The 72,089-nt window shown below is 40.9% G+C and overlaps 1 protein-coding gene and 2 pseudogenes across 1 annotated transcript; 2 read left to right on the forward strand and 1 right to left on the reverse strand.

The window, feature by feature from the left end:
• The first annotated feature begins 14,400 nt into the window (after positions 1 to 14,400).
• Positions 14,401 to 15,878, forward strand: LOC111749301 (olfactory receptor 52B4-like; annotated as a pseudogene).
• A 14,572-nt stretch (positions 15,879 to 30,450) lies between these two features.
• On the forward strand, positions 30,451 to 31,397 carry LOC135232009 (olfactory receptor 52P1-like; annotated as a pseudogene).
• A 16,812-nt stretch (positions 31,398 to 48,209) lies between these two features.
• Positions 48,210 to 50,394, reverse strand: LOC100653630 (olfactory receptor 51H1-like). The gene has a single exon (XM_003423745.3). The coding sequence runs from the start codon at positions 50,392 to 50,394 to the stop codon at positions 49,441 to 49,443; it is 954 nt and encodes a 317-aa protein (XP_003423793.2). The 3' UTR covers positions 48,210 to 49,440.
• Positions 50,395 to 72,089: the final 21,695 nt, after the last annotated feature.

Consider the following 72,089-nt stretch of genomic DNA (forward strand, 5'->3'; position numbering starts at 1 on the left):
ATTTCCCTTGAGAACGGGAACCAGACAAGGATGCCCTTTATCACCGCTCTTATTCATCATCGTACTTGAAGTCCTAGCCAGGGCAATTAGGCTAGACAAAGAAATAAAGCGTATCCAGATTGGTAAGGACGAAGTAAAGCTATCACTATTTGCAGAAGACATGATCGTATACATGGAAAACCCTAAGGAATCCTCCAGAAAACTACTGAAACTAATAGAAGAGTTTGGCAGAGTCTCAGGTTATAAAATAAACATACAAAAATCACTTGGATTCCTCAACATCAACAAAAAGAACACCGAAGAGGAAATAACCAAATCAATACCATTCACAGTAGCCCCCAAGAAGATAAAATACTTTGGAATAAATCTTACCAAGGATGTAAAAGACCTATACAGAGAAAACTATAAAACTCTCCTATAAGAAATTCAAAAAGACATACTTAAGTGGAAAAACATACCCTGCTCATGGATAGGAAGACTTAACATAGTAAAAATGTCTATTCTACCAAAAGCCATACATATAACGCACTTCCAATCCAAATACCAATGTCATATTTTAAGGGGATAGAGAAACAAATCACTAATTTCATATGGAAGGGAAAGAAGCCCCGGATAAGCAAAGCATTACTGAAAAAGAAGAAGAAAGTGGGAGGCCTCACTCTACCTGATTTCAGAACCTATTATACGGCTACAGTAGTCAAAACAGCCTGGTACTGGTTCAACAACAGGCACATAGACCAATGGAACAGAATTGAGAACCCAGATATAAATCCATCCACGTATGAGCAGCTGATATTTGACAAAGGACCAGTGTCAGTCAATTGGGGAAATGATACTCTTTTTAACAAATGGTGCTGGCATAACTGGATATCCATTTGCAAAAGAATGAAACAGGACCCATACCTCACACCATGCACAAAAATTAACTCCAAGTGGATCAAAGACCTAAACATAAAGACTAAAACGATAAAGATCATGGAAGAAAAAATAGGATCAACCCTAGGAGCCCTAATACAGGGCATAAACAGAATACAAAACATTACCAAAAATGATGAAGAGAAACCCGATAACTGGGAGCTCCTAAAAATCAAACACCTATGCTCATCTAAAGACTTCACCAAAAGAGTAAAAAGACCACCTACAGACTGGGAAAGAATATTCAGCTATGACATCTCCGACCAGCACCTGATCTCTAAAATCTACATGATTCTGTCAAAACTCAACCCCAAAAAGACAAACAACCCAATCAAGAAGTGGGCAAAGGATATGAACACACATTTCACTAAAGAAGATATTCAGGCAGCCAACAGATACATGAGAAAATGCTCTCGATCATTAGCCATTAGAGAAATGCAAATTAAAACTACGATGAGATTCCATCTCACACCAACTAGACTGGCATTAATCCAAAAAACACAAAATAATAAATGTTGGAGAGGCTGCGGAGAGATTGGAACTCTCATACACTGCTGGTGGGATTGTAAAATGGTACAACCACTTTGGAAATCTATCTGGCGTTATCTTAAACAGTTAGAAATAGAACTACCATACAACCCAGAAATCCCACTCCTCGGAATATACCCTAGAGAAATAAGAGTCTTCACACAAACAGATATATGCACACCCATGTTTATTGCAGCTCTGTTTACAATAGCAAAAAGCTGGAAGCAACCAAGATGTCCGTCAATGGATGAATGGGTAAATAAATTGTGGTATATTCACACAATGGAATACTACGCATCGATAAAGAACAGTGATGAATCTGTGAAACATTTCATAACATGGAGGAATCTGGAAGGCATTATGCTGAGCGAAATGAGTCAGTTGCAAAAGGACAAATATTGTATAAGACCACTATTATAAGATCTTGAGAAATAGAAAAAAAGGAGAAGAACACATACTTTTGTGGTTACAAAGGGGGGAGGGAGGGAGAGGGCTTTTTATTGATCAATCTGTAGATAAGAACTGCTTTTGGTGAAGGGAAAGACAACACTCAATACAAGGAAGGTCAGCCTAAATTGGACTGGACTAAAAGCAAAGAGGTTTCTGGGATAAAATGAAAGCTTCAAAGGTCAGCGGAGCAGGGGCTGGGGTCTGGGGAACTTGGTTTGAGGGGACTTCTAAGTCAATGGGCAAAATAATTCTATTATGAAAACATTCTGCATCCCACTTTGAATTGTGGTGCTTGGGGTCCTAAATGCCAACAAGCGGCCATCTAAGATACATCAATTGGTCTCAACCCACCTGGAGCAAAGGCAAAGGAAGAACACCAAGGTCGCACGACAACTAAGAACCCAAGAGACAGAAAGGGCCACATGAACCAGAGACCTACATCATCCTGAGACCAGAAGAACTAGTTGGTGCCCGGCCACAATCGATGTCTGCCCTGTCAGGGAGCACAACAGACAACTCCTGAGGGAGCAGGAGACCAATGGGATACAGACCCCAAATTCTCATGAAAAGACCATACCTAATGGTATGACTGCGACTGGAGGAATCCCAGAGACAATGCTCCCCAGAACTTCTGATGGCACAGGACAGGAACCATCCCCGAAGACAAATCATCAGGCATGAAAAGGACTGGTCCGTGGGGGGGAGAGAGAAGCTGATGAAGAGTGAGCTAATTAAATCAGGTGGACACTGGAGAGTGTGTTGGCAACTCTTGACTGGAGGGGGGATGGGAAGATAGAGAGAGAGGGAAGATGGCAAAATTGTCACGAAACGAGAGACTGAAATGGCTGACTCAATAGGGGGAGAGCAAGTGGGAGAAGGGAGTAAGATGTATGCAAACCTACATGTGACAGACTGATTGGAATGGTAAATGTTCACTTGAAGCTTAATAAAAATTAATTTAAAAAAAAAAAACTAAATGTGAGACTCAGATAAATTTAGAAAATAAAATTAAATGCTCACTGAAAAATTTGTATTTCTTAGTTAACTTCCCAGCCATGGAAACCTTAGGAAAGGATATATGTAGGGAGCTAGAAGTAATAAATCCTCATTGCAGAAGGCCAAAGACCTCAAGTAATTGATGTGTCTCTATCTGAACCCCAACCTCAAGACACTTATTAAATTGATCCAACTCTAAGGAGAATTATTCTGCTGCTTGGAAAACTCTGTTGCATTTTCTGTAAGAAACACACATTTTTAATATGAATCAAATGGATTCTTGTATGCTTTCTTCAGTAGGTGATATCATGGCTGGTTCTTGATGGCACAAAGGGAAAGTCTGCCTTTGGGAGAAGTCCATATGGGCACAGGATCCTAATGAAAACTGTTGTTGTTACTTGCCCTTGAGTTGATTTTTGACTCATAGTGACTCCATGTGACAGAGTAGAACTACCCTATACAGTTTTCTAGGCTGTATCTTTATAGAAGTAGATCACCATGTGGATCTTTCTGCTGTGCGGTGGGTTCAAACCATCAACCTTTCAGGTAGCAGCTGAGCTTATAACTGTTGGGCCTCTAGGGCTCCTTAATGAAAACTACCTCAAGCAAAAAGGTTGTGAGATTGAAACAGGACTTTGCATTAATACTTACTTGCATGCATATGTGTGTGCACACACAAACACATCTACACAGATAACCCTGAAACTTGCTTTTATGCCTAGGTGGCACATAACTCCTGAGTCACACCAACATAATAACTTCTGAGATTTCGATGCCTGCAAGCAATCACAGATTTATACTACTGCCTAAAATTCATCCACTAGTTGACTAACGCATCTCTTCCTTTCATATTTATGCTTTCTTGAACTGTCCAATGCATGTCCTGGGCCAGTCTGAGTGGGAGATTTCCATTTCTGAAATGACTAAACTGATCCAAACAGGTGAGAATCACTAGAGTTAGTGAATATAGATCCCCATGTCACCTCACCAGCTACAGCACCAGCATCTAAATTTTCTTGGCTGTACGTGGGGGCCTAAAACCACAGCCCTGATTCCTTTGGCAGTGATTAACAACGATCTATAATAAATCAAAACCACTTCTATCGAGTTGATTTCCTATTCATAGCGACCCTATAGGACAAAGCAGAACTGCCCCATAGGGTTTCCAAGGCTGTAAATCTTTCTGGAAGCAGACTGCCACATCTTTATCCTGCGGCACGGTTGGTGGATTTGAACCATTGACCTTTTGGTTGGCAGTTGACCACTTTAACCACTGGGCAACCAGGGTTCCTTATGGTCTATAATGAATCAAAAAACCAAACTCGTTGCTGATGAGTTCATTCTGACTCAGAGTGACTGTACAGGACAGAGTAGAACTGCCCCATGGGGTTTCCAAGGAGCAGCTGGTGAATTGGAACTGCCTACCTTTTGGTTAACAGCTGAGTTCTTAACCACTGTGCCACCAGGGCTCCATGGCCTGTAAGAGTAAGCCTCAAATATTCCTATGCATATGATTCACCTGGGAGGTCTTGTTAACATGCAAAATATGATTAAGCAGGCCTAGGGCAGACCATTATTAACTTTTTAACAAGCTCCCAGGTGATATCTCCACTACTGGTCTGAGGATCATACTTTGAATAGTAAAGGTAGCAGACCCTGATAATTTCCTTGGCACAGCTGAAATTTTACCTGCAACAACTACCTATAATATTCTGTTTGTAACAAATACTCTTTTGATTACTGATCATGATAAATACTTATTGAGCACTTACTTTGTGCTAGGCAATATAATACTCTTCACACATAGTACAATCTTATTTATTTCTTACAATAAGTCAGTAAATGAGGTATTAAAAACGACTTCCAACTTATAAATGAGGACCCTGAGTCACAGAGAAATTACTCAGGCTGGTTCAAAGGTAATAAATTCTCTTGTTTAAATGACAGGTTATTAGGATGCCTTTACCTTCCAAAGACTCAGAAGATATGTCAACTGACAGTGTCTGGCAAGTGGGAATAGCTCAAAAATGGAAGTCCCCCCATGGACAAGAAATGAAAATAAGCAAATTTTTATGTACTTACACTTATCTAGGAATGACAATTTAAAGTAGATTCAGTGAGTATTGGTATTATAGGATACTTTTCTTACTGTCTGAAATCCTAGTGCTAGGGAATTCATCCAATGCTTAGATTTATTATTTTGGAATAAAAGATAATGAGAGAAGATTAACAAAATGATGGAAATTACAGATGATCTTAAAATTCGTTTTAAAAAAGACCCACTGTACACCTGGAAAATTTATCTGAAATTGTCAACTCTGAGACAAATTTTGATGAGTCCATTAAAAATTAAAGATAAAGAAAAAAAATTCTTTGGTCTCCAGACACAACAGCGCCCCTCCAACAAACAAAAACAGCAACAACAAAAAAGAAAGTTTGGCATTATACTTCTTGACTGCAACATATAGAACAAATAAAGTAGAGCAATGTTTTTAAAAGAAACTCAAAGAAAGAAAGTATGATCTGAAATTTTATATCCAACTAGCTTGTCTTTCAACATCAAGGATATAGAAAATTAATGTTGAACAGTGAAGACCTGGAGTATTTTACCTGTCCACCTTCCCTGAGTAATCATGGTAAGGAACAAGTTTCATTCAAACAAAAGGTGACTGGGGAAACTTTGACAAAAGGACTGGTGGTGAATAATAAATATATTTGTTATCTAAGATCTAAAAATCTGAAGCAAGGGTAGAAGAATATTAAGCAAATATTATATGTTCTTACCAGGTGGAAAAAATGCAAATAAAAATGAAAGGAGGAGAGAGAGGAAAAAGAAAAAGTAAAAATTAGTTCATTGATTGCCATATATGCAATAGGCAGAAATCAAAAGATTTTTAAAACTGACAAGCAAAATAGAAGAAGACTAAATAATCAAAAGGAGAAATAAAGCTTATCATAAAAGGTGTTAATATAAAGATATCAAATAGAATAAAAACATGAGCCACCTGTTTGTGGTTCTCTAGAGAACCAAAACCAGTGAAGTGTGTGCATATACATATATGTGTGCATGTATGTATACACACACACACACACATAGATCTCAAGGAAATGGCTAACATGCTTGTAGAGACTGGCAAGTCCCAAGTCTGTGGGTTGGGCATTGGGCTGGAGGCTTCTCCTGACTCACGTAGCTGTGGAGGTTGATGAAGCCAAGATTGGCAGTCAGATGGCAGGCCACTGGCTCACAGGCTGCAGAGGCCAACAAAATCCAAGATCAGCCAGTAAGCTGTTAGCTCAAGTCCCAAGAACCAGAAGTCAGATGATGATGGGCTGTATGCAGGATCCAGAGCAAGAGCCTGGAGCATCCGTTTATATACTGGAGGCTGGCTGCACCCCCACGGAAACTCCCTTTCAACTGACTGACTGCTCATAACAGATCTCATCATAGAGTTGACACCATTACATCACTGAAATTTTATATCCAACTAGCTTGTCTTTCAATATCAAATTACATCATAACTGCCAAACCACTGAGACTCATGGCCCAGCCAAGTTGACACACAACCATCACAGTCCATCCTTGTCACCTTAGCACCTATACACATCTCCTTAAACCATACATATAGTCTCTAAATAAAGATAAAGTCATACTTGCACATCACATAATGCAACTAACACATGTACAACCCAAAATCTGCTAGCCCTGCTTACATCTTATATTTTATAAGAAAACAAAAACATTTGATGCACACATACAAGGAAGAAATACTCATAACAATTATAGCCCTCATTTCTACAACTGGTTGCGTGGTCATGGCTGATATTTAGAACTACCTTCTTCTACCACTCATTCCATATTCCCCTTACCCTCCGCAATGCCTCAGCTGGTCACGGTTTTTGCCTGGTAGGGGACCCAAACCTTCATTCCTAAGGGGTCTGGGACATTAGTAATCATGTCAGTATTGGGTTGCTGTAGTTTTCCGTTGACTTTAATCACAGGGCATGGTAGTGCTAAGAGACACCCTAAGGGATAGCCTGTATTCCAGACATACTCTTCTTTATCTCCATTATGAATATCAATCCAACTTCCTCTTGGTAATCAGGATCAATCACACCAGCCAATATGGCTAACTCTCTTCTTTTCCTGTTGATCCAGAGGCATGAGGAGCTCAAAGTGGCCGGGTGGCATTCTGAACTTCCAGTTCAATGGAATCAGTGATATGTCTCCAGGTGGGAACATTCCTCCCTTTGGAACTAAGACCTCTAGACCTGCAGTGCATAGGGTCGTGGGGAGAGAAAACAAAAATCTTGTGAGTCACTATTAGGGTCACTAGGGGTAATAGTCAGTGCTATCACTCCCATCTCCACTCCTTGAACCTTGGACCCATGAATGCTGGTTATGGGAGAAGCAGCACCATATATTGGACATGTTTAGAGCATATACAGCCTCCTGAAGAAGGCCGGAGAATATTGCCTCAATCCTTCAAGGTATTACCACGTAGTTGGTGTCATAAAATTGTGTCATTAGAAGGCCATCCCATTATCCTATCAAATCAGCCTCTTCAGGATGGTGGGAATATGGTAAGACCAATGAATTCTATGAGCATGGGCCCATTGCCATACTTTATCTGCTGTGGAGTGAATCCGTCATCAGGGGCAATGCTGTGTGGGATACCATGAAGATGGATAGGGCATTCTGTGAGTTCATGGATAATAATTTTGGCAGAAGCATTGTGTGTAGGGAAGCCAAATCCGTATCCAGAGTAAGTATCTATCCCAGTAAGAACAAAACACTACCCTTTCCATGATGGAAGTGCTCCAATATAATCAACCTGCCACCAGGTTGCTGAGTGATCTTCTCGAGGAATGGTGCCGTATCAGGGGCTCAGTGCTGGTCTTCATTGCTAGCAGACCGGGCACTCAGCAGTGGCTGTATCCAAGTCAGCCCTGGTAAGTGGAAGTCCATGTTGCTGAACTCATGCATAACTTCCATCCCTACCACCATGGCCACTTTGCTCATGAGCCCATCGGGGAATGACAAGAGTGGCCGGGAAAAGAGGATGACTGGTTTTCAAAGAACATGTCATCCTAGCCACCTGACTATTAAAATCTTCCTCTGCCAAGGGCATGAGACACAAATATTTTCACTTCTGTGGCCCATTTGGAAAGGTCCATCCACATGCCTCTTCCCCATACCTCCTTGTTATCAATTTTCCAATTATGTTCCTTCCAAGTCCTTAAACATCCTGCCAAACCACTGGCCACAGCTCATGAATCAGTATACAATTACACATGGCCATTTCTCCTTCCAAGCCCAGTGAATAACCAGGTGCATTGCTCAAAGTTCTGCCCATTGGGGGAATTTCCCTTCAACACTGTCCTTCAGGGAGGTCCCTGAAAGGGGCCGCAGTGCTGTCCTATCCACTTTTGAGTTCTGCCTGCATTATTACACAGACTGATCTGTAAACCAGGCATGCATTTTCTTTTCCTCAGTCAGCTGATCATAAGGAACTCCCCATGTAGCCATAGGTGTAGGCTGGGACAGGACAGGTAGCATGACAAGAATGGAGACCATGGGCATTTGGGCTACTTCTTCATGCAACTTACTTGTGCCTTCAGGTCCTACCTGGTGGGCCTGATCCTGTATATACCTGTCACGGATTGAACAGTGTCCCCATGATGCCCAGTATTGTGTGGTTGTCCACCATTTTGTAATCTGATGTGATTATCCTATGTGCTGTAAATTCTAACCTCTTTGATGTTAATGAGGCAGGATCGGGGCAGTTATGTTAATGAGGAAGGATTCAACCTACTGGATTAGGGTGTATCCTGAGTTAATCTCTTTTGAGATATAAAAGAGAGAATTGAGCAGAGAGGAGAGGGACCTCATATCACCAAGAAAGAAGAGCCAGAAGTGGAGTGTATCCTTTGGACCCAGGATCCCTGAGCTAAGAACGTCCTAGATCAGGGGAAGATTGATGACAAGGACGTCACCTCAGAGCCAACACAGAGAGAAAGTCTTCCCCTGGAGTTGGTGCCATGAATTCAGACTTCTAGTCTCCTAGTCTGTGAGAGAATAAATTTCTGTTTGTTAAAGCCATCAACTTGTGGTATTTCTATTACAGCAGCACTAACTAGATAACTCAGACAATACCACTTCCATTTAATGATGGAGTGCTGTTGTGAATGTCCTACTTTAAGGCTCTGTAGGTCAGGCATTACTCAGTTCACGATGGGCATATTGAGCCACATGGTGACTTTGTGGCCCATGGTTAAACATTCAGTCTCTACAAAGATCTAGTAACAAACCAAAAGCTGTTTCTCAAAAGGAGAGTAGTTACCTGCAGAGGATGGCAGGGCTTTGCTCCAAAATCCAAAGTGCCGGGGGCCAGCCTCAGCAATGAACAGGGTTACCAGAGGAGGGGTAGAGTTCGGTGAAAAAAGAATGCGAGGTAGAGTGTCTTATATTTTCATTCTGCAGAAAAAGAAGGCTCTCTTTATTTTTTACATGGTCTTTTATATCATAAGCTTACAAAAGCATAACATCGCATGATCAATAAAGGGGCAGTACAAGATATAATCATAAACATCATTTCCCAGAGACATAATTTTCCAAGTGACGCATAGTACAGTTCCGCATACACACACAAGTACAATGAGTTTTTGTTTAATTGAAGAGAATATTTTGTTGATATATTTTTACACAAAATAATAATTGACTTCATATTGCTTTACACTTATGCTTAATCTTGCAATACCTTCCACAGTTTTTATAACAATTAATCTTTTTGCAAAATCATTGTTACATAGGCTTTGTCCATCTTGTCCAGGGTGGTCAAGTTCCTGAAGCCCAGCCACTTTGGGTTACGTCATATTGTCCATGATTATGCCAAGGACAATTAGCCCAATCTCTATACCCAAAGACCAGTCAAGCGCAGCAGTGAGCGGGGTGGACGAGAAAGTTGACCTGTAATTGGCTGAGAGATTGGCTGAGAGAATTCACTGCCTTTTGTTTTTCCACTTTTATGGGGTCATGTGTGGGTGGTGGTTTAATCACAAAAAAGGGCCTTGGTAAATACCAGGATTTCACCATCCTATTCTTGTTTTCCATAGTCGAGCTATTTGTTTTTCCCCTAAGACAACTTCATGTTGATCCCCAAGTAACACACGGGCTGTCCCTACCCGAGATTTCACCAGGGGATTATGAGTAGGACGCCCCCCGTCCAAAGGTCCCTAAATCTATAATGGAATTTTATGCTTATACATTCTGCTATATACAGGCTGAAAATGAAATAGAAACATAACACAGATGACAGAGATATTCCTGACTTTTCAGGAATTCTTCGATGTTTATGCTGGGGGCAGTGGGTGCAGAGGGGCCGCCCTTGCAGCCTGGCTCTTCCTGACTTTTCAGGGATTCTTTGATGTTTATGCTGGAGGCAGTGGGTGCAGAGGGGCCGCCCTTGCAGCCTGGCTCCCAGCACCAAAGCACCTAGGCTGTCATTCACCAATAGGGGCCTGCCAAAGACTCCAAACAGCCTCTCCATTGGCCACTGACACTGGATCAGCTGGACAAATGGCCCAGGTGGCAGAGCAGCTGATAAGGCAGCCTGAACCTGTTACAGAGCCTTCTCTTGTTCTGGGCCCCACTCAAAACCAGCAGCTTTTCAAGTCACTTGATAAATAGGGCACAGTAGCACACTCAAGTGAAGGATACGCTGCCTCCAAAATCCAAAGAAGCCCACCAGGCATTGTACTTCCTTTTTCGTTGTAGGAGGGGCCAGATGCAAGAATGGATCCTTCACTTTACAAGGAATATCTGTGTGTGCACCACACCACTGAACCCCTAGAAATTTCGCTGAGGTAGAAGGTGCCTGAATATTTGCTGGGTTAATTTCCCACCATTTAGTATGCAAATATCTTACCAATAAATCTAGAGTCATTGATAGTTCTTTCTTACTATGTCCAGTCAGCATAATATCATCAATGTAATGGACCAGTGTGATGTCTTCCGGAAGGGAAAGGTGGTCAAGGTCCCTGCTAATTAAATTATGACATAGAGCTGGAGAGTTGATATACTTTGAGGTAGGACAATGAAGGTGTATTGCTGACCTTGCCAGCTGAGGCAAACTGCTTTTGGTGGTCCTTTGAAACAGGTATAGAGAAAAAGGCATTACCCAGGTACCAGAAGATGCATTAATTTCCTAAAATAATGAAACCACATCTAGAACAGCAGCTGCAATTACAGTCAGCACCTGGTTAAGTTTTATATAATCCACTGTCATTTTCCAAGATCTATCCATTTTTTCCACAAGTCAAATAGGTGAGTTGAATGGGGATGGGGTGGGAGTCACCACCCATGTATCCTTCAAGTCTTTGATGGTGGCAGTAATCTCTGCAATTCCTCCAGGAATGTGGTAGTGCTTTTGGCTTACTATTTTCCTAGGTACGGGCAGTTCTAGTTCTAATGGTGTCCACTTGGTTTTCTGTACCATAATAGCCCTTACTCCACATGGCAGGGATCCATTGTGGGGGTTCTGCCAGTTGCTGAGTATATCTATTCCAATAATGCATTCTGAACTGGGGAAATCACTACAGGATGGGTATGGTGGCCCACTGTGAGATGGACATACACTAAGACTGTTAATAACCTGACCTCCATATGCCACCACTCTGGGTGGTGGGCCACAGTGATGTTTTGTGTGTCCTGGAATTAGTGTCAGTTCAGAGCCAGTGTCCAATAATCCCCCAAAAGTCTAATTATTTCCTTTTCCCCAATGAACAGTCACTCCCATAAAAGGCTGTAGATTCCTTTGGGGAAGGCTGGGAGAAAGATTAACAGTATACATTTTTGGAAGTGTAGTGGGGTCCTTCCTCATGGGCACCTGGCCTCCTCTTCATTCAAAAAGTTGTAAGTCTGTAAACTTGATCAAGTCTGGAAACTGACTGAAGGTCTGTGACTCTCTGTTCTGGTGATTCAAGTTAGACTGCCGTTTCCTTCACCTAGAATTCTTCTTCTTGCAGGAAATATCTCCAGTAGACTGTCTATGCCTCTTCCAATGCCAGCTCCCTAGACTCTCCTCTCAGGAAAGAGGAGTAGGTTCATTTGAGCCACCCTAGCTTCTCTAAGGAGCCCTAAGGGGATAATCTGGTGCTCGAAGAGGAGTTTTAGCTCCAGAAATCAAAACGAGGAGAGAGAGGTGTGAGAATGAGAGAGAAAGAGAGACAGTGAAGTGAGGGAATGTATATTTTTGAGCGAAAAATTTGTTATTGTTGAAGAGGTAGGCACTTTATTATGATCATTTGTTTTAATTTAATTTTCGTAAATATTATACATATACATAGTTTAACACTCTGAAAGTCCTAGAAGGCTTAAAATAAAAAACAGAAGTCCCTTTCCTACCTTACCTCTGATTCCCTCTCCTCAGAAGCAATTACTTTAACACTTATAACCCACTGCCGTCGAGTCGATTCCAACTCATAGCGATCCTATAGGACAGAGTAGAACTGCCCCATAGAGTTTCCAAGGAGCACCTGGTGGATTCGAACTGCCCACCTCTTTGTTAGGAGCTGTAGCACTTAACCACTACGCCACCAGGGTTTCCACCTATAGCTGTGTCTTTAGTATCTACCTCCATAAAAACAGCATGCTTATATTGTTATTTCTTTTTAATTTTTTCATTGCGGTTTCAGAGAAAGTTTACAGCTCAAGTTAGTTTCACATACAAAAATTGATACACACATTGTTATATGATCCTGGTTGTTCTCCCTGTAATGTGACAGCACACTTCTCCTTTCTACCCTGCATTTCTGGTGTCCATCCAACCGGCTCCTGTACCTCTCTGCCTTCTCATCTCGCCTGTGGACAGGAGCTGCCCTTTTAGTCTCATGTATTTTTTATCTACTTGAGCTAAGAAGCACACTCTTTACAGGTATCATTTTATGTCTTATAATCCAGTCTAATCTTTGTCTCAAGAGCTGGCTTTGGAAATGGTTTTAGTTTTGGGCTAACAGAGAGTCCAGGGGCCATGTCCTCCTGGGTCCCCCCAGTCTCAGTCAGACCATTAAGTCTGGTCTTTTTACTAGAATTTGAGTTCTGCACTCCATTTTTCTCCTGCTCCATCAGGGGCTCTCTTATGTGTTCCTTGTCAGGGTGCTCATACTGTTATTCCTTGATCAAAAATTTTTAAGTCGTTTTTATATGCTATCTACTGATTTTTTGTTAATACGGAAGCTGATCATTTAGGTTTCCTACACGTACCCCCTCATACACATTCAGACATATAAACTTTTCCTTTCCTGATCTTATTATCATGATTTTTAAGATGCATGTTTATCTTTACATTATTATTAATATAATTAATAACTGAAGTACACAGTGAATACAGTTCTTGTATAAGTTTTTTTTCCTCCTTAAAGTTGATAATTGTCTATTTTTTTTTTCTTGCTTGGTTTTTATAAACCTTAACTTTCCACCAGAAATGAGGATTATGTTTCAAACAAGCATCTGTATTTTCTTCATATTAGAATTTCCTTCTGGCGCCCTCTATCCCCTTGATTCAATCTAGACTCATGGTGCTCCAGGACTCTCCACAGCTGACACTGCTCACCATTTATCAAGGAATTTCCTCGCCCCCTTGCAGCCTACACCCTCTCCTGTGTTGTATCTCTTTGTATCAGCTTCTTAGTTGGAGCCCATGTTTCTCTGTTTTGGGCTTGTTCCCTCATTTTGGTGGTGCTTATCTTCAAATACCTTCCTGCGAAAGATTTACTAGGAGGTAAATCTTCAGAAGTATTTGAAAGTGTTAAATAGCTTTTTTTTTTTTTAATCCCAGCACATTTTTTATTTATTTGAGTGTAAAATTCTGGGTTGGAGAAATTCCACAGGGAAGTCTGTCCCTAAACAAATTCCATACCTACATGCAAAATCTCTAAATACTTTTTATTGCCTCATTTTAAAATCTGAATGGATGAGACAATCTGGGTATAGGGAATGTGTAGTACTGTCAGACACAAATAGGAGAAGTTCACTGGGGTCAGCATGTAGTCTTTCATTTTGTTCAGTATATAGCCTTTCATTTAAATCACTCTGCCCACTGCTATGCCTACAGTCTCCAGAATTTTCCTGGTTTAACTCCACCAGGGAATAAACCTTCAGTTTTATTATGGATTGGTAAAGTAGCGCCTGGATGGACAGGTCCTGAAAGGAAATCCAGGAGTCCTGTATACTCCTCCTATGATTTTTATTCTATGCTTATCCCAATTTAGAGAAGCCCATGATACCTCAAATTCCTGACACTATCTGGGTTCTACAATGAAAATCACCTTGATTCCTGTCTTCATCTAGAAGTTATTAGTTTTATTCCATCTGCTTATTCAACAGCAATGGGTTTGGTTTTTCCTTAGTCAGTATTCATCCAACTGCTTTCAAAGTGTTGTTACTATCTCTACTGTGCTACTGTTCTCTCTTCTTCTTTCTATGTTCATGCTGTTTTTATTCTCTTACTGACGTGTTAGTGGGGTATTATGAAGAAATGTTGGTACATGCAGGTATGTCATCTGATATATTTAACCAGAAAGCCCAAAGAAAATATTTACATAAAATCTGTAATTCTCTTTGTGTCTATTAGTAGAAAGATAAAGTCCACTTTAGTCTGTCTCAGGAATGGCTGGCTTCAACTACACTGGTGTTAACCATAGGGTCTTCTATCTGCTGGGCATTCCAGGCTGAGAAGACTTACACATGTGGATTTCCATCCCCTTCTTCATCTCCTATGTCTTCATTCTCCTTGGGAATGGTCTGCTCATTTTCATTATCCTCACCAAGAGCAGCCTCCACGAACCTATGTATGTTTTCCTTTGTATGCTGGCTGGAGTTGACATTGTCTTTGCTACCACCACAGAGCCCAAGGCATTGGCCATTTTCTGGTGCAATTATAGAGAAATTTCTCTTAACGGCTGCATTGCCCAGCTCTACTTCCACCATTCCTCCTTCACCGCTGAGTCAGGCATCTTGCTGATTATGGCATTTGACCGCTACATTGCAATATGTTACCCACTGAGATATACTTCGATTCTTACCCACTCCCTGATTGGGAAAATTGGTGTGGCTGTTTTTTTGAGAGCACATTGTACAATTTCCCTCATGATATTTCTTCTGAAGAGGCTGACTTTTTGCAGAAATAACATCCTTCCACATACATTCTGTGAACACATTGGCTTGGCCAAATATGCCTGTGATGACATCCGCATAAATATCTGGTATGGGTTTTTTGTCTTAATGTCCACAGTGATCTTAGATGTTTTCCTCATTTTTGCTTCCTATGTTCTGATTCTCCATGCTGTCTTTCACATTCCTTCCCAAGATGCTCGCAACAAAGCTCTCAATACATGCAGCTTCCATGTCTGTGTTATTATTCCCTTTTATGGGCCTGGAATCTTCTCAGTTCTCACACAGCGCTTTGGACACCACATACCACTACATGTCCACATCTTGCTGGCCAGTGTCACCATGCTTGCTCCACCTCTGCTGAATCCCATCATTTACGGGGTCAAGACTAAGCAGATACGAGACCAAGTGGTCTATGTGTTTTTTCCAGAGCAGAAATGACTGGGGATGGCAGAGACTGATTTCTCAGAAATTTTGGCCCTCCCTGAGTTATGTTTTGGTAACTGAACAGAAAAATAAAAACTGAGTCACTAGGAAAAATGGCTGTTTGACTTCTGGACCTTTGGAGCAACTTACCTGAGGTTGTGGGACTTGCCTCTCTAATAATCTGAAAGTAGGAGTCATGTCTAACTCTATAAACAACCGAGTTTTGAGTAGAGTCAATATAATACTGAGTTTTGTTCAGATAATTATTAAGTTTTCTGCTTTGAGTTATGTTAAGTCCTGGGATGTCTAACCATGTCTCTGGACACCCACTTAAAACTTTCATATGCTTTCTGAAGGTATGATGGGTGTTAAGAGAACACGGGGAGTGGTGCTCCTCTTTACTTTTGGTTTGTTATTTCTCAAAATCATCTCCCTTAACATGGTACAGATACTGTTAGTGATCTGTTTTCAGACCTCCTTTCCAGAAACTATTTCAAAGATGTGTTGAATCCCATGTAAGACTGTTTACTACAGATTAGTAAGTAAGCACAGGTAAGCCTGTGCTTACCTTGCTTATTGGATAATCTAACCTCGTTTATCACTACTGATGTTAACCTTGATCACCTGATTGAGGTGATGCTCATTCTTTCAGTTTTTAATATTTAAGTTTTTTAATCATTAATGATATAAATATTGTGCTAGGGACACTTTTGTGCATAAGATTTGCCTCTTTGGGGGAGAAGGGAATTACGTTTTGCATGATCTTTACCTTAAGCAGAATTACTTTAAGAAGGTCAGGGGTATGAAAATTTTAGGCTCCCCCTGCCCACTGGAAAATTGCATCTAGAAAAGTTACTACAAATTTTTAATCTTGTCAGAAATGCATAAAAGTGCGAAACTTACAGTTCTCTTTTTAGCGTTTAGTAAGTAGCTCCATTTTGAAAGAATTTCCCATGTGATAAGGGTAAAAATCACTTTCTCATTTCCCTCCAGTTTGAATTTATTTCATAAACAGATATATTGACCAAATTTCACTGTGCTTATTGGATATTGGAGCCCTGGTGGCCCAGTGGTTAAGTGCTACAGCTGCTAACCAAAAAGTCGGCAGTTTGAATCCACCAGCCACTCCTTGGAAAACTTACAGGGCAGTTCTATTCTCTCCTACAAGGTTGCTAAGTCAGAATCGACTCGATGGCAACTGCAACGGGTTTATTGGATATCGTATTTCTTTGTGGATTAACAGTAATAACCATTTATTGGACATGGGCAAAGCTTTTTACGTACCTAATCTCATTTAATCTTCATATCAGATCCATTGTTTTTATTCTCATTTTATAGACCTGGAATTTAAGGTTCAGAGATAATACATAACTTCCCCAAGGGAGTAATATTTATTGCCATTATTTTCTCAGGATTTAAAATTTTAAATTTCTAGAATATTCTTTGGTTTGTTTGCTCAGCTTTTGTTTTATTTAAGAGAATATAACAAATATTTTCAAATCTATCAGTCTTTTCCTTTGTGAGTTTTGCTGTTTTAAACTCTGAGGATTGTCTTCGATGTGTGATTTAATTATTATTTACATTAGTTTTCTTCTAATGTTTTTTTTTTTTAATATTTAACCTTTCAAAATGTATGTTGATGAATAAACAAGCTAAGCAAAATAAAGAAGATAAATTTCAATGACCAATGATCCTCGTGGTATATCCCCAAGGTGGAATATTTAGTTACCCATTTTTTTTTTAGGAAATTTTTATAGAGTACTTATTAACTATGTGTGTTAAGAAGCCCTGGTGGTACAGTGGTTAAGTGCTCAGCTGCTAACTGCAAGGTTAGTGGTTCAAACCCACCAGTCACTCTGAGGGAGAAAGATGTGGCAGCCTGCTTCTGCAAAGATTTACAGCCTTGGAAACCCTGTGGAGCAGTTCTACTCTGTCCTATAGGGTCATTATGAGTTGGAATCGACCTGATGGCAAAGGATTTTTTTTAACCATGTGTGTTAGACTGGAGCAGGACATTTATTACCATGGATAATTTCTACAAATTAAATAAATAAAAGCATGCTACATTACAGTATGATCTCAATTATATGTTGTTGATCTTGTTAGTTGCTGTCAAGTTGGTTCTGACTCATGGTAACCTTATGTTTAACAGAGTGTGATGTTCCCAGGTTCTGTAACACCTTCAGGATATTTGGTATGTTTGGAGAAGAAATACATTCAGAATGTTCCTTAGAAGCAAGGATGATGAGACTTTGACTCACTTACGTTGGACACACCATCAGCAAAGACTAATTGCTAGAAAAGGACATCATGTTTGGGAAAGTTGAGGGCCAATGAAAATGAAGGAAATTCAGTTAATTGGCCTAATAATGTGTTTAATGTTTCTGTTCTACCTCCTAGTTCATTGTGTAGTGCCTGGGGTCTTTCAAGCTTGCACGATGCCACCCAAGGCATGACAATTGGTCTCTATTTGCCTAGAACAACAGAGGAAGAAGGAAAGTTAGGAATAGGAGGAGGATATGGAATATGTGGCTAATTGCCTCCATGAACAACTGCCTCCTTTGCCATGAGGCCAGAAGAACTAGATGGTGCCCAGATACTACTACTGGACATTTTCATCAAAGATTCTGAAGAAGAATCCTGATCAAAAGTGGGAAAATGAAGAACAGAATTGCAATGGAATCCAGGCTTTCTGGGGCCATGAGGGCTGGATGAACCCCCAAAACTATTGCCCTGAGATAATCTTTAAAACATAAACCAGAAATATCCCCTGAAGTCTTCTTAAAAATAAACGATAGTTTAGCTTAACTAGTAAAAAATGCCTGGCTTGACCATTATGCTCTTTTAAGATCTATCTATGTGGAATTGAAGTGACAAGAGCAACTCAAAAGATTAAATAGGAATCTTAGGGGGCAGTGAGTTTAGCTTAATGGGGGAGAAACAACTCAGAAAAAGAGGGTCAGAATGGTTACAAGACTTAAAGAAAGCAATCAACGTCACTGAATTGCACATGTAGAAACCGTTGAATTGGTGTATGTTTTGCTGTGTATATTCTCAACCATAACAACCAAATAAAATTAAAAAAAAAAGAAAATGAGGGAAATTCTCACAAAGATGGATTGGCACAATAGCTGCAACAATGGACTCAAACATACCAAACTCAACTATAGAAAAACCTCTATATAAATAAAAAAATATATATATATAAATAGGGGAGAAAAAAGCTTGTTAAGTTATTAACGAAAATACTACCACTGAAAATCCCTAGATGATGGAATCAACATTAGTTTTATATACAAAACAACATAAATACTTTTAAGTGGACTTGATTTTGTTTAACATTTTATTATGGTATCTTCAACATAGCACTTAATACATGTTGGTTGAATGGGTGGTGAATGAATAAATGAATGGGTGAGAGAATCTATAGGATCCCAGCTTCGAAAGTGCTTCTATATCTTCTAAGAGTCATTGTTGAAGATCAGATGGAGCAAGATCTGGGGCTTTGCTTAGGGTCCCCAATATATTCTCATTCTTTACCCTGACCTCTCCCCTTGAAAACCTCTCTCCAGTCCCTCTTCTGGCCCAAGCTCATGGAGCTTCGCAAGCATACTTTTTGCAGTAGGCTCTAGGCATCCAGGCAGGAAAAGAGTTAAGGGTTTAACAGTTATGTTAGTGACAGGAGAGATGATCGCAGGGGAGAAGAAAGTCAAAAGAGTAAGTCCAAGTCCATGCTCCTTGACGATGATCGGGGAAAGAACAATTTGCCTTATAGTTTCTCCTTCAACCTGGTCCACTGGCCACAGCACACAGGCTACTGGTTGTGGGAACACCCTGAGATTGAGGTGGGGCACCGCTTCAGACTGGGGTTCCTGATGGCTGTGATGGACAGTTTGTGGTGAAGACAGTCATGAGGTTGGTACCAGGATGGACTGGACCCTTCTGCCTATGGGCATAAACATTAGGGTTCTGAGTGTGGGGATAGAGGAGGTGGGGGAAACACTGAGTTTATTGACGAAGGACATGTGAAACAATGATGGATTGCCTTCATCATTTGTTCACACTAAAGAGGTTATGTTTTGGAGTTTTCCATCCTCTGAGATCAGAGTCAGGGAGGATAGAACAAAATGTTTCTGCAGAAGCTAGGTGGCACAGTGGAAGTATTAGTGCAATGGAATGAGAGAGAGGCAAGATAACTTGCTTCTAGACTTCCTTAACTCACTTCTTCCGTGATCTTGGAAAAATTGCTTTTCCTTCCAAAGCCTTTGTAAATAATAAGTTGCATGAAAAGATTATTGTAAAGCAAGGGTTGGCAAACCGGCCAGAGTGAATATTTCAGGCTTTGAAAATAATCTCTTGTTCCAACTACTCAGCTATGCCCCCTGCCAAACAACCATAGACAAAATGTAAATGAATGGGTATGGCTGTATTCCAATAACATTTTATTTACAGAAGCAGACAGCAGGCAAGATTTGGCCCATAGGCAGTAGTTTACTGACCTCTGTTATAAAGTCCCAAGCAGTACTGGCATTTATATCTTTGACTCAAGGTTAGTCTATCTCCTTTCAGATATCTGTGACTTCAATCACGTTCTTCCTTCCTCACATTTCTTTATTTGGTGTTGTGGGTTGAATTGGGTCCCCAAAGGATGTGTGTCATTTTGGCTAGGCCATGATTCCCAATATTGTGTGATTACCCACCATTTTGCCATCTGATGTGATTTTCCTATGTGTTGTAAATCCTACCTCTGCGATGTTAATGAGGTAGGATTAGAGGCACTTACGTTAATGAGGCAGAACTCAATCTACAAGATTAGGTTGTATCTTGAGTCAATCTCTTTTGAGATATAAAAATAGAAGTGAGCAGAGAGACAGGGAGACCTCATGCCACCAAGAAAGAAGAACCAGCAGGGAAGAGCATCCTTTGGACCCAGGGTCTCTGTGCTGAGAAGCTCCAAGGCCAGGGGAAGATTGATAACAAGGACCTTCCTCCAGAGCTAATAGAGAAAGAAAGCCTTCCCCTAGAGCTGGCACCCTGAATTTCCATTTCTAGCCTCCTAAACTGTGAGAGAATAAATTTCTCTTTGTTAAAATCATCCACTTGTGGTATTTCTGTTACAGAAGCACTAGAAAACTAAGACACTTGGCAAAGTCTTATTTGTTCTTCAAGGTTCAACTAAGGATGGCACCTTTAGGAAACCATTTCTTAGTTTTCAGGGAGTTGTCTATGTTTCCACAGCTCCTTGTGTTTACTTTTTCTTTACACTGTCTATATTATATAAAATAGACATTATTGCTGAATTGTTTGTCTCCCTCCAAGTAGGCCATAGGTCCTCAAGAAGCCATGCCTGGAACATATGGTGTGTGCTCAGTAACCAAAACCCATTGTCCTTGAGTTGACTCAAGACTCATAGTGACCCTACAGGACACAGTAGACTGCCCCATAGGGTTTCCAGGACTGTAAATTTTTACAGAAGCAGACCCCACATCTTTCTCCAATGGAGTGGGCTGGGGGGTTCAAACTGCTGACCTTTCAATTAATAACCATTGCTTAACCACTGCATAGCCAGGTCAGAACTGACTTGATGGCACCTAACAACAGCAGCATTGGACGTGTCCACTTAGATGTCTCACAGGCATCTCAAACAAAATATGCCCCCAAACAGAAATCATATTATCTAATCACAATTTTTTTCCTCCCCCATGCACTGTCCATCTCAGTTAATGTTACTGCCAATCACCCGGTAGGTAGGTCAGAAACTGAAAAGGTATCCTAGATTCAACCCTTACCTCAACCTTCACACCCTTTCTTCTTCTTTTTTCTTTTTTTTTTTTGGTTTGGGTCCCTACTCTTTTTCTTTCCCTCTTTAACTGCTCCTATTTAAGTCACATCATCTCCCAGCTAATGGTTATATTCTTGTCTGCCAACTGAAAGGTCAGCAGTTTGAATCCAGCCAGCTGCTCCGTGGGAGAAAAGACCTCATGTTCTGCTCCCACAAGGATTACAAACTAGGAAATCCTATGAGACAGTTTCTACTCTGTCTTATAGGATCGCTATGAGTTGGAATTGGCTCAACAGTACTCAAGAACAACAGCAACATCTTCTATCTGGACTACAAAAGCCTTCTAATGAGCCTCTGTGAAGAATCTCGGACCTCTATAATCCACTCTTTATACTGGAGACAAAAAAAAAAAAACCAAACCCGTTGCCGTCAAGTAGATTCCAACTCGTAGCAACCCCATAGACAAAGACCACTTCAACAGGAAAATTGTATCATGCCAGGCCTTGCTTAAGATCTTTGTGGACTTATCATTGCACTTTGTATCTTCCCTAATTCACAACTCAACATCTCTTAACCTGCATCAGTATAAAAACCTCCTCTTTAGCTTTTCACCCCCCTACTTCAATCCATGCACTACAGTGTGACGGAACAAGTATTTTACTTCCCTGCTGAAAACCATTTATGGGATCTCATTTCTACCTGAAAAATAAAAACCACTAGACATGTTTACAAGCTTCTTCCCTCCCTAAATCATTGGCTTCATCTCCTATCAAGTAGTGTCACATCTTGCCTCAGTGCCCCTGTCTTCCTTACTTCCCATATGCTCCTGCTAAACTTCATCAGCCCTCCAGTTTATTTGCCCGCGCACCTCGATCTCACAATTTACCTATTCTGTTTTAGATGCCTAATGATTCATCAGTCTTTGCTCTTTCATTGTCCTCTGTTCTCCTGACCCTTTCACACCATCTGTGCCCCAAGGTATTCTCACCCCTCTGCATGAGGCTCAATTTTTGGCATTTTCCATAGGTTTCAGGAATAAAAAAAGCATGCAGTGTTCCTCTCAGTGAGAGAAGGGTGAGAAAGAGGGGTGTGGAAAGGGAGGATCTGGCATTATCCTCATAATCTCTTAACTTTCCCAAAAGAAAAATAAACAGCAGCTCCCATCCATGAGGAAAAGAAGGACCTGGTCTCTTCTCCAGGGGTGATTCTAGGGTCCCTCTCTGCCCAAGTCTTCAGTCTTCTGGGACTCCTGACCCAAGCTCCTGCAGTCTACTCTCTCCCCATTGTATGGCTTTCAATCATGCCTCCCTTGAGGCAGAGTTTAGTCTGCTCTCAGTAATCACTGAGCTTCTCTCCACCTTCGCCTACCTTCCTTTCAGTGCCTGCTGAAAAATAGAGCCTCCGTAGAATACACAATTGGATGCCTGTTTTGTGCGCTTTCTGATTGTGATTTGGAAAGGTGGGGTTCAATCATAACTAGTCAAGGCTATCTATTATCTATTAGTTTTTGTTCTGTCCGATTTGTTTTGGAGTTTTGATGTTCTGTTTCTTTTCATTTTGAGTTTTCTTAGGTGTGACGTATGAGACATAACTGTGGGTGAAGGTTATGGGTGGGGATGTAGGCTGAGTCCCATATGTGACCTTGGTGATGCATTTAACATCTGCACTCCTTGGACTGTTCCCTTGTCTGTTAAGTGGAGTAAATAATTCTGGTCTTGCCCATTTCACAGGATTTAGGAGAAGATTCAGTAAGATACTTGAGGATCAATGTAAATAATATTAATTATTACTCAGTAATACTGGGTGTGGAATTATTAACCATTAATACTAACAGTGAAGGTGGATACTTTCATCCCATGACTGATCTCAGCACCTCCTGTTCTGCCAGGTCCTGAGAGGGGAAGTCAGTTTTCACAGGAACTCCCTATGCGCTTTGACCTGAACTACTCTTCAAGATATATCCCAACAGCCCCTGTTGAGCCTGTACCTGGTCACTTCCTCCTCCCTTCCTACTTCCTCCTCTCATCCCACAGAGACATCCAGATCCTGCATTAGATTGCCGGCTCTTCTCCTCAGTGGTAAGTACTTATCTGTCTCACCTGAAGTCTGGATCACATTGGGTTGATGTGGTGCTTCTTCACAGGGCCTGCATTGTTGATGTCTGAGTTAGGCTGGGGAGACATACACTATGTGGTAGTGGTAGTCTTGACTTGAGGTGCCACAAGCTGGTATTGGGAGCAGTCAAGATAGAAGATACCCAGGTTGGGTTAGGGAAAGATTCTGACAAAAGCTGAGAAAACACAGGCTGGCTTGGGCAGTTTATGGTTGACATTAAAAGTGATCCAGGTTTGGATCGTGTGATCAAGAGTGAGGGTGAGGTGACACAGACTGAGATCATAAAGGCCTAGACAGAGTTGAAAGAGAACAGAAGTGGCAAGAATAAGTAAAGGCCGTGGTTCCAAGGAGTGTGGGCCGAAAACACAGGCTAAGTCAGGAGGTATATAGCTAGGACTGAGGGGCACAGTCTAAGGCTGAGTGGAAACATGGTCATTTATTTTGCTGCTCCTTTTCTTTTGGATAGGCATCAGCAATGAGGCATAGTTTTGAGGGTTAACATAGAGCCCAGCTCTACATCTAAAATTCAATGATCTGATCTATGTTCTTTACAGATGGGGATTTGCCCTTGTTTTTCCTCGTCACTACATCCTATCCCATCGTGTCGAAACCATTCCATATCTCTGGTCACTCTTCTTCATCCATTGAAGATTTTAACAACAGACTCGCTTCTACTTCTGCCTCCCACTTCTACTCTGTCACCATTCTCAGTGATTTCAGTATCCATGTAGGCAATCTCTGGTCTCTCAGTCTCTCAAGTTCTTCATATCCAATTATCTTCTACCTTACCTCAACCACCTACTGCCACTGTCATGCTACTGATATCATCACTACACATAACTGCAGCACCAAGGTTTCCGATGACCACAGTGTTGACACACCCAGTAATCAATTCTTAAATTTTATCTTACTCAACCCTGTGGCAGTACTTGGCAGAGTGGAGTACTCACTATTTCCTAGCTTCCTGAACAACATTCTATGTAGGCTTTCTTTCTACTTTACTAGATTCTTCTTCCGAATATCCTTTTCTGACTACTTCATCTGTTCCCAACCTCTGATGTCAGAGTCTCTTCTCTATATTCATTCTTTAGATTATCTCATTTTTCATGACTTTATCTCTTATTTGGTGACTCACAAATTATCAGTTCAGACATCTACTCTGAACTTCAGCTTGGTAAATATAAATTGCTGACCAGACATCTACTCTTGCTTATCTAACATACATTTCCAAAATTACATGTCCAAAACAAAACTCTGATTCCCCTATCCTTCCATCCTTATAAATCTACACTTCCCTAAGGGTTTCCCATGCAGTAAAGCTCTTCTACTCACTCATTTGCTCAAAACGAAGCCTTCCTTGAATCATATAATATTCTCATAACCCCACATTTCAATCATTTTGTCAGAAAATCCTGTCTGCTGCACCTTCAAATCATATCCCAAATGTAATCACTTCTCATTGCTTCCACTGTTGCCACTCCAAACCACCATCGTTTCACTCTTTGACTGTCACAATAACTTTCCAACTAGCTTCCCACTCTCCCTTATCCCCCTACATCCCTATCGAGAACCCAGAGTGAATATTTTAAAACTTAAATCACAGCATGACAGAACCCTGTTCAAAATCTTTCAGTAGATTTCATCACACTTCAAATAAAATCCTGTCTAAATCATGTTTACAACACCCTTCAAAACTTAGACCTTGGCTACCCCTTCAAATTCATGTCCTACTCTCTCCTCTCAATCACTCCACTTCAGCAACGGGCTGATGGTCTCTCACATTTACCAAATATATTCCAGGTCTTAAGGTCTTTGGCATCCGCTCTTCCCTCTGCCTGGAGAATAGTCCTTCACATAGCTGCATGATTTGCTTGCTCACTTCATCCAGATGCCTGATCAAATGTCACCTTCTCAGAAAGGCCTACTATGACCACCCTGCCTAAAATTGTGCTTCCCGTCATTTTCTACTTCCTATCCTGCTTTTTTTTTTTTTTTTTCCTCCATGGCACTTTCCAATACCTGTTTTATGTTGTATACTAATTTTTAATGAAAGTCTGTCTTACCAGCATAGAATTTCTGTGAGAATATGGATTTTGTCTTCTTTGTTCTTTGCCACATTTCCAATACTTAAATGCTGGAACATAATTTTTAAAAAAAAACAAACCTGTTGCCGTCGAGTTTATTCCAACTCATAGTGACCTATAGGACAGAGTAGAACTGCCCCATAGAATTTCCAAGGAGCACCTGGTGGATTCAAACTGCTCATCTTTTGGTTAGCAGCCTTAGCATTTAACCACTATGCCACCAGTGTTTCCTGGTACATAATAGGTGATCAAAAATTATCTGTAGAATTTATGTTGTTGGCTGCATAAAATCTATTCAGTGGTACCCCAAGTTAACACTGAGCAGCCATGTCTGTTTCTGAGTCCCATCAGAATATTGGATAATCTAGGTTTGGCTCTGAGCACTGTGGGGCTGCTAGAAAACTTGAGTCGTCTCGTTGATCTGTGATTGCCACTTACCCTTAAATTTTTTCTGTTAGAACCAGTTGTGTCCCTGGAGGAACTAAATGGGGTGGGGGCCATAACCCAGGATTCCTGAAACTTTTAATTCCTGAAGTAGAAGTCCTCTGTGAGGTCACCAGGGAAGCTAAATGCTCAGAGAACAAAGCCCTTTCCTTCTTCTTTATCATCTGGTCCATGCCAGCCCCCACTAGGTCTTCTCTCACCATCTCTATTTAATGCTCCTTAAAACCAAGAATCTTTTCAAACATCTTTATCTCCAGGACAATGTCAGGTACATAGTAAGTCACCAATATATATTTATCGATTTCTGATTGTCTTACATCAAGCTTCCTGGCCTACATTTGATTAGAATTCCATCAATTCATTCAGCATTCTTCCCCCAATTCCTAGTATCATGATGATCATCTTCTAAGCATTATCGGAGAAAAATTAATTCATCTCTTCCTTCACAAGTTCCATTGTGTAGGAAGCCAACTGAAATATAATAATAATAACAATCTACTGAAGACCTGAAGTCCCTGGGTGGTGCAAATGGTTAACATGCTCAGCTGTTAACCTAAAGGTTGGTGGTTTGAGTCTGGCCTAGTGATGTGCTTCTGAAAACTCAGTCATTGAAAGTCCTGTGGAGCACAGTTCTACTCTGACACACCTGGGGTTGCCATGAGTCAGAATTGCTCAAAAGCAATTTTTGTTTTATCTGAGGACTTACTATGTGCTAGGCAGTACGCTAAATGCCTTTTATGTAATCTCTCATATGATATCTCTCAACAACCCCACAAGGTAGGTAATACATGCCCCGTTTTTACACATGAGGAACAAGAGGCTAAGAGCTATTACTTAACTTACACACCATCATTACATCAGCAGAACTTAAAGTGGACTGTAGCACAACAGCATTTGATAAGATGTGGTGTGGGCAAGAGGAGAGAAAGGATAGCCATCGTGGCTCAGAGTATTAGGAAAGATTTGTGAATATTTTGACTTTGAACTGGACTCCGTTGGTTCCCAGAACATTCCCATTGTCTCTTGCCTTGCACATGCTATCTCCTCTCTCTGGTGTGCCCCTCCCACCAAGTCCACCTTATACTTCTAAATTCTAAATCCTTAACTCTCTCTTACAGAGTTAACTCTTCCTCAGACAAATGAGCCTCTTTGTCTTTCATATGTCTACATATACCTCATTCAATTGTAATTAGTTTTTATATGTCTGCCCATTTCTCCAAGCTCAACTGTGATTTCATTAGACAGGGACACAATCCTTCATCTCCTTGCCCTAACATCTAGTATAGTTCTTTGCATATAGTAGAATGATCGCTGGGTTGGATAAAATAATAAAATAATTCAAACTTTTTATTGATTGCTTGGCATACACAAGGCGAAATGGTACATGCTTTGCATATATCATCTTATCTTTATCACCTTCCCATTTCACAGATGAAGGGCTAATGTTCAGAGAAATTGAGTAGTTTGCCCAAAAGAAACACAGGGAAGCAAATATTTGGGGTGGAGAGAATTAGCAAAATATCCCAAATTAGGAAAATATCCCCAAATTTGTTCCTATGCTAAAAAGCCTTTTAGATTATTTGTGCTTAGGGATCTATCTGCCTACCCCCTTCCTACCTGCACTAAACTTTCAAAGATCTTCTTTGCTATCTTATCATTCCCTCCCCCATCAAGGCCCAAAGTTCCTGGCCTCACTTTGCTAACTCTTTCCAGCATCCCAGAGGTGTTTTTTCAGTGTCCCAAGGGAATCCCCACTCTCAACTGGGGCCTTAATAACAGGATAAATACTCCAGCTTTTTTACTCACTCCCACTCTAAACCCTGCAGGACCTGAGACTCCACTACTACTCCCTGGTCCTAGATATAGTAAGTTTGTCTGTCTGTGTGCTCAATGCTACAATAGGCACACTGTGAGCAGACCGAAGACCTGACCACCACTGAGATAATTTTCTCACTGAGGTAGTCTCCCCTTCAGATAAAGGGAATTTAACAGGTAAATTATACTTTTTACCACTGCTGTGTCCCATGTAATGTGATTGGCTCTTCAGATGAGCATCTTCCATGATAATCTTCCTACGGAAGTTCCTTGATAGCCTATGAAGTAAGAATAAACCTCTCCAGATCACAAGTAATAAATCAGGTTGAGAGAGGTTGAGCGAATTGATCAAGATCACACAGCTGGAGAGTGATAGAGCTGGGATTTGAATTGGTTTACCCTTGGTCTTCCATTAATAAATGCCAACTTCTTGGCAGGTGGTTTCTGGGTGTTCATGAACACATATGGGAAAGTGATGAAGAACTTGTTCATTTCCTTATGAGGCAGCCTTGTTCCTGGTATTTCAGCTCCTATTATTATACATTTTAGCTAAGATCTTTCCTATACCAAATGCCAGGATGTGAAGTAGAATTGTTCTGTGAGAGTAATCTGTAGAAGTCTGGAAGACTTTCCTTGTCTGATCTCCAGAGTTTGTATAGGTATAGGTGAGAAAGTCAGAACCTCAAAGTCCTCACTTCAACTTCTTTTCTGGATCCTGGGCATATCCTGCTCAACATGTGCTCTTCCAACTTCTGTTTTCCCATCCATACAAATGGGGCTAGGGCAAAGGGAGTTTATGGCTCCCAGATCAAGGAGGGAATATAAGTTCCTTGAGTGGCAGCAGGAGCTCAGGAAACCTGATTCAATTATGGAAATACAGAGGTAGAGGAAGAGAAAGGAAGGGAAACAGTGCATGGTTGTCCCAGGAATGACTGCATTATTCAGCTGTCAATTCTCTATGCCAAAGGAAGCGCACCGAGAAGCCCATGCTTCCAAAATCATGACTCCAAAAACAATGCTCACCTCCCCTATGGGGAGCTTTGAACCCAGGCTGGGTGGTAGAAACTCAGGGAGGAGCCTAGCACAGAAGGAAAAACAGGAAGCACGTGGCAGAGGGGATGATGAGACAGGAAGTGGTGAAATGATTTGTTTCAATATCCCAGTGATAGCTATAGTAGACACCCAGCCAGACATCCTGATCCGGAGTCCCTTCCCCACATCACATTACAGTCCTTATTCTTTCCTTTCCTTCTTCTGTCCCCAAGACAGTTTCCTGTGATCTTCGGGTATGGGCACCTGATGCTAGGCATTACAAGGAGTATTGAAGCTTAAGATAAGGAATAGAAATACTCTGTCTTCATAGGGTCCAATTGGTTCCACAATCTCTGTTTCAATTGACAACCAGAACCCAGTCACATCCCATTAGAAGCCCTTGGAAGAAATGTTCTTTTCTCTCTTTCTCTTTACTTTTCTACCCTCTTCTATGTGTTTCTGATTCTTGTTCTCATATTTCCTTTTTATCTTTGTCGCCTTTCCATTTCCACTTTTTTTTTTTTTACTCTTCCCTTCTCTCTCAAATCCTCAATTACTGACTGCCTACTGGACTGGTGGCACAGTGGTAAAGAGCTTGGCTGCTAACCAAAAGGTTAGCAGTTCAAATCCACCAGGCGCTCCTTGGAAACCCTATGGGACAGTTCTACTGTATCCTGTAGGGTCACTATGATTCAGAATCGACTTGATGGCAGCAAGTTTTTTTTACTGGACAACAGACAGATGAGAAGGAACACATGCGTGAGGGGAAGATCCGGGGAGATAGACTGTGTGGGTAATGGACAGAAGAGATGGGGTAGAGATATGCTCAGTACTATCATTTGACCAGTCTTGGTCTCTGTATTTGCTTACAGGAAATAATTCTGTGTTCCCAGTGACTAAAATTCCCTTTCATCCCCTTTTTGACAGACCTTTGTACACAATCATCTCTCAATCATTTTTATCAGATAACATGACCAGATCAGCCTGACCCCTCACTACTTGACCAGGTATGCATGATTCTACCTGCTTCTACCTATCAATATAGGACACCTGAGGCAAACACAGAATCCTGGTACTAAATATAAGCCAAGCAGTCTTATGATTGTGGCAGACTGCAAGAGACTCAGTCCCTCACCATGTACTTGGCTCTTCCTAGCCAGAACCCAGGTTCTGGCAATGGCATGAAAAATTCTTCCAAGATTTCCCTTTCTTCCCCTCAGTTTTGATCTCTCCACATTGGAGCCTGACACCCAGCATGCCTGACTTTGATCATTACCTTATCCTTATATTGTCACAAAGGTATATGAATCAGGAGAAAATAATACTAGAGTTTACAGGCAGAAAGAAAAAAGCTGCAAAGGTGTCTAGCCCCTTACCTTCTCCATGGAGAAGATTCCACGGCCATCACACATACACGCTGCCTGCCAATCTAGAGATCACTGAAATAGAATTGGCAAGGGCTCCTTTGAACCTGTGTGATGGTAACCCCACATCGTGCCTTGCATCATTTGCCAATGTCCTACAATCTTCTCATTCTGAATGTTTTTCATGAGGTCTAACTCAAATATTTCCTTCTGCCATTTTAGTTTCAGTCAAATCATGAGGATAAATCCCAGTTATTTCATCTCTCAGGGCCTCCCAGGGCTCAGAGCAAGGCAATAAGGTCTTCTCTGTCTACTTGCTTTGGCCTAGCCATGAAACACACAAACCACAGCCATCAGAACTCAGCCTGCTTCCTGCTCATGGGAATTCCTGGCCTGGAGTCATCCCACTTTTGGACTGCATTTCCCTTCTGTGCCATGTATGCTCTGGCAGTACTTGGCAACACGGCAGTGCTGCTGGTGGTACGCTCAGAGCCTGCCCTGCACCAGCCCATGTACCTGTTCCTATGCATGCTGTCCACCACTGACCTGGTGCTCTGCACCTCCACCATGCCCAAGCTCCTAGCACTCTTTTGGGCAAATGCTGCCGAGATCGCCTTTGGGGCATGTGTTGCCCAGATGTTCTTTATCCATGGCTTCTCAGCTGTAGAATCTGGCATCCTGCTAGCAAGTCCTTTGACCGCTACTTGGCCATCTGCTGGCCTTTGCACTATGGGTCATTATTGCCCCCAGAGACTGCGAGCAAGCTGGGGGCTGCTGCTGTGTTTTGTGGCCTGGGGCTCATGACCCCACTCACCTGCTTACTGGCACGGTTGAGCTACTGTAGCCGAGTGGTAGCCCACTCCTACTGTGAGCATATGGCAGTGGTAAAGCTGGCTTGTGGGGACACAAAGCCAAACAATATCTATGGCATCACAGCTGCCACACTAGTGGTGGGCACTGACTCCATCTGCATCGCTGCCTCCTACACACTCATCCTGCGGGCTGTGTCAGGCCTCTCCTCCAAGGAGGCAAGGGCCAAGACCTGTGGCACTTGTGGTTCCCACCTGGGTGTCATCCTACTCTTCTACACACCAGGGCTATTCTCATTCTACACACAACGTTTTGGCCAGCATGTGCCCCGGCACATCCACATCCTCCTGGCTGACCTCTACCTCGTCGTGCCACCCATGCTTAACCCCATCATCTATGGCATGAAGACCAAGCAGATCCGGGAGGGAGCCATCCGACTGCTGAAATGGGCCCCTGCTCAGTCATAAAGTCTTCGACCCAGCCCTGGGGCTCTATTCTCTCCTTCCCTCAGCCTTGGACAATGTTTGAGAGACCTGTGGTTCCCAGCATGACTAGAAGACAGAAACCCACCTTCAGTGGAGACATAGCACAAGTCAGATGGGGGAGAAAACCACCAAGTGATTCCTACTTGTGAGGTAGATATGGGTGTAACACTCAAGGAACCTCTGTCTAAGGGATAGTATGGCCACCAGCTTGATGGTAGCCCCCCAGAGAATCCTACCCTGCTGTTCTGATGTGTCTCCCACCTTCCAGGAGACTTCAGTAAAATGAGAAAAATATAGCTACTGGTCTGCCAAAACAACCTCTCATCCATAGGCAGGTATTCCCACTCTTATAGGGATACATGGATACCTTCCTCAGTGAGCTCAGAGTCTGACTAGGATTCACACACAAAATAAGACAGAGACAGAACACTAAGTTATGGGCCATAGAGACAACAAGAAATGAAGAAGAATCATGGCAAACTGTGCAAAGGAATAAGAAACAAAGTGTAGTGTCACTCTGGGAAGGTTCTCTGGAAGAAGAATTTTGATGTATTCACTGAGCATGTACTGTGGGTCAGATATTTTGCTAAAATCTAGGTGTATGGATTTGATGAGGACAAAAGTCCTCCTCTCAAGTTGACCACTCACTGTTAGAGAAAACAAACATGTAAGGACACAGTGGCCAAACAGAATTAAATTACTGTGATTAGGGTAAGCACAGGAACTGTGGGTATAAAGACACCTAACTTGTTCAGGAGAAATGAGGTCCCAGGGCCCACCTTGCCCTGTCCCCCCTTTGTAAGGGTATGAAAAGCCACCTTCTCCGAGATTACCTAACCTGAAGTCATCGAAGTGATTCTTCCTTCACTCCAGGGCTCAGTGCACATAAGATTAGTAGACTCAATTTTCTCAGGTTGCCAGACAATCCAAGGCCACAGATCGGCAAATAAAGTCTACTCCCCAAGATAGTTAACCCAAACTATAGAAGAAGTCAGGAAAACTGGCTCCATCCTATTTGAGACTATATTTGCTATGGCTTTAATTTTTTCCTGAAGCACTTTTTTTAGTGAGGTATATGAAATAAAATGCACATATATTAAGTACCTATTAAGTGTACGAGGGGCCCTGGTAGAGCAGTGCTGACCAAAAGGCTCAAACCCACCAGGAGCTAGGAAAGTCCTAGCCATCTGCTCCTATAAAGATTACGTCCTAGGAAACCCTATGGGACAGTTATACTTGTCCTATAGGGGCTCTATAAGTTGTCATTGATGTAACGGCACACAACAACAACATTAAGTGTACAGACTGATCACCTCTGGCAAATGTATACAGCAGTATAATCACCACCTCAGTCAAGATGCAGAATATCTTCACAGCCTCAGAAACTTCCCTGTGCCCCTTTCCATGCGATACTTCTGCTCCCCCACTGTTTGATTTCGATCACCTTGGATTCAATTTGCTGTTCTAGAAGTTCATATTATGAAATGATACGGCATGTATTCTCCGGTGTCCAGCTTCTGTGGCCCAACATAATGTTTTTGAGATTCATTCACGTTGTGCGTATCAGTAAAATTTCAAAAAAAAAAAAAATGCATTTCCTTTTTATATTTCTCTGAGTAGTGTTCCATTAGATTGTGTGAATATACCACAGTTTGTTAAACCACTTACCTTTTGGACATCTTGGCTGTTTCCCACTTTTGTCTACTCAGAATAAAGCTGCTATGAATATTTTTTTAACCTAGAAGTAGAATTACTGGATCACAGGATAGATGTATGCTTGACTTTAAAGGACTCTGCCAGATGGTTTTCCAAAGTACCATTCTGTACTCTCACCAGTGATGGATGACTACTCCCAGCTTGTCCAATGTCGTGGCCAACCCTTGATGTTGGCATTATTTTTTTCATTTTAATCATTCTAGTAAGCATAAAGTTATTCATTGTGCTTTTAATTTGCATTTTTCTGATGGTTAATGACATTGAGCAACTTCTCATATGTTTACTGACTGTGCATATAGCCTCTTCTATGAAACATTTGTTCAATTCTTCTGCTCATTTTTATTGTTTTCTGATTTTTAATGACTTGTAGTAGCTGTTTATACAGTCTGAATTCAACTTATTTGCTAGATATATGTAGTGAAAATATTCTATCTGATTTTTAGCTTGCATTTTGATTTTCTTACTAGTATTGTTTGATAAAAAGAAATTTTTAGTTTTAAGTCCAAATTATTGATTTTGTTTATAATTAGTACTTCATAAATACAGCTCATAATTTCAAGCCTATGACCCAACACAAATGATAATTTTGTATGGCATGAGCAGAGATCAAGGTTCCTTCTCATATAGGTGTGCAGTTGTTCAAGTATTGTTTTGTTTAAAAGCCTTTCTTTTCTGAATTAAATTGCTTTGACAACGTTGTCAAAAATCATCAACTCTTTATGTGTGGATGTACTCCTGAATTCTGTTTCGTTTCATTAATCTATTTGTTTATTTTATGTCAATAGTACATTGTCTTGATAATTATAGTTTTATAGAAAGTCTCAAAATGAAGTATTGTAAGTCTGCCAACACTGTACTTTCCACAATGGTTAGGGCTATCCTAGGCTCTTTACATTCCCATATAAATTTTAGATTCAATGTACTAATTCCTAAAAAATAAAAATAGATTTTGAGGTATGATTTTTGGTTTCTTTTTCTTGTCTTATTCCACTGGCTGGGACCTCCAACACAATGTTGAAGAGAAGTAGTGAGACAGACATCCTTGCATTTGTACCTCATCTTACAAGGAAAGCATTCAGTCTTTGATCATCAAGTATTATTTAACTGTATGTTTTTCATAGATGTCACTTATCAGGTTGACAATGTACCCTTCTATTTCTAGTTATGGAAAGTTTCTATCCAAAATGCTGTTGAATTTAGTCAAATAATTTTTCCAACTATACTTAGGTAATCATATGATTTTTCTCCTTTATTCATTAATTCTATGAATTATATTGACCTAACTTTTAAATGGAAACCCTGGTGGTGCAGTGGTTAAGTGCTACAGCTGCTAACCAAAGCGTCAGCAGTTCGAATCCTCCAGGCTCTCCTTGGAAACTCTATGGGGCAGCTCTACTCTGTCCTATAGGGTCGTTATGAGTCGGAATCGACTCAATGGCACTTGGTTTGGTTTTTGGTTTTTTGGTAAATTTTAAAAGTTAAACTCCCTTGCATTCCTGGTATAAATACCACTTCTTGTTGTTGTTGCTTTTAGGTGTCGTTGAGTCAGTTCTGATTCATAGTGAGCCTATGTACAACAGAATGAAACACTGCCCAGTTCTATACCATCCTCACGATCATTATGCCTGAGCCCATTGTTGCAGCCACTGTGTAAGTCCATCTCCTTGAGGGTCTTCCTCTTTTTCGCTGACCTTCTACTTTACCAGGCATGATGTCCTTCTCTGGCAACTGGTCCTTCCTGATAACATGTCCAAAGTACATGAGACAGTCTCCCCTTCCTCGCTTCTAAGGAGCATTCTGGCTGTATTTCTTCCAATACAAATTTGTTCATTGTTCTGGCAGCCCATGATATATTCGATATTCTTCACCAACACCATAATTAAAGGCATCTGTTCTTCTTTGGTCTTCCTTATTCATTGTCCAGCTTTCACACGCATATGAGATGATTGAAAATACCATGGCTTGGGTCAGGTGCACCTTAGTCCTTAAAGTGACATCTTTGTTTTTTAACACTTTAAAGAGGTCTTTGGCAGCAGATTTTCCCAATGCAATGTGCTTTTGATTTCTTGACAGCTGCTTCCATGAGCGTTGACAAATGAAATCCTTGATGTCTTCAATCTTTTCTCTGCTTATCATGATGTTGCTTATTGGTCCACTTGTGAGGATTTCTGTTTTCTTTATGTTGAGGTGTAAACCATACAGAAGGATATAGTCTTTGATCTTCCTCAGTAAATGTTTCAAGTCCTCTTCATTTATGTGTCATCTGCATATCACAGGTTGTTAATGCATCTTCCTCCAATCCTGATGCCCCATTCTTCTTCATACAGACCAGCTTCTCAGGTTATTTGCTCAGCATACAGATTGAATAAATATGGTGAAATATGTGCAAACCTGATGCACACCTTTCCTGACTTTAAACTACACAGCACCCCTTTGTTATGTTCGAATGATTGCCTCTTGGTCTACATACAGGTTCCTCATTAACACAATACCACTTAGTCATTATATATTATCATATTTATATATTGTTGGGTTCACTTTGTTAATATTTTGATAAGCATATATGTATATCTTCATGAAAGATATTGGTCTCGTGATTTTTTTCTTGCAATTTCCTTATCAATTTTGTATATTAGTATTTTGCTTGCCTCATAAAGTATATGGGGAAGTATTCCCTTCTACTGCATTTTCTGAAAGTGCTCATGTAAAATTTGTTTCATTTATTCCTTAAGAATTTGATAGAATTCCCCAGGAAACACATCTGAGCTTGAAATTTACTTTGTGTTTTTTATTTCAGAGTCAGCTCTTAATGGGTATAGTTCCATTCAGATTTTGTGTTTTCTAACAATCTTACCATTTCCTCTAAATTATCAAAATTACAGGCATAAAGTTGTTCAAAATATCCTACTTCTTATCCTTTCAAGTCTGTAGGATCTGTAGTTATATCATCTCTTTTATTTGTGATATTGGTATTTGCATATCTTCTCTCTCTTTGTCCTGTTCCGTCATGCTGGGTAGAGGGGTTTAATTTAATTAATTTTTAAAAGGTACAAATTTTGGCTTTGTTGAGTTTTCTCTAGTCTGTTTTTTATTTGTTCTTTCATTGATTTTGTTCATATCTTTCAATTTCCTTTCTTCTATTTACTTTATACTGTGTCCTTCTGTTTCTAGCTTCTTAAGGTATAAACTCAAATTGTTTATTTTAAATTTTTCTTTTTTTTTTCCTAATATAAGAATTTATACATATCTGGCTACCATTACTGAACCTTTTGATCAAAGAGTCTATAGAAGAGTCCCGATCAAAAGGGGAAAAATGTAGAACAGAATTTCAAATTCTCATGGGATCCAGACTTTCTAGAGCCATGGATGATAGATGAGCCCCTAAAACTATGAGATAACCTTTATATCATAAACCAAAAATATCCCTTGAATTCCTTTTAAAACCGACAAATAGTTTAGCTTAACTAGTAAAAAATGTCTGCCTTGAGTATTATGCTCTTTTAAGAACTGTCTGTATGGGGTTAAATTGATAACAGCAACTCAAAAGAGTAGACAGAAACCTTAGGGGGAGTGAGTTTATGTTAATGAGGGAGGAACAGCTTGGAAAAGAAGGGTTGCATAACTCAAAAAATGTAATCAGTATCACTTAATTGTACATGTAGAAATTGTTGAATTAGTGTATATTCTTAGCAACAAAAACAAGTTATTAAAATAGAACTTAAATACACAAATTTCCTTCTACTCATTGCTTTGTCTGTATCCCACAAATTTTGATATACTGTGCTAAAATATTTTGAACTGCTTTCTAGTTGACTTTATGAATTCTTTGTGACTCATGAGTTATTTAGAAATGTATTAATTTTCAATTGTTTGGAGATTTTCTATGTATCTTATTACTATTTATTTTGAATCCATTGTTGTTGGAAAACATGCTGTATTATTTTTTTTTTAATAATTTTTATGGAGCTTTAAGTGAACGTTTACAAATCAAGTCAGTCTGTCACGTATAAGCTTATATACACCTTACTCCATACTCCCACTTACTCTCCCTCTAATGAGTCAGCCCTTCCGGTCTCTCCTTTCGTAACAATTTTGCCAGTTTCTAACCCTCTCTACCCTCCCATCTCCCCTCCAGACAGGAGATGCCAACACAGTCTCAAGTGTCCACCTGATATAATTAGCTCTCTCTTCATCAGCATCTCTCTCCTACCCACTGTCCGGTCCCTTCCATGTCTGATGAGTTGTCTTCGGGAATGGTTCCTGTCCTGGGCCAACAGAAGGTTTGGGACCACTGGGATTCCACTAGTCTCAGTCAGACCATTAAGTATGGTCTTTTTATGAGAATTTGGGGTTTGCATCCCACTGATCTCCTGCTCCCTCAGGGGTTCTCTGTTGTGCTTCCTGTCAGGGCAGTCATCAGTTGTGGCCGGACACCATCTAGTTCTTCTGGTCTCAGGATGATGTAAGTCTCTGGTTCATGTGGTCCTTTCTGTCTCTTGGGCTCATAGTTGTTGTGTGACCTTGGTGTTCTTCATTCTCCTTTCATCCAGGTGGGTTGACACTAATTGATTCATCTTAGATGGCCGCTTGTTAGCATTTAAGACCCAGACACCACATTTCAAAGTAGAATGCAGAATGTTTTCATAATAGTATTATTTTGCCAATTGACTTAGAAGTCCCCTTAAGCCATAGTCCCCAACCCCCCGCCCTTGCTTCACTGACCTTTGAAGCATTCAGTTTATCCCGGGAACTTCTTTGTTTTTGGTCCAGTCCAGTTGAGCTGACCTTCCTTGTATTGAGTATTGTCCTTCCCTTCACCTAAAGTAGTTCTTACCTACTAACTAATCAGTAAAAAACTCTCTCCCACCCTCCCTCCCTCCCCTCCTTGTAACCACAAAAGTATGTGTTCTTCTCAGTTTATACTATTTCTCAAAATCTTATAATAGTGGTCTTATACAATATTTGTCCTTTTGCCTCTGACTCATTTCGCTCAGCATAATGCCTTCCAGGTTCCGCCATGTTATGAAATGTTTCAGATTCGTCACTGTTCTTTATCGATGCGTAGTATTCCATTGCGTGAATATACCACAATTTATTTAACCATTCATCCGTTGATGGACACCTTGGTTGCTTCCAGCTTTTTGCTATTGTAAACAGAGCTGCAATAAACATGGGTGTGCATATATCTGTTTGTGTGAAGGCTCTTATTTCTCTAGGGTATATTCCGAGGAGTGGGATTTCTGTGTGGTATGGTAGTTCTACTTCTAACTGTTTAAGAAAACGCCAGATAGATTTCCAAAGTGGTTGTACCATTTTACATTCCCACCAGCAGTGTATAAGAGTTCCAATCTCTCCACAGCCTCTCCAACATTTATTATTTTGTGTTTTTTGGATTAATGCCAGCCTTGTTGGAGTGAGATGGAATCTCATCGTGGTTTTAATTTGCATTTCTCTAATGGCTAATGATCGAGAGCATTTTCTCATGTGTCTGTTAGCTGTCTGAATACCTTCTTTAGTGAAGTGTGTGTTCATATCCTTTGCCCACTTCTTGATTGGGTTGTTTGTCTTTTCGTGGTTGATTTTTTAACAGAATCATATAGATTTTAGAGATCAGGTGCTGGTCGGAGATGTCATAGCTGAAAATTCTTTCCCAGTCTGTAGGTGGTCTTTTTACTCTTTTGGTGAAGTCTTTAGATGAGCATAGGTGTTTGATTTTTAGGAGCTCCCAGTTATCTGGTTTCTCTTCGTCATTTTTGGTAATGTTTTGTATTCTGTTTATGCCTTGTATTAGGGCTCCTAAGGTCGTCCCTATTTTTTCTTCCACGATCTTTATCGTTTTAGTCTTTATGTTTAGGATCCACTTGGAGTTAGTTTTTGTGCTTGGTGTGAGGTATGTATGGGTCCTGTTTCATTTTTTTGCAAATGGATATCCAGTTATGCCAGCACCATTTGTTAAAAAGACTATCTTTTCCCCAATTAACTGACACTGGGCCTTTGTCAAATATCAGCTGCTCATATGTGGATGGATTTATATCTGGGTTCTCAATTCTGTTCCACTGGTCTATGTGTCTGTTGTTGTACCGGTACCAGGCTGTTTTGACTACTGTGGCTGTATAATAGGTTCTAAAATCAGGTAGAGTGAGGCCTCCCACTTTCTTCTTCTTTTTCAGTAATGCTTTGCTTATCTGAGGCTTCATTCCCTTCCATATGAAGTTAGTGATTTGTTTCTCTATCATCTTAAAAAATGACACTGGAATTTGGATCGGAAGTGCATTGTATGTATAGATGGCTTTTGGTAGAATAGACATTTTTACTATGTTAAGTCTTCCTACCCATGAGCAAGGTATGTTTTTCCACTTAAGTATGTCCTTTTGAATTTCTTGTAGTAGAGCTTTGTAGTTTTCTTTGTATAGGTCTTTTACATCCTTGGTAAGATTTATTCCTAAGTTTTTTATCTTCTTGGGGGCTACTGTGAATGGTATTGATTTGATTATTTCCTCTTTGATGTTGTTTTTGTTGATGTAGAGGAATCCAAGTGATTTTTGTATGTTTATCTTATAACCTGAGACTCTGCCAAACTCTTCTATTAGTTTCAGTAGTTTTCTGGAGGATTCATTGGGTTTTCTGTGTATAAGATCATGTCATCTGCAAATAGAGATAATTTTACTTCCTCTTTGCCAATCCGGATGCCCTTTATTTCTTTGTCTAGCCTAATTGCTCTGGCTAGGACTTCTAGCACAATGTTGAATAAGAGCGGTGATAAAGGGCATCCTTGTCTGGTTCCCGTTCTCAAGGGAAATGCTTTCAGGTTCTCTCCATTTAGAGTGATGTTGGCTGTTGGCTTTGCATAGATGCCCTTTATTATGTTGAGGAATTTTCCTTCAATTCCTATTTTCGTGAGAGTTTTTATCATAAATGGGTGTTGGACTTTGTCAAATGCCTTTTCTGCATCAATTGATAAGATCATGTGGTTTTTGTCTTTTCTTTTATTTATATGGTGGATTACATTAATGGTTTTTCTGCATACCTGGTATAAATCCCACTTGGTTGTGGTGAATTATTTTTTTGATATGTTGTTGAATTCTATTGGCTAGAATTTTGTTGAGGATTTTTGCATCTATGTTCATGAGGGATATAGGTCTGTAATTTTCTTTTTTTGTGATGTCTTTACCTGGTTTTGGTATCAGGGAGATGGTGGCTTCATAGAATGAGTTGGGTAGTATTCCGTCATTTTCTATGCTTTGAAGTACCTGTAGTAGTATTGGTGTTAACTCTTCTCTGAAAGTTTGGTAGGACTGTGCAGTGAAGCCGTCCGGGTCAGGGTTTTTTTGTTGTTGTTTTTCTTGGGAGTTTTTTGATTACCGTTTAAATCTCTTTTTTTGTTATGTGTCTATTTAGTTGTTCTACTTCTGAATGTGTTAGTTTAGGTGGGTAGTGTTTTTCCAGGAATTCATCCATTTCTTCTAGGTTTGCAAATTTGTTAGAGTACAATTTTTCATAATAATCTGATATGATTCTTTTAATTTCAGTTGGGTCTGTTGTGATGTGGCCTTTCTCGTTTCTTATTCGGGTTGTTTCCTTTCCTGTATTTCTTTAGTCAGTCTAGCCAATGGTTTACCAATTTTGTTAATTTTTTCAAAGAACCAGCTTTTGGCTTTGTTAATTCTTTCAATTGTTTTTCTGTTCTCTAATTCATTTAGTTCAGCTCTAATTTTTATTATTTGTTTTCTTCTGGTGCCTGATGGATTCTTTTGTTGCTCACTTTCTATTTGTTCAAGTTGTAGGGACAGTTCTCTGATTTTGGCTCTTTCTTCTTTTTGTATGTGTGTATTTATCGATATAAATTGGCCTCTGAGCACTGCTTTTGCTGTGTCCCAGAGGTTTTGATAGGAAGTATTTTCATTCTCATTGCATTCTATGAATTTCCTTATTCCCTCCTTGATGTCTTCTATAACCCAGTCTTTTTTCAGGAGGGTATTGGTCAGTTTCCAAGTATTTGATTTCTTTTCCCTAGTTTTTCTGTTATTGATTTCTAGTTTTATTGCCTTGTGGTCTGAGAAGATGCTTTGGAATATTTCGATGTTTTGGACCCTGCAAAGGTTTGTTTTATGACCTAATATGTGGTCTATTCTAGAGAATATTCCATGTGCGCTAGAAAAAAAAGTATACTTTGCAGCAGTTGAGTGGAGAGTTCTGTATAAGTCAATGAGGTCAAGTTGGTTGATTGTTGTAATTAGGTCTTCCGTGTCTCTATTGAGCTTCTTACTGGATGTCCTGTCCTTCTCCAAAAGTGGTGTGTTGAAGTCTTCTACTATAATTGTGGAGGTGTCTATCTCACTTTTCAGATCTGTTAAAATTTGATTTATGTATCTTGCAGCCCTGTCATTGGGTGCATAAATATTTAATATGGTTATATCTTCCTGATCAATTGTCCCTTTTATCATTATGTAGTGTCCTTCTTTATCCTTTGTGGTGGATTTAAGTCTAAAGTCTATTTTGTCAGAAATTAATATTGCCACTCCTCTTCTTTTTTGCTTATTGTTTGCTTGATATATTTTTTTCCATCCTTTGAGTTTTAGTTTGTTTGTGTTTCTAAGTCTAAGGTGTGTCTCTTGTAGGCAGCATATAGACGGATCGTGTTTCTTTACCCAGTCCGAGACTCTCTGTCTCTTTATTGGTGCATTTAGTCCATTTACATTCAGCGTAATTATAGATAAATAAGTGTTTAGTGTTGTCATTTTGATGCCTTTTTGTGTGAGTTGTTGACAATTTCATTTTTCCACTTACTTTTTTGTGCTGAGACATTTTTCTTTGTAAATTGTGAGATCCTCATTTTCATAGTATTTGACTTTATATTTGTTGAGTCGTTAAGTTTTTCTTGGCTTTTATTATGAGTTATGGAGTTGTTATACCTCTTTGTGGTTACCTTAATATTTACCCCTATTTTTCTAAGTAAAAACCTAACTTGTATTGTCCTATATCATCTTGTATCACTCTCCATATGGCGGTTCTATGCCACCTGTATTTAGTCCCTCTTTTTGATTATTGTGATCTTTTACATATTAACTTCAATGACTCCGTGTTATGAGCATTTTTCTTTTAATTAGTCTTAATTTGTTTTTGTGATTTCCCTATTTGAGTTGATATCAGGATGTTCTCTTTTGTGACCTTGTGTTGTGCTGGTATCTGATATTATTGGTTTTCTGACCAAACAATTTCCTTTAGTATTTCTTGTAGCTTTGGTTTGGTTTTTGCAAATTCTCTAAGCTTGTGTTTATCTGTAAATATCTTAATTTCGCCTTCATATTTCAGAGAGAGTTTTGCTGGATATATGATCCTTGGCTGGCAGTTTTTCTCCTTCAGTGCTCTGTATATGTCATCCCATTCCCTTCTTGCCTGCATGGTTTCTGCTGAGTAGTCTGAACTTATTCTTATTGATTCTCCCTTGTAGGAGACCTTTCTTTTCTCCCTGGCTGCTTTTAAAATTTTCTCTTTATCTTTGGTTTTGGCAAGTTTGATGATAATATGTCTTGATGTCTTTCTTTTTGGATCAGTCTTAAATGGGGTTCCATGAGCATCTTGGATAGATATCCTTTCGTCTTTCATGATGTCAAGGAAGTTTTCTGTCAGCAGATCTTCAACTATTTTTTCTGTGTTTTCTGTCCTCCCTCCCTGTTCTGGGACTCCAATCACCCGCAAGTTATCCTTCTTGATAGAGTCCCACATGATTCTTAGGGTTTCTTCATTTTTTTTAATTCTTTTATCTGATTTTTTTTTCAGCTATGTTGGTGTTAATTCCCTGGTAGTCCAGATTTCCCAGTCTGCATTCTAATTGCTCGAGTCTGCCCCTCTGACTTCCTATTGCGTTGTCTAATTCTGTAATTTTACTGTTAATCTTTTGGATTTCTGAATGCTGTCTCTGTATGGATTCTTGCAACTCATTAATTTTTCCCCTATGTTCTTGAATAATCTTTTTGAGTTCTTCAACTGTTTTATCAGTGTGTTCCTTGGCTTTTTCTGCAGTTTGCCTTGTTTCATTTCTGAGGTCATCCCTGATGTCTTGAAACATTCTGTAAATTAGTTTTTTATATTCTGTATCTGATAATTCCAGGATTGTATCTTCATTTGGGAAAGATTTTGATTCTTTTATTTGGGGGGTTGTAGAAGCTGTCATGGTCTGCTTCTTTATGTGGTTTGATATCGACTGCTGTCTCCGAGCCATCACTAAGATATACAAAAAAAAAAGATATAGTAGTGGTTTATTCTATATTTGCTCACTGAGTCTTATCTTGTTTTGTTTTCTTTCAATATACGTGGATGGGCTACTAGATTGGGTTGTCTTGTTTGTTGTAGCCCTTGACTTACTTATGACCTATTACCAGCTGGTTTGGGCTGTTGCCAGATATATATGCCTGAGTCTATTCACTATTCTTGAGTAGAATCTGATTTTGGGTCATCAAGTGTGTACTGCACCCTAACACCTATCCACCTTGAGAAGTAGTGGTGATAGTTGTGTGCACCAGATTCTATTAGCAGCTGGGGTTCACACTCCAGGGGGGACAGGATGCTGACAGGCTTCCCCCAAGTGTCAGTGAGGTAGGTGTGTCTCTATTCCTATAGCACCTTGGTGGGAGGGCACTGCAGCTGTACCTTAGGCCCCCAATGCAAGTACCTCTACTGATTGGTAGGTGTCACCCTCCTTAGACCCCTAAGGCAAGAAGCTAGGTGGTCTGAGGGGAGCTTCAGCCCTCAGTTCCCTGTTGTGGGTCAGTGAAGGCTCTGTTGAATAAGCAGAGATATCAGACCTGGGAAACTTGTTTTTCCAGTAAATCCTCTAAAAAAAAATGCAGTCAGCTCCCTATCAGAACTGCCTTTGGAATATAACCACCACCTTGTTCCCTGTAAGGATGAAAACCAGAGATTTGGATCATATATGCTTGGCTGGAGGTGGTTCTGTGTTTTTAGTCCAATTAGGGAAGGATTTTTGGTCTCTGGGTTTTTTGTGGTTGCTTCTCTCAGGCCGGAAGAATGGGTTAGGAAAAGACCCCCAAAAAAGGGAAAAGCAAAGCCGCAGCGGAGCCGGAGCCGTTCTCCCTCTGGCTTAGGAAATTCCAATGTTAATGAAGCCGCCTGGGAAGGGGAGGGGGGGTTCGGAAAAACAGGAGAGTAGCACCCCGGAATATAGCCAAAGCTGCTTATCTTGCTTGGGATGACCATTTTATCTGTCGCCTATGTGTGCTGGCTGTGTGGAGATTGCCCCCGAGGGTCTGGCCCGCTAAAGCCGCGGTCAGATCATCCACTGCCAGTCCAAAGCCCAGCGTCAAGGTTCCCCTGCTGGGACGCTGCACTCCCAGCTCCAAAACCAGTCACTGCCTCCTGGGGACTTCTAGTCCCACCAGCCACGTCACCGTGCCACCCCCGTGGACCGGCTGGGCCCCCTCCCAGGGTTAGTTTAGGGGAGTAGGGCTGCGCCCCGTGTTTGTGCCGTGAGCGGATGCCGTGTCCAGCTCCCCTGCGCCCAGTCCAAAGCCCAGCGCCAAGGTTCCCCCACTGGGATGCTGCACTCCCGGCTCCAAAACCAGTCACTGCCTCCTGACAACTTCTCCCACCAGCCGCGTTGCCATGCCACCCCTGGACCAGCTGGGCCCCCTCCTGGCGTCAGTTCACGAGTGTAGGGCTGCGCCCCTTGTTTGCGCCGTCACAAGATTTTGTGTTCAGCTCTCCTGGGCCCAGTCCTAAGCCCGGCGCCAAGGTTACCTGACTGGGACGCTGGCTCCAGGCCCCGAAAACAGCCGCTGCTTCCCCGTATTTGTTCGTTCTCCATCTCTGTCATTCAGGTCAACTCTTTAAATCTGTGTTTGTTGTTCAGGGTTCGTAGATTGTTATGTATGTGATCGATTCACTTGTTTTTCCGAGTCTTTGTTGCAAGATGGATCCGAGGTAGCGTCTACCTAGTCAGCCATCTTGGCCCCGCCTCTGCTGTATTATTTTAATCCTTTAAAATGTATTGAAACTAGTTTCATAACCCTGATATAGTCTGGATAAATATTCCAAATACACTTTAAATGAATGTGTTTCTGCAATTTCGGATGTACTACTCCATGAATATCAAGTAGGTCAAATTGATTGGTAATATTCTTCAACTCTTGCATATTTTTACAGATATTTTATCTACTTCTATAAATTCCTGCCAGAGAGAGAGGTGTTGAAATCTCCAACTGTACTTGTTAATTTGCCTATTTTTACTTCTAGTTCTGTCAATTTTTTCTTTGTATATTTGCAAGCTCTATTACTAGGTGCATACACACTTAGAATTAATGTACACATATAGATAAAAAAAGATAGATACAATTTGACATGTTTAGTATTATTAAATAATCCTTTTTATCTCTGGTAATACTCTAATTTTTAAGTTAACTTTGGTGTTGTTATAGCTACACTAGTTTTATTCTGCTTAAACTTTGCACAGTGTATTTTTTTCATCTTTTTACATTTAAACTATTTGTGGCTTTATATTTGAGTTAACTGCTTGTATAAAGCAAAGAGTTGGACCTTCTTTATATTTCTGCAACCCTTACAATTTTATCTTGGGCCTGATTTTAAGTAACCTGTTCTCTGGCTGCAGAAAATTAGAGTCTCGCTCAAAGCTACCATGGACTTCTGCATTTTGCATCATGCTTTAAGTTAGTTAAGTTAGTTGGATGGCATGAGCTTATATTCACAAAGCATTACACCAAAAATAAATTTGCATTAATCATAACTTCACATCACTCTGAGTGAATTCACAGCAATTTTTCATTAGATCATCTTCTATAGGCTTTCTTTTCCTTCTTTGTAAAGGACAAAAACAGCTCTCTGCCTTATAGAGGACAATTAGGAAACCACTTGCCCCATGACCAGTCCATGCACGATGTAGATTAATCAGCTTGGAGAGACTTGGCTTTGAAGGACTTGTGATATATATCCTGGTTTCCATAAGCCTTCTCCTTTTGTCTGCAACCACCCCCCACCAATCCCTTGATTTCTAGTAGCCAAGCTTAGCATAAGGCGTGCACAAATTTTTTACTCATCTAAAAATGTATGAGGTAAGTCAGTCACCGATTCCCAGTCACCAAGAACCCCGCCTAGTTCTAGAGTATCATAGATTTAGAGTATGCTCTCCAGTTAACCCAGAACAAGTCGTGGTAGCTGCATTATGTATCGTAGATCTCTTTAGACCAGACTTAAATCACCCCTTTGGGAACTAGTGTTCTTGAGAGGCTAAGTTATAAATTAATAAAGCCAAAGGTTTTATGGAGCAAGGTGACCTTGAATAAAAATTCTGCATTCGCAACAAGCCGAACAGCACTTGCCATTACCTGATACAAATTGTATGACAGTGATAACAATATTAATGATAACAAATGGGACTCTATTGAGTTCAATAGCATTTCCCATTTGCCAAGATTTTGGTCTTTCATTTATTCACTCATTCATTTAATGCATAAAAGGCCTATAATATTCTGGGCCTTGTGCTAAATGGTAGGGTTAGACAAGTCAGGAAATACAGATGTGGTTCCCACCATCATTGAGCCTGAAATACATAAGGCGAACAGGCATTAATAAAATAACCACACAAACATAAAACTGGTACTCTGCTGCTGGATTAAGTACTTTATGTACATTGACTAATTGAATCCTCACGACATCTTTATGAGGTAGGTATTATCCTCCCTTTATACTGATGAGGAAAGGGAGGTTCAGAAAGGTGAAGTAACAGCTTAAGGTCACACAGCTGGTATGAGTTGGAGCTGAGATTTTACTCAGGTGTTCTGCATGGGTAGGGGACAGGCTGATTAGTATAATGATTAAGAGTAGAGGTTTTGGATTGATGTACACACACTTTTTTTTTTTTTTTTGGACTACTGATGTCAAGTTCTAAAAGCCATTGTATATCACTCCTTGATAATCCTTAACTGGGTAAACTAGTAGCAAAGCTTTTTAGAGGCCATCTCAGGACCCTTACTTGTGGCAGGCTAAGCTACTTCAGTAGTTATCTGGCCTGTGAAGCATAGGAAGGCATAATGGGACATGCTGAGATGTCTGCTGACTGATGGTAAAGTTGTAGAGACATACATCCCTAGATCCCTTCTAGCGCATGACTTCAGTGCAGCCAAGGAATGGCCAACAGTAAGAATGACAAGGCTATGGTGATGGTATCATGCAGGGAGAAGGCTTCAAGCTCAGAACTGCTGAGAAAAGGCAATAATAATGAAGCAAAAGGATCCCTGAAGTCTTCAAATATGTATCTAATATCCAGGCTTTATCCTGTTAATTCTCAGAATAGGAATTTTTCCAGCTCTAGGACTCTATATACAATGTTTGTTTGGTTTTTGTTTGCTTGTTTATTTTTTACTTCCCAAGGCTGCTTGTGGTTCCAAATACTATAACCTCATCCTGGTGTTTCTGATCAAGGGTGATGAGAGCCTCAGAGATATACTGGTTCCTTGATCAGAATCTTCTTTTTATTGGGGTGGTGGGTAGAGTAGACAGAAGGGACTGGATGACATGGTACTTGTTCAGCCCAAGCTTTCTGACCCTGATGAGAGACCTTCTTGGACAGCAAAACCATCTTTTGAAAGTCCCTCATTTTCCAAAATGTCTCATCAAACAGTTTTTGGATTTACTGAAACTATTGGTTGGCAGCCACTAGACATGATGTTCCAAAAGGGTATTTCTGACCACAGGACTTATTAGCCCTGCCTCTTGGACTCTATGGACAGGACCTGGCCATCTTCAGATGCTCGTGGTAGCCAATAGCCTCCTATTTACTGACAGGCACAGGGTTCTGAGTTCCTTGAATCCCATGCTTCAGTGCTTGTGTAAATACAATCTGGTAGGGAAAACAACCTTTCCAATTAAAATTGCATGCCCACCCTGCCTTCTTGCCTCCAAGTTCCTCATCCTCTCTTGTCGCAGTTCATGGAAATGACATACAAAAATGACCACAGTTGTTGAATTCCCAATTGTCTGGATGTGCAGAGGTATAGGGAAAGCACTTTTTAAGAGCTTTTGCATGGCCTGTTCTATTACATTTGAGTAGTAATTTTCCACCAGGAATATTCCTATTCCAATGCATTAAAAAATTTATGAACATTTTAGGATTTAGCAGACCAAAGGCAAAGCCAGTGATGGGGTGAGACATCCTTCAGTTTCTAGATAAGTCTCCTCCTGAAAGTTGGGAGGCAACTTTAGAAAATGCTCCACAATAAACTTATCTTCCCTCTGAGCTCTGCCATTAGAAACCATCTTCTTGACCATGTGGCACAGGGAGAATCATACTTTGTCCCAAGGTCTCTGACATCCATCTTTACTTCATCCTGCTCTTGCCAATCAATTGCTTGTTACCCTCATATCCAGACATTCATATCTCCCAATCCTCTTTCTTTCTGAGGTATCAGCTGACAAGAAACTTCTGTCCCTTCATCCTCCCTACTCAATTGTTCGACAATACGCATTGGACACTTACTATATTGTAGGCACAGTTTTTGGAAGTTGGGACACATCATTGAACAAAACAGCCCCTGAATTCCTACCCTCATGGAGTTTGCATCCTAGTCGATTGGCTGCTTCTCCCACTCAGAGATGAGCAGCTATTCCACCCTTACAATTGGTCCTTAAGAAACCAGTGCTATATAACAGTTATAGGGAGCAGCTTTCCTGGCCTTGGCAGGACCAAACTTTAGTTCACAGCAGGGACACACACAAAGAAAACTTAGCTGCAAATAAGTGCTTGATAAATTCAACATGTGCAGTGTTGTTGTATGTATCTCTCCTTCCCTCTCCCCCTCCCACTTTTCTACTTCTTAGTAGATGAGCTGATTAATAATAATTTGGGAGGAGAGGCCAGTACAAAGGTAAATATAGTTTATCACTTCTTCTTTTCTTTAGGCTTAAAAATCAAATGGGAAAACAAACAAACAAAAAATCAACTAGGGAAAGAAGAGATATACACACACATCCTCTGTTAGTGTGGTTAAGTCCCCTAGGTAAGGAGATGTCACAGCATATGTGAAACTAAAATAGTTGGGCTCTAGTCAGACAGAGCAATGAGAGGATTATCAAGGTGGTATTTCAAATTCTCAGTCTCCTAAAATTATAATTTTTTGGAGGTTTGGAGTCTCAGTCTCTAAAAACTGTAGAGACTGATAATGCCCCACAAAGAGCTCAACAGTAAAGGTAAGATCATTCAGAAATCTCAGAAATTAACTCTTCACCATTACTCTCACTCCCCTATGAATTCCAAGGTGCCCTTGGTCCTTTTGCTATTTTAGGAGACATCAACTCTCTTCTGTTGGAAACGCTTTAAGAGGCCCTGGCAGATCTGCTTAGACTTGATGCAGTAGACAATGGCGTTCATGAAAGGCAGGACCACAAAGTGCAGGTTGGCCATGAGCACTGCTAGAGCAGGATAGCTGTGCTTCTCTACCCGGTGCAATACAGACAGACCCAGTTTGGGCAAATAAAAGATGAGAACAATGCAGAGGTGTGAGACACACGTGTTGAGTGCCTTGAGCCGTTCCCCAGGTGATGCAATGCCCAGCACTGTCTGTAGGATCAGTGCATATGAGAGCATGATAAGGGAGGAGTCAAGGCCCAGTGAGAGGAGGATGGAGACCAGGCCAACCAGGCTGTTGACCCCGGTGTTTGAGCAGGCCAGCCCTATGAGGTCACAGTGCAGGCAGTAGCAGTGCGAGAGTATGCTGATCTGGGGAAAGAGCAGACGCCGCAGGAGGATGGGTCCTGGAAGATTGAGCAGAACAGCCCTCACTAGAATGGCAGTCCCCACTTTGACCATGGCTGAGTGGGTAAGGATTGTGGCATAGTGCAGAGGGTTCCAGATAGCAATGATGAGATCGAAGGCCATGGCGAGCAGCACACCAGATTCCACAAAGGTGAAGGCATGAATGAAGAACATTTGTGCTACACAGAAGTCAAAGGGTAATTCACAAGCACCTAGCCAGAAGAGCCGCACCATGGTGGGGAAGGTAGAGGCACAGAGACCCAGATCAGATGCTGCCAACATGAACAGAAAGATGTACATGGGTTTGTGTAAGGCTGGGTCTGTGTGGATCAGGAAGAGGATGATACTGTTGCCCAGGATGGAAACCACACAGATCAAGTTGATGGGGATAGATACCCAATGGTGAAAGGCCTTCAGGCCTGGAAAGCCAGTGAGGAGGAAGGTAGGGTGTGCAAAAGTGCTGGCGTTGCAGAAGAACATAGCATTTCCAGGAGGAAATTATCCACCCTAGGGTTAAGAGACATTCATTCATTTGATCATCATTTATAAAGTTCCTACTAAGTGTACCCCAAGGGGCCCTCATAGCACAGTTGTTAAAGTGCTTGGCTGCTAACTGAAAGGTTTTGTTGTTTTGTTTCGGTTTTTTATGTGTAGGCTCTGAAGGAAGATCTGCCCCATGCCTTTTTAACCCATGAAAGAAACCTAATTCTTCTTAGAATCTCTATTTCCTTCCATTTTCTGGCTAATCTTCTCTTTGAGTAAAGAGGTATTGAGTAATTTTTCTGAGTTGATCTAACTGCTTATGGTTATTTCATTAGTCACTCAGATCTTTACTAAGTAACTATATTCTCTTTGGTCTAAGCAACCTCCTTTTTCCACATAACAAAACCAAAACCAAACCCACTGTCGTTGACTCGATTCCAACTCTTAGCAACCCTATAGAGCTATAGCTAAAAACCTACCTCCCCCAGAGGGTCTTCTCAGAGTAAACAGTGAGGAAAAGAGAGTAAATTTCTGTTGAAATTTAATAGCTTTTAGTGGATTCCTTATGATTTTCTGCATAAAATGTCACATCATCTGTGATTGGAGATCCTTTTACTTATTTCTTTCTAAACTGGAAAGCTTTATCTTATTTACTTTCCTAAGTGAGCAGCTTCGTGTAACAAGCATCCAAATCAAGAAATAAAATATTGGTGTCAGCACCCCAGATACTCCCTTGTGGCCCCTTCCAGTCACTTCTTCCATTGGAGATAACCACTATCCTGACTCCCAGAGTCACAAATTCATTTTGCTTATTTTTGAAATTTGTATAATTAGAGTCATACAGTATGAACATTATGTGTCTGGCTTCCTTTGCTCAACCGTATGTCTCTGAGATTCATCCTTATTGCTGCATGTAGGTGTAGTTCATTTACTCTCATTGGTGTATAGTTTTCCATTGTGTGACTATACCTCAATAAATTTATCCATGCTACTGTTGGTAGACATTTGAATAGGTTCCAGTTTGGAGCTAGTATGAATAGTAGGTGCTGCCATAAACATTCTAGTACACGTCTTTTGTGAGCAAATATATGCATTTCTGTCAGGTATATACAGTTGATTCTCACCATTTGCAGTAGTTACAGTCTATGAAGTCTCCACAAACACTGAGTTAGTGACTAGTGAACTATTTTCTAAGGAGCCCTGGTGGCACAGTAGTTAAGTGCTCAACTTCTAACTGAAAGGTTGGTGGTTTGAACCTACCAACCTACCAGCCACTCCTCAGGAGAAAGATGGTACAGTCTGCTTTCATAAAAATTACAGCCTTGGAAAACCCTATGGGGCAGTTCTACTCTGTCCTATAGGGTCACTGTGAGTCAAAATTGACTCAAAGGCCATGGGTTTGGTTTTTGGTTCAGGAACCATTTCTCTAAGGGAATTATAGGGTTAAGTTTCTGTGAGCCTCTGGTCACAACATTTTCACCAACCAATCAATACATAACCTTGTTTTATGTGTGTTTCTGTTTAAAGACAGATTATTTACTATATATTGTTAATTTATTAATGTCGAACTCATAGCCAACAGCACTATAAATCACGCCTGAATGAAGCTCATCTAACACGAATTTCTTCTGTAAGATCTTCTCTGTAGTGTCGTTGGTCTTAGGAACATTAGATAGCACTTCGGCACAATGTTCGCGGGCCATTTTCAACAGTGAAATTACCTACAAAATGTGAAAAACATGGCACTAAATGAACTGTGAAAAGGACACTTTTTTTCAGTATGAGAGCTGAAACAAGAAGGCAGAGGCTTGCCTTGTTCAGTCTCAGCTAGAAAAATGCACATAGTTTCATTCCAATCTTCGCCTCCCTGCATATTGTTAAAAAAAAAAAAAAAAGCATATTGTTGGAGAACCATAATTAAAAACAAAATCTCCTGTTGACCCAGACAAGTTCTCTACAAAAGTAAGATAAGGAAAGCAATCTTATCACTAAACAAGCATTGAACCAGACCGTGATGCACAGCACAAGTAATTTACTAAAGCGATTGCTAAGACAGAAAGGAATTTTATCCTTTTATATAGCCAGGCAGATGCAACCCATAACATGCATGTCCTCAAGGTAAATCATAATTATTCGTTAAGTAAGAAGACTTCAGCCTCATCTGCCTTCCTAAAATCACCTGGTAATTGAGATAGCCACCTGAGTTTGCTAATTTCCTTTATCCAAAGAAAATTAATTAATTTCTCATACCTTTATGGCCAGAGGCAGGTTTGCCACTTGGAGGCAAGTGTCAGCTGAAGTTAGACTCCTGTCCTCCAAGGAAACTGGGAGATAGGGATGCTGTCTTCCTTGATTGATTACATTTCACAAAGATGACTTCCATGCCCTTGAGGAAACATTCCTGGGTTGTAAAATTGGCAAGAGGCTTATTTTGCCTTTCAAAAGATTTACATACATTTCAAAGAGGCAGAGAAGGAATTTACAACTACAAGTCTTTCAAAGGAAATGCTCTAAAGAGAGGATGGGGGCGGGGTGCTCTTCCCTTTTTTTCAATAGGGAAAATTTACTTTTTCCCTTTTTATTCTTTCTTTCTCCTAATTTGTATTTGCACTCACAGCATGCCCATGAAAACCACAAAAGCTCCACAGGAGCCCCTAGTGGATTCAAACTGCTGACCTTTTGGTTAGCAGCTGTAGCCCTCAACCACTCTACCACCAGGGTTTCCTTTTGTATCAAAGGCTGTGAATATACTCAGATTTAGTAAATTCTTCCAAACAGCTTTCCAAAGTAGTTGTACCGATTTACACTCACCCCAGCAGAGTAGGGGAGTTTCATTGTTCTAGATCCCCATCGATATTTGATTTTGTTGATCTTTCCAGTTATAGCCACTCAGGGGGCCTATAGCAATATTGGGAGCCCTAGTTTTAGTGACACTGTGGTTAACAACTTGGCTGATAACCAAAAGGTCAGCAAATCCAGCAGCCACACCTTCGAAACCCTATGGAGCACTTCCACCCTGTCCTATAGTCGGAATTAACTCAAAGTCATTGAGGGATTTGCTTTTTGTTAGTTTGTTTGTTTTGTTTTCAGCAGTATCACGTTGTGGATTTAATGCACATTTCTTTTTTCCCTGATTACTAATAAAATGAGTACCTTTGTGTATGTTTACTGGCTATTTGAATATTTTCTTTTTTGAACATTTTTCCTATTGATTTGTAGGAGTTCTTTAAATATTCTGAATAGTCACTGTGCAGTTTTGTGCTTTTCACTGGCTTGGCCATTTTCTAACTGCAATTTTGTAAAAGCTAAGTAACTTCACAGAGCCTCAGCGGTCCTGTCTGCAATATCTGCGTTCATGAATCAGCCTGACGCTGTGAAGTTAGATGGCTAGCAAAGCGCCTAAGACATAGTATTTTCTCACGTAGTTCCTTTCCCGATATTAATGAAAGTCTAAGACTCTTTCAGCACAATCTTCTTTATAATATTAGTTCAGAAAGATAAGCCCCTGAACTATACCCAAATTCCATTATTCCCTCCTCTGCCTCTGTTCTTTGGAGGAATCTCTTTGGTGAATTGTAAGGATAGAACTGGTAGAGGAAAGGTTCATAGAGGGAGTCATTTCATCCATCCCAACCCTCCATACAATCTCCCTAGGCTGAGTTTAATACGTACATGTCTCCAGCAGGGATGAGTCCACCACAGTCTAATTACGTACTTATTATACATAATATGAGCAACTATCAACGTCAGGACCACCACTCTGTAAGACTGTAGAGGGCACCATCCACATTTTAATCTGTGTGAATAAGGCCCTGGAATTGTGGTTCTCAGCCTGTGGGACCACAGTAGGTGGCCCTCATCGTGAGCCAGAAATTGGATTGCTAGCTCAGAACTGGCGAGGAGATAGTAATGCACACTAACAATATTTTGGAAGAAAGCACTGAGTATGATGATACACTCACAAAAGGAAGCCGGGGAGACTACTTGGCTGGCAAGCAGGGCACAGGGGTGGGGAGACGATACCTGCTTCATAGAGCTAGAGAATGTTTATCTTTAGTACCATCGTGCCCCCAGAACCTAGCACAGGATCTCACACAGAATGGAACTAAATAAATGTTTGGTGAAGGAATAAACAGCTGATGTGTTTTACCAGCACGGTTTTACTCGCTAAACTGAGTTTCTGCTGTGTACTGTGTTAGGCAATGGGTGTACAGCAATGAAAGCTAAATATACTTATTTATTCCACCCTGAGTGTGCACAGTTATACCAATTAGTTTGTGATAATGATTATTAATGATGATAATAAGAATAGTTGAAAAGATTTGTCTATGTGGGATCAAATTCACAACAGCACCTCGAACGGTTAGATGAGAAGCTTAAGTGATGACGAGTTTACGTTAACGGTGGTAGAATAATTTGGAAAAGGATATTGAGAACAGTTACACAACTTGCAGAATGTAAACAATGTCACTGAATTGTACATGTAGAATTTGTTGAAATGGTGTATCCCTTGCTGTGTATATTTTCACCAAAAGAAAATATAAAGAGTAGTTGCTAGCACTTATTGACCATGTGCCACACACTGAGCTAAGGATGTTACCTGTCAGTTTGGAACGGAGCCTCGGGCTGAATAACTTGCCCCAAGTCAAACATTGGTAATTGGATCAAACTGGTCTCAGCTCAAGACTGTCTGATTCTCAAGGCCATGTGCTAGATTACGGACCGAATCTCCAACGTCAGGCAAGAAAGGCATTATCTGACAGGTCTGAGCCCAAAGGGAAGGGCTTCTGCTCTACATACAGCTGGGTTCATACTGCAAAATAGCAGCTAAGCCAACATTCTATGTGAAATTCTCACAATAAATGTGGCTTGTGGCCCATATGGGAACTATGTTGTCACCACCTGCCGTTCTGCATAGTGTCCTACGTGGGAGGACAGACAAAACCTTCTGTGCACCGCAGGGTTAAGCGACAGCCACGCATCCACAGTCCCAGCTGAAGTAAGGCAAGAGAACTGCCTTCTCAGGCACTTGGTAACTTGGATGCTTCCTTTCTCTGTGGTTCCTACAGATTCCTAGATCCCTGTACTAGATTAAAGCTGCCCTGGCCTGCCCCATTTTTCTCCCCTATTTACCATGCTTTCTGATATTTTCTTACTAAATAATAGTAAGAGTCAAAAAATAACATTCATCTTATGTACATATACTTTACACGTATTACCTTCCTTAATCCTCTAGCCCTGTGGGATATTTTCTGATGAGGAAATCAAGCCTCAGAGAGGTTAAATAATTTTCCCAAGGTCGTGAAACTAAGTGATGAAGCCAGAATCCAAAACGAAGTTTGTCTAAAGACAAAGACGATTCTCTCAATTGCTTTAAATAGGGAAAGAGCAATTGTGAGTCGTGGCACTTCATGGTTATCAGGTTCTTTGCCCACAGGGTAATTTAAAGACCAACTTTTCTGTCCCCTACCTCCAGTCCCTTTTCTCTTTAAAGCAGATGCAGAGGTTTGAGGGTAGAACGAGGACACCACTAAGAGGAGCAGTCATCAGACCAATCCCGCTGGGCCACCCTGCTTCCCAATACTCCCAGTTGTTCTAACCTTTCCGCAGAGATTGTGGCTCCTCTGGACGCAGTGCTAAAGTTACTGTCCACACCTAACGACACCCAAGAATCAAGTAGTGTCTGATGCAAGGGAGGCTGCATCCTTCTCCTCCTGTTTCCCTAATACTTGAGGGTGAAAGGAGAGTTTACCAAAAAGTTACAACCTCAGCATGTAAAAAGAAAGGACAAGAATCTGACCTCACAATGTGACTGTAAACATAAGAAAGAATATAAACCATTTAGCACCTAGTGGGAAATTATCTCCTTAGAAGCAAGGATAGTGAGACTTCACTTTGCATACTTTGGACACATAAAGTAGCAGGTGGGGCGGGGTGTGGAGAGAGAAACTCCCCACGAGGTGGATTGACACCATAGACGCAACAATAAGCCGAAGCACACCAATGATTGTGGGGATGGCGCAGGACCCTGCAACGTTTCCTTTTGTTTTCCGTAAAGTCACCACGAGGCTCAGCTGACTCAACTGCAACTAACAGCAACAGGAATTTATTACATCATAATAGTAACCAGACACCACCCTAGGCTTTCACACCCATTACCCATGAAATCCCTCTCCTTCCAAAGCTTGCGAGTAGCATCCTATCCCTTCTGTAGGCAAGGAAACAGAGCCTGGGAGGTGAGGAAACTTGTCAGTGACCACACTGGAAGTAAACGGAAGCACAGTCCCTTTGACTCCAAGCTCATACATCTGCCTGTTCCTCACCCATAAAAATCTTTAAAACTAATATCTTAGCTCTTGAGGTTATTGTGAGGATTAAATGAGAATACTTGTAAAACACTTCTTATGTGCCCGGCATATAATAGGCACTGAGAATAATTACAATGACTAATGCCTGTTGGAGCCCTGGTGGCAAAGTCATTAAGAGCTCAGGCTTGTAACCAAAGGGTTGGCAGTTCGAATCTACCAGCCCCTCCTTGGAAACCCTTTGGGGCAGTTCTACTTTGTCCTATAGGTTCGCTATGAGTCCGAAACAATTCAGCGGTGCACAGTAATGACAACAACAATTATTACCCTATAAGGTGGGTACAATTATCATCCCCATTTTGCACATAAGAAAACTGAGGCACCAAGTGCTTGGATAACTTGCCTAAGACCACAAAGTTTAGCCCACATTCTTAAGCACCGTTATGCTGCTTCTTTTTGTTAGCTGTAATGATCATTAATACCATTAATGCTGCAAATTTCCTTTCTCAAAAAAAGATGAAATGGAAGCATTGGGAGGCGGGCCAAGATGGCTGACTAGGTAGATGCTACCTTGGATCCCTCTTGCAACAAAGACTTGCGAAAACAAGTGAATCGATCACAAACATGACAATCTGCGAACCCAGACCAACAAACACAGATTTAAAGAGTTGACCTGAGTGACAGATGGAAAACGAACAACTACGGGGAAGCAGAGACTGTTTTCAGAGCCTGGAGCCAGAGTCCCAGTCAGGTAACCTTGGCGCTGGGCTTAGGACTGGGCGCAGGGGAGCCGAACACAACATCCTGTCAGGGCACAAACACGGGGCGCACCCCTAACCCCTGAACTGACCTCAGGAGGGGGCCCAGCCGGTCAACGCCGGCGGCAGCCACGCAGCTGACGGGAGGAGAAGTCGCCGGGAGGCAGCGACTGGTTTGGGAGCCAGGAGTGCAGCGTCCCAGCCGGGGAACCTTGGCGCGGGGCTTTGGACTGGACGCAGGAGAGCTGAACACCACATCCTCTGATGGTGCAAACACGGGGCACAGCCCTACCCCCCTGAACTGACTCAGGGAGGGGGTCCGGGCACGGTGACGCGGCTGGCAGGAGGAGAAGTCCCTGGGAGGCAGCAACTGGTTTTGGAGCCGGGAGTGCAGCATCCAAGCCGGGGAACCTTGACACAGGGCTTTGGACTGGCAATGGAGGAACTGACCGAGGCTTCTGCAGGCCTGACCCTCGGGAGCAATCTCTGCCCAGCCAGCACATATAGGTGACACGCCGCTCCGGAATCTCAGATAAAATAGTCATCTCAAGCAAGATAAGTAACTTTGTCTATATTCCAGGGTGCTACTCTCTCCTGTTTTTCTGAACCCTCCCCTCCCCTTCCCAGGTGGCTTCATTAACATTGGAATTTCCTGAGCCAGAGGGAGAACTGCTCTGCGGTTTTTCTTTTTTTTTTTTTTTGGTCTTTTCCTAACCCATTCTTCCCGCCTGAGAGAAGCAACCACAAAAAACCCAGGGACCAAAAATCCTTCCCTAATTGGACTAAAAACACAAAACCAGCTCCAGCCAAGCATATGTGATCCACAGTCTCAGGCTTTCATCCCTACAGGGAACAAGGTGGCTATTATAATGCAAAGGCATTTCTGATAGGGATCCAACTGCATTTTTTTTTTTTTAGCAGATTTACTGGAAAGACAAGTTTCCCAGGTCTGATATCTCTGCATATTCAACAGAGCCTTCACTGACCCACAACAGGGAACTGAGGGCTGAAGCTCCCCCCAGACCACCTAGCCTCCTGCCTTAGGGGTCTAAGGAGGGTGACACCTACCAATGTGTAGAGGTACTTGCATTGGGGGCCTAAGTTACAGCTGCAGAGCCCACCCACCAAGGTGCTTTAGGAATAGAGACACACCTACCTCACTGACACTTGGGGAAAGCCTGTCAGCATCATGTCCCCCCTGGAGTGTGAACCCAAGCTGCTACTAGAATCTGGTGCACACAACTATCACCACTACTTCTCAAGGTGGATAGGTGATAGGGTGCATCACGCACTTGATGACTCAAAATCAGATTCTACTCAAGAATAGTGAATGGACTCAGGCATATATATCTGGTAGCAGCCCAAACCAGCTGGTAATAGGTCATAAGTAAGTCAAGGGCTACAACAAACAAGACAGCACAATCTAGTAGCCCATCCACATGTATTGAAAGAAAACAAAACAAGATAAGACTCAGTGAGCAAATATAGAATAAATCACTACAATATCTTAGTGATGGCTCAGAGACAGCAGTCGATATCAAACCACATAAAGAAGCAGACCATGACTGCTTCTACAACTCCCCAAACTAAAGAATCAAAATCTTTCCCAAATGAAGATACAATCCTGGAATTATCAGATACAGAATATAAAAAACTAATTTACAGAATGCTTCAAGACATCAGGGATGACCTCAGAAATGAAATAAGGCAATCTGCAGAAAAAGCCAAGGAACACACTGATAAAACTGTTGAAGAACTCAAAAAGATTATTCAAGAACATAGGGGAAAAATTAATAAGTTGCAAGAATCCATACAGAGACAGCATTCAGAAATCCAAAAGATTAACAATAAAATTACAGAATTAGACAATGCAATAGGAAGTCAGAGGAGCAGACTCGAGCAATTAGAATGCAGAGTGGGAAATCTGGAGGACCAGGAAATTAACACCAACATAGCTGAAAAAAAATCAGATAAAAGAATTAAAAAAAAATGAAGAAACCCTAAGAATCATGTGGGACTCTATCAAGAAGGATAACTTGCATGTGATTGGAGTCCCAGAACAGGGAGGGATGACAGAAAACACAGAGAGAATAGGGGAAGATCTGCTTGCAGAAAACTTCCCTGACATCATGAAAGACGAAAGAATATCTATCCAAGATGTTCATCGAGCCCCATTTAAGACTGATCCAAAAAGAAAAACATCAAGACATATTATCATCAAACTTGCCAAAACCAAAGAAAAGAGAAAATTTTAAAAGCAGCCAGGGAGAAAAGAAAGGCCTCCTTCAAGGGAGAATCAATAAGAATAAGTTCAGACTACTCAGCAGAAACCATGCAGCCAAAAAGGCAATGGGATGACATATACAGAACACTGAAGGAGAAAAACTGCCAGCCAAGGATCATATATCCAGCAAAACTCTCTCTGAAATATGAAGGCAAAATTAAGATATTTACAGATAAACACAAGCTTAGAGAATTTGCAAAAACCAAACCAAAGCTACAAGAAATACTAAAGGAAATTGTTTGGTCAGAAAACCAATAATATCAGACACCAGCACAACACAAGGTCACAGAACAGAACATCCTGATATCAACTCAAATAGGGAATTCACAAAAACAAATTAAGATTAATTAAAAAAAAAAAATGCTCAAAATAGGGAATCATTGAAGTCAATATGTAAGAGATCACAATAATCAAAACGAGGGACTAAATACAGGTGGCATAGAACTGCCATATGGAGAGGGATACAAGGCAATACAGGACAATACAAGTTATGTTTTTACTTAGAAAAATAGGGGTAAATATTAAGGTAACCACAAAGAGGTATAACAACTCCATAACTCAAAATAAAAACCAAGAAAAACGTAACAAGTCAGCAAACATAAAGTCAAATACTATGAAAATGAGGAACACACAATTTACAAAGAAAAACGTCTCGGCACAGAAAAGTAAGTGGAAAAATGAAATTGTCAACAACACACTCAAAAAGGCATCAAAATGACAGCACTAAACACATACGTATCTATAATTATGCTGAATGTAAATGGACTAAATGCACCAATAAAGAGACAAAGAGTCTCAGACTGGATAAAGACACACGATCCGTCTATATGCTGCCTACAAGAGACACACCTTAGACTTAGAGACACAAACTAAAACTCAAAGAACGGAAAAAAATATATCAAGCAAACAATAAGCAAAAAAGAAGAGGAGTGGCAATATTAATTTCTGACAAAATAGACTTTAGACTTAAATCCACCACAAAGGATAAAGAAGGACACTACATAATGATAAAAGGGACAATTGATCAGGAAGATATAACCATATTAAATATTTATGCACCCAATGACAGGGCTGCAAGATACATAAATCAAATTTTAACAGAACTGAAAAGTGAGATAGACACCTCCACAATTATAGTAGGAGACTTCAACACACCACTTTCGGAGAAGGACAGGACATCCAGTAAGAAGCTCAATAGAGACACGGAAGACCTAATTACAACAATCAACCAACTTGACCTCATTGACTTATACAGAACTCTCCGCCCAACTGCTGCAAAATACACTTTTTTTTCTAGCGCCCATGGAACATTCTCTAGAATAGACCAAATATTAGGTCATAAAAGAAACCTTTGCAGAATCCAAAACATCGAAATATTCCAAAGCGTCTTCTCAGACCACAAGGCCATAAAAGCGGAAATCAATAACAGAAAAATTAGGGAAAAGAAATCAAATACTTGGAAACTGAACAATACCCTCCTGAAAAAAGACTGGGTTATAGAAGACATCAAGGAGGGAATAAGGAAATTCATAGAATGCAACGAGAATGAAAATACTTCCTATCAAAACCTCTGGGACACAGCAAAAGCAGTACTCAGAGGCCAATTTATATCGATAAATGCACACATACAAAAAGAAGAAAGAGCCAAAATCAGAGAACTGTCCCTACAACTTGAACAAAGAGAAAGTGAGCAACAAAAGAATCCATCAGGCACCAGAAGAAAACAAATAATAAAAATCAGAGCTGAACTAAATGAATTAGAGAACAGAAAAACAATTGAAAGAATTAACAAAGCCAAAAGATGGTTCTTTGAAAAAATTAACAAAATTGATAAACTTTGGCCAGGCTAACTAAAGAAATACAGGAAAGGAAACAAATAACTCGAATAAGAAACGAGATGGGCCACATCACAACAGATCCAACTGAAATCAAAAGAATCATATCAGATTATTACGAAAAATTGTACTCTAACAAATTTGCAAACCTAGAAGAAATGGATGAATTCTTAGAAAAACACTACCTACCTAAACTAACACAATCAGAAGTAGAACAACTACATAGACCCATTACAAAAAAAGAGATTGAAAAGGTAATCAAAAAACTCCCAACAAAAAAAAGCCCTGGCCCAGATGGCTATACTGCAGAGTTCTACCAAACTTTCAGAGAAGAGTTAACAACACTACTACTAAAGGTATTGCAAAGCATAGAAAATGACGGAATACTACCCAACTCATTCTATGAAGCCACCATCTCCGTGATACCAAAACCAGGTAAAGACATCACAAAAAAAAGAAAATTACAGACCTATATCCCTCATGAACATAGATGCAAAAATCCTCAACAAAATTCTAGCCAATAGAATTCAACAACATATCAAAAAATTAATCCACCATGACCAAGTGGGATTTATACCAGGTATGCAAGGCTGGTTTAATATTAGAAAAACCATTAATGTAAACCACCATATAAATAAAACAAAAGACAAAAACCACATGATCTTAACAATTGATGCAGAAAAGGCATTTTTTAGCACCCATTCATGATAAAAACTCTCACCAAAATAGGAATTGAAGGAAAATTCCTCAACATAATAAAGGGCATCTATACAAAGCCAACAGCCAACATCACTCTAAATGGAGAGAACCTGAAAGCATTTTCCTTGAGAACGGGAACCAGACAAGGATGCCCTTTATCACCGCTCTTATTCAGCATTGTGCTAGAGGTCCTAGCCAGAGCAATTAGGCTAGACAAAGAAATAAAGGGCATCCGCATTGGCAAGGAGGAAGTAAAATTATCTCTATTTGCAGATGACATGATCTTATACACAGAAAACCCTAAGGAATCCTCCAGAAAACTACTAAAACTAATAGAAGAGTTTGGCAGAGTCTCAGGTTATAAGAGAAACATACAAAAATCACTTGGATTCCTCTACATCAACAAAAAGAACATCGAAGAGGAAATAACCAAATCAATACCATTCACAATAGCCACCAAGAAGATAAAATACCTAGGAATAAATCTTACCAAAGATGTAAAAGACCTATACGAACAAAACTACAAAGCACTAGTACAAGAAATTAAAAAGAACCTACTTAAGTGGAAAAACATACCTTGCTCATGGATAGGAAGACTTAACATAGTAAAAATGTTTATTCTACCATAAGCCATCTATACATAAAATGCACTTCCGATCCAAATTCCAATGTCATTTTTTAAGGTGATAGAGAAACAAATCACCAATTTCATATGGAAGGGAAAGAAGCCTTGGATAAGGCAAAGCACTACTGAAAAAGAAGAAGAAAGTGGGAGGCCTCACTCTACCTGATTTCAGAACCTATAATACAGCCACAGTAGTCAAAACAGCCTGGTACTGGTACAACAACAGGCACATAGACCAATGGAACAGAATTGAGAACCCAGATATAAATCCATCCACATATGAGCAGCTGATATTTGACAAAGACCCAGTGTCAGTTAATTGGGGAAAAGATAGTCTTTTTAACAAATGGTGCTGGCATAACTGGATATCCATTTGCAAAAAATTGAAACAGGACCCATACCTCGCACCATGCACAAAAACTAACTCCAAGTGGATCAAAGACCTAAACATAAAGACTAAAACGATAAAGATCATGGAAGAAAAATAGGGATGACCTTAGGAGCCCTAATACAAGGCATAAACAGAATACAAAACATTACCAAAAATGACAAAGAGAAACCACGTAACTGGGAGCTCCTAAAAATCAAACACCTATGCTCATCTAAAGACTTCTCCAAAAGAGTAAAAAGACCACCTACAGACTGGGAAAGAATTTTCAGCTATGACATCTCCGACCAGCGCCTGATCTCTAAAATCTATATGATTCTGTCAAAACTCAACCATAAAAAGACAAACAACCCAATCAAGAAGCGGGCAAAGGACATGAACACGCACTTCACTAAAGAAGATATTCAGGCAGCTAACAGATACGCGAGAAAATGCTCTCGATCATTAGCCATTAGAGAAATGCAAATTAAAACTACGATGAGGTTCCATCTCACCCCAACAAGGCTGGCATTAATCCAAAAAACACAAAATAATAAATGTTGGAGAGGCTGCGGAGAGATTGGAACTCTTATACACTGCTGGTGGGAATGTAAAATGGTACAACCACTTTGGAAATCTATCTGGCGTTATCTTAAACAGTGAGAAATAGAACTACCATACAACCCAGAAATCCCACTCCTCGGAATATACCCTAGAGAAATAAGAGCCTTCACACAAACAAATATACGCACACCCATGTTTATTGCAGCTCTGTTTACAATAGCAAAAAGCTGGAAGCAACCAAGGTGTCCATCAACGGATGAATGGGTAAATAAATTGTGGTATATTCACACAATGGAATACTATGCATCGATAAAGAACAGTGACGAATCTGTGAAACATATCATAACATGGAGGAACCTGGAAGGCATTATGCTGAGCGAAATTAGTCAGAGGCAAAAGGACAAATATTGTATAAGACCACTATTATAAGATCTTGAGAAATAGTATACACTGAGAAGAACACATACTCTTGTGGTTACGAGGGGGGGAGGGAGGGAGGGTGGGAGGGGTTTTTTACTGATTAGTTAGTAGATAAGAACTACTTTAGGTGAAGGGAAGGACAATACTCAATACATGGAAGGTCAGCTCAACTGGAATGGACCAAAAGCAAAGAAGTTTCCGGGATAAACTGAATGCTTCAAAGGTCAACGGAGCAAGGGCGGGGGTTTGGGGACCATGGTTTGAGGGGACTTCTAAGTCAATTGGCAAAATAATTCTATTATGAAAACATTCTGCATCCCACTTTGAAATGTGGCATCTGGGGTCTTAAAAACTAACAAGCGGCCATCTAAGATGCATCAATTGGTCTCAACCCACCTGGATCAAAGGAGAATGAAGAACACCAAGGTCACACGATAACTAAGAGCCCAAGAGACAGAAAGGGCCACATGAACCAGAGACCTACATCATCCTGAGACCAGAAGAACTAGATGGTGCCCGGCCACAACTGATGACTGCCCTGACAGGGAGCACAACAGAGAACCCCTGAGGGAGCAGGAGATCAGTGGGATGCAGACCCCAAATTCTCACAAAAAGACCATACTTAATGGTCTGACTGAGACTAGAGGAATCCCGGCGGTCATGGTCCCCAAACCTTCTGTTGGCCCAGGACAGGAACCATTCCCGAAGACAACTCATCAGACATGAAAGGGACTGGACAGTGGGTAGGAGGAAAGAGATGCTGATGAAGAGTGAGCTAATTATATCAGGTGGACACTTGAGACTGTGTTGGCATCTCCTGTCTGGAGGGGGGATGGGAGGATAGAGAGAGTTGGAAGCTGGCAAAATTGTCACGAAGGGAGAGACTGGAAGGGCTGACTCATTAGGGAGAGAGCAAGTGGGAGTACGGAGTAAGGTGTATATGAACTTGTGTGTGACAGTTTGATTTGATTTGTAAACGTTCACTTGAAGCTCAATAAAAGTTAATAAAAAAATAAAAAAGATGAAATGGGGTTACAGATTAATAGAATCTTCTCATTTACCACTCCAGCCTCCTCCCTGACTGCTTATATGCATCAGCTCTTGAGATGTCCCATAGAATAGTTCTAAGACTATATGCAGCCCAAGTGCTTATTGTCTACTCCGGTCTTGCATACTATGTGAGTTTAATTACAAACTCATGGTTTAGGCATATATGCAGAACAGCCTTCTCCTCAAAGCGGTAATCTCCTGAGAGAACAAAGAAGAAACTTAGTAAAAACCATATTTGGAAGGAGAAAAATGATAGGGATAGTGAGATGGAGAGACAGAGAGAATCAATGCAGAGCAGACCCTTCTGAGAAGGGAGAGAAAAAAAATTAAACTACACTCTCTGCCCCTCTGCCATCTTATTAGAGCTCCAGGTGACAAGGAACAGTGCAAAGACAGTTTTTTCTCTAATCAGGAAAGTCTTTATCCAAATATCTCCTGACTTGAAGGCTAAGCTATGGTCAACAAGCTTAAGGAAATGACCCAACTTAGAGAAATTTAGAGGCCCTCCTCTCCCAAGATTTCTATGCCAACCAGGCTTTGTTTTCCACCACACAAGGGGATATAAGGCTTTAAGCCTCTGATTTTGCCAGCTGAGTCCTGGGACTGAGGAAGTTCCAGGCCTGGGGTCAAGATGGAGGTTACAGGAAATAGGCCCTGACACTGCAGCCCTAACCAAAAAAGATAGTCAGGAGCTGGGGAAGTACCCAGGTTTGCCCCAAGCCCCTGACGATATTGTGCTTTAGCCAAGATTACGTCTAAAACTGCTCTGCTTAGAAATGAGCTCAATACCAACCCATCTAGGCTGGGCACCTGCAACTGGGTAGTCACAGATGCTTGTCTGCAGGGTCTCCGGCTCCCCCTTAACAACTCAGAGCCCCACCTCCTGCTGCTTTCCAGCTGTCTGAGGCTCTCATAAGGGTGTAGAGGCAAATTCAGGAATGCGTGGGGAGATGTCCTATTCTCTATATCCCCTTGCTCCCCAGACCACATTCAAACTAAGAAACACTTGGAGAATACTGCTTTAATATTGGACTTATTAATATTAATTCTGAAAGCTATTAAGGAAATTGCAGAGAGATCTGATTAAAGGAATAAAACTGGAGTTTTCAAAAGGTTATAGTTTATCAATTTAGGATCCACATAGAAAAAAAAATCATGATTTCTTAAATAAATCTGATCCTATCAGGGTTTTTTTTTTTTACACTATCCTTTATATAATCTCTTTAAATAGTTTTTAAACAATAGACCTGCTTCAAGTCTGATTATGTAAGTCTTGCCTCGTTTAGAAAGTAAGCAGCCAAAATCCTTGATTAGATTTAACTGGTCACGCCTGGCTGCTTATGAAGAAATGCCAGGATCTGGAATGGTTACAGAACATCTCTAGTATTGAATGATATAAAATTGAGAAAGATAGATAGATAGAATCAAAGATAAACCAAAAACAAAACCATTGCCATTGAGTCGATTCGTACTCATAGCGACCCTGTAGGACAGAGTAGAACTGCCCCGTACAGTTTCCAAGGAGCACCTGGTGGATTCGAACTGCTGACCTTTTTGTTAGCAGCCATAGCTCTTAATCACTCCACCAGCAGGGTTTCCAGAATCAAATATAAGATAGCATAAACCTGGAACAGAGGCCTTTTTTAATAAATCACTGGTACGGGTGAATATATTGTAACCCAGCATTCTTTGATCTTCCCTCCCAACACAGATGTATCTGCTAATGGGGTCTGAGATATCTGAGAATATGATTTCTCTTTAACTTGCTTGACTGTCTTTCACAGCATAAATAATTTGTGTCTATGAAAAGCCTGTATCTCCTCATGTTGTCATTCCAGGGGTTGGGACAGGGCAGCCTATTACATACATCTTGTCCTGAGACTGTGTCCTACACAGGCAGCACAGGATTAGAAGCGTGTGCTATAGATCCACACTGCCTAGGCTGGAAGTCTGGCTTTCAAGCTGCATGACTGTGGGCAAATTCCTGAACACTTCTGCATCCTAATGGTCTTCCCTGTAAAATGGGGATAATAAAAGTGCTGCACTCATTAAGTTGTGGTGAGGGTTAAATGAGCTCATGAAGAAATCATTAACCTTTAATAAGCGTTACCTATGATCAGTTTAACGTGGCTGGCAGCCTTCCTGACTTGGATTAGTTTAGGGTGAAGAGTCTCACCCGTCTCCTGCTCCAACTAGTCAGAATATGCCTTCAAATGGAAGGCTAAACAGCTGGACCCCAAACTGAGGCAGAGGACAAACTCTGCATCCCACAACAGGATGTAAGACACCTGTGAGATTTGGCCTGCGTTAGGATCTTTGATGTAGTGAAAAATAGGTGAAATTGTGACTACAGATTAGCAAGTAAGCACAAGCAAGCCCGTGCATACCCTGCTTATTGGGCAATCTGTCCCTGAATGGCATGATTAGAGCTCATCACAGATGCCTACCCAAAGTCCATTATGGTACAAGAGGGAGGTTCAGTAAAGGCCTTGAGGCTACTCTCACCTCTCAGGTTCCAGAAAGATTTGGAGAGAACTTGCCCTGCCCTAGGCAGAGACTATTCAGTGCTGCCCAGAGGCAGACACACTGGCATAGGCCTGTGGCGCAAGGCCTTGTTTCTCAGTCTCCTCACCCCAAGCCCAGCTGGCTTGCCCTAGCCCTGGCACTCACCAAAGCCCCAGAGCTTTTGTCTCCTCTCATCTGTTTCTCTGTTTGTAGAAAGCATTTCTTGCTGGATCAGTAAAGATCAGGACTTTCTAATCCTTTGGTGGAGGTAGGAAAATAACAGGTCTGCTGGGATCTGGGTGCAAATCCAAGAGATTTTCAGAGTTGAACTTGCTGAACCCCCTGAGTGCTGGGCCAGGCAGCTCTGGGACTTGGAAGGAAGCCACAGGCTTGTACATCCTGATGATTCAGCACCAAGACGATACTTAGGTACCCGATACTGAGCACCTGCTCTTCCCCAAAATCCCAGCCTGGTGACACAAAAAGGCAGGTGGGGACTAAGGGGGATGAGCCTGGGACACATTCTGTCCTTCTGGGGCAGCAGAGGTGGTAATTAATTTCTACTTTAGAGAGAATGAACACAGGCTTTCCCTATATTCTTGCAAAAAGAAATCAGGCAGCATAGCCTAAGACATATGTGTGAGACATGGGGAAGGCGTTAGAGAGGAGAAAAGGAGTTTCCATTCATCTTGATGCCTGTACCTAGGGGGTGAGGGTGTTTGAATGTGAAACCAAAATGACGAAGCCATCTCTCTCTCTCTCTCCCTTGGAGATCATAAATCAAGAATGATGTAGTAGAAAAACTCTGATCTATTTCTAGATCTGTCACCAACTGTGTGATAGTGAGTATATAACTTTACCCCTTGAGCCTAGTAGGCGTCATTTGTAAGTTTTAGGTAATGGATATTTCATGGAATCAGGATTATGAGAACTAGCTTCAGTAACTTGTCTGGAATCCCCACCACACATGATCAGAGCTTTTTTTTTTTTTTTAAATAATTTTAGATTTACAGAAAATATTTTTCTTTTATTTAAATAATTTTAGATTTACAGAAAAGTCGCAAAGATGGTATAGAGTTCTTGTATACCCTTTTCACAGCTTCCCCTAATGTTAGTTACACATTCGTGGCACATTTGTCAAAACTAAGAGATTAACATTGGTTCACTGCTATTAACTACACTCCAGACATTATTTGGATTTTGCCAGTTTTTTCCACTGACGTTCTTTTTCTGTTCCAAGATCCAATACCGAGTTCTAATGCATTTTATTTACTCATTTCCCTTTCATCTTCTCTGGTCTGTAGCAGTTGCTCAGTCTTTCTTTGCTTTTCATGACCTTGGCATTCTTGAAGAGCACTGGTCAGATATTTTGTCAGAGGTTTTAATTCACCAACTTGAGCCATCCCCTCCTTCTAAGCCATCCCCTTCCAACTAAGAGCAATCCTATAGGACAGAGTAGAACTGCCCCTTATTGTTTACGAAGGAGCAGCTGGTGGATTCAAACTGCTAACTTTTTGCTCAGCAGCTATATCTCTTAACCACTGTACTACCAGGGCTCTGGGTAGAGGTTACCTGTTGAATTTCTAGGAAATGGTACAGATAAAAAAAATACTTTTGTCCTCCTCTGCAGAGAAAACCAAAAACCCAGCCTATTGCCTTCAAGTCAATTCCAACTCATAGCAACCCTATAGGACAGAGCAGAACTGCCCCATAGGGTTTCCAAGGAGTAGCTGGTAGATTCGAACTTCTGACCTTTTGGTTAGCAGCCCAGCTCTTAACCAATGTAGAGAAGGCATTCGATAATCAGGGAGATAGGATTATCCATCCAGTGAATGTTGATCAGCTCTCTGTTGCTTGTTCAATAGGATCGTGTACAAGTATCCATATCAGTAGTGGTAAATAGATAAGGCTGAGTGATATGAAGCCCACGCTGTTGAGCACAGGCAGAGCCTCTAACTGCATGAGTAAATTCTGTCATGGGCACTTGTGCATAAAGGTCAACGCTGAGTCTGATTTTTCACTATTTCTCAGAGAGTCTAGACAGTCTCCTAGTGGCAGGCTAGTTACATTGGACCAACAGCAATTTGTATTCATAGAGTAGGTACATATTCCAAAAACAGATCTGCTTTTCCCACATATATTGTCCTGCACCACCAAAAAGACGTATTCCATCAAGTTAAACCATGGGGTATCCCAACAACATCACTTGCAACCATGGAACTGATTTTATAGTCAAAGAATTCTCATAATGGGCTCACCCTATGGAATGCATGGGTCTTATAGTCTACCCCAAAAGCCAGAAGCACCTGGTCCAATAGAACTGTGGGGTGAACAGTTAAAGGCTCATGTATCACACCAGTTTGAAAACCCTGCTATATGAGATTTGGAGGTCGGCATGTAAATTCTGTACAAGCTTTCAATCAGCAACCAATATATAAGTATTTTTTTCATATCCAGCATACACACACTGGTCAGAGAATCAAGGAAAAGAGAAGTAGCCCCCGTTACTGTCATGGTAATAGCTCATTTACAGAATTTTTTTTTCCATCCCCACAACATAGAGCTTAGCCAGCTTGGAGAGCCTAGCAAAGAATGGAGAAGCCCTTCTACCAAGGAGAGCAAAAGTGTCCTAATAAATTGGAATCTCTGACTATAGCCTGGCTATTTGGGATTTCCTAAGCCACTGAAGACAGGGTTCTGATACTAACTGGAATGACTTATATGATTAGCAGAACTTGGGTTGCTGACACACAATAGAGACAAGGAGGGTTATGCCTAAAACCCAAAGTATACACGGGAGAGATTCCTAGTTCTCATTATCCAATAACAATGGCTGATTTGTTGAAAGCAATATGTGCTAACGTGTTGAAGACAGGAACATTAAGGACACTGATCCTTCAGGAAAAATATTCGGGTCACCTCACCAGTTAAAGAATACTGAAGTGCGGTAATGGACTTAATTATGTTCCTGAAAGAATGTGTGTATCAATTTCGCTGGACCATGTTTCCCACTATTATGTGGTTGACCTCCATTTTATGATTGTAATTTTATGTTAAAGAAGATGAGGGTGGGATTGTAACACCCTTACCCAGGTCACATTCCAGATCCAATGTAAAGGGAGTTTCCTGGGGTATGGCCTGCACCAACTTCTATCTATCAAAAGATAAAAAGGAAAGGGAAGCAAGCAGAGAGTTGGGGGCCTCACACTACGAAGAAGAAGCATCGGGAGCAGAGTGAGTTCTTTAGACCCCCGGTTCCTGCACAGAGAAGTTTCTAGTCCAGGAGAAGATTGGCAAGAAAGACCTTCCTCCAGAACCGACAGAGAGAGAAGGCAGTCCCCTGGAGCTAACACCCTGAATTTGGACTTTTAGCCTACTTTACTGTAAAGAAAGAAATTTCTCTTTGTCAAAAGCCATCCGCTTGTGGTATTTCTGTTATAGCAACATTAGATAACCAAGACAAGTACTGAAGCACAGGCAGTGAGCGAGGAGACTTTGGAATGAGTGGCATCTTTGATCTTGTAACCAATTACCAAGCTGGGAACTATGCCAGCTCTGCATATGTTATGTTAATGATTGTGTGCATATTACCGGACAGGTACCAAAACAACCCTGTGGTAGATGCATTAATAAACCAGTTGCCTTTGACTCATGACAGCATGTGTGTCAGAGTAGAACTGTGCTCCATAGAGTTTTCAATGGCTGATTTTTCATAAGTAGATTGCCAGGCCTTTCTTCCCTGGTTCCTCTGGGTGGGTTTGAACTGCCAACCTTTAGGTTAGCGGTTGAGTGAAAACTGATTGCACCACATTGGGACCTTACATGCATTAATGTTCTTGTTGTTATGTACCGTCAAGTCAGTTCCAACTTATACCAACCCTGTGTACAAGAGAGTGAAACACCGCCCAATCCTGCACCATCCTCACAATCCTTGCTTTGTTTGAGCCCATTGTTGCAGCCACTGTGTCAGTCCATCTCAGTGAGGGTCTTCCTCTTTTTCACTGACCCTCTACTTTACCAAGCATGATGCCCTTCTCAAGGGACTGGTCCCTCCTGATATCATGTCCAAAGTACTTGAGACAAAGTCTTGCCATCCTCACTTCTAAGGAGCATTCTGGCTGTACTTCTTCCAAAATAGATTTTTTCCTTCTTGTGGCAGACTACAGTATATTCAATATTCTTTGCCAACACTGTAATTCAAAGGCATCAGTTCTTCTTAGGTCTTCCTTATTCATTGTCCAGCTTTCACATGCATATGAGGTGATTAAAAATACCATGAC

The sequence above is a fragment of the Loxodonta africana genome, chromosome 7 (assembly GCF_030014295.1).
Source record: "Loxodonta africana isolate mLoxAfr1 chromosome 7, mLoxAfr1.hap2, whole genome shotgun sequence".
NCBI lineage: Eukaryota > Metazoa > Chordata > Mammalia > Proboscidea > Elephantidae > Loxodonta > Loxodonta africana.

Coding starts and splice junctions, on each gene's coding strand:
- LOC100653630 (XM_003423745.3), bottom strand. CDS start 50,394: ATGTTCTTCTGCAACGCCAGCACTTTTGCACACCCTACCTTCCTCCTC.